Source organism: Lactuca virosa, chromosome 5 (assembly GCF_052849685.1).
Source record: "Lactuca virosa cultivar CGN04683 chromosome 5, Lactuca_virosa_CGN04683_v6, whole genome shotgun sequence".
In the NCBI taxonomy this organism is placed as follows: Eukaryota; Viridiplantae; Streptophyta; class Magnoliopsida; order Asterales; family Asteraceae; genus Lactuca; species Lactuca virosa.
Window position 1 is genome coordinate 351,196,803 of NC_136430.1, and position 72,089 is coordinate 351,268,891.

The 72,089-nt window shown below is 36.4% G+C and overlaps 2 protein-coding genes and 1 long non-coding RNA gene across 4 annotated transcripts; 2 read left to right on the top strand and 1 right to left on the bottom strand.

The window, feature by feature from the left end:
• Positions 1–27,592: 27,592 nt before the first annotated feature.
• LOC145116292 (uncharacterized) lies at positions 27,593–29,481 on the top strand. 2 transcript variants are annotated; one of them, XR_013711979.1, is made up of 4 exons: positions 27,593–28,133; positions 28,209–28,344; positions 28,478–28,554; positions 29,191–29,481. XR_013711979.1 is itself a non-coding variant. In XM_079052641.1 (4 exons), exons 1-4 carry the CDS (start codon positions 28,016–28,018, stop codon positions 29,306–29,308), a joined length of 453 nt encoding a protein of 150 aa, XP_078908767.1. In that variant the 5' UTR covers positions 27,594–28,015; the 3' UTR covers positions 29,309–29,481. The 2 variants fall into 2 exon arrangements, 1 of the variants encoding a protein (XP_078908767.1); XM_079052641.1 differs by having other exon boundaries at positions 27,594–28,133; positions 28,209–28,348.
• LOC145116293 (uncharacterized) lies at positions 28,561–28,955 on the top strand. Its single transcript, XR_013711980.1, has 2 exons — positions 28,561–28,735; positions 28,819–28,955. It is a non-coding gene; the product is annotated as an uncharacterized LOC145116293 (long non-coding RNA).
• Positions 29,482–46,982: 17,501 nt separating the features above from the next.
• Positions 46,983–50,941, bottom strand: LOC145116290 (sodium/calcium exchanger NCL-like). The gene is made up of 7 exons (XM_079052639.1): positions 50,443–50,941; positions 49,373–49,558; positions 49,093–49,274; positions 48,841–48,986; positions 48,486–48,762; positions 48,099–48,407; positions 46,983–47,440 (listed from the first exon to the last, which is right to left on the bottom strand). The coding sequence occupies exons 1-7, from the start codon at positions 50,846–50,848 to the stop codon at positions 47,192–47,194; spliced, it is 1,755 nt and encodes a 584-aa protein (XP_078908765.1). The 5' UTR covers positions 50,849–50,941; the 3' UTR covers positions 46,983–47,191.
• Between the last annotated feature and the right edge of the window lie 21,148 nt (positions 50,942–72,089).

Below are 72,089 nucleotides of genomic sequence, written 5' to 3' on the forward strand. Positions count from 1 at the left end.
TTTCCTTGTCCAGTTGCTAGGTTGAGGGCAACCCAAAAGGACTGTGCTGCTGTCAATTCAAGTACATACCAATTATAGTTATGGGCTTAGACACCTAATCCAACAGTCTCCCACTTGGATAAGTCTGTAACTATAATTGCTAGTATGCCTTCTAAATTTGACCAGCAAATTGTAGTTTCCAAAAGCTGCTGCCGAACTCTGACCCAGTCAGTTACGTGTCCTAAGATAAGTGATCATATAACCCTTCGTTCTGCTTGATATCCCCAGACAAAAGACATGGAATGTAATCAATCTGTTTGTCCAGAATCTATGTTTCCCGATTCCTGATTTGTGATGATGTAGGACTTCTAATCGAACACATCAATTTAGTCCTGGCTGGGCCCAGCACATAAGTCAACACCAAATCATCGAGGGGCCCACAGATATCGCTTTTCCTGTTAGGGCAAAAGGAACGAATAAACGTTGACTCATATGCTTGTATCTTTTACTCATCAAATTATGCATGACAATACGTTTTATAACACCAAGTTACTGATGCGTTTTCGTATCACCAATGCACAACCGACTTGTAAATTACAACTCATATATCTTCGTTTCAAGATTATAAGATATTATCGTCTCAGTATTACTCGTGATGAATTCCATGAAGTAATACTCTGAGCGTGGGTTTATCCAATACTCAAATCTCAATTTCTGAGTACTCATGAACATTGCAGCAATTCTATTGCCATGTCTATCCTTAGACAATCTGCAATCCAATTCATGACAGTCTTAATTCACTACTTACTTCCAAGAGTACGAGCGACTGTGGAGTTTGAATAATCTCATTATTCAGGAAGTAAAACATGCAAAATATGAAACACAGTAATAAACAATTGACAAAAGGTAGTAGCCAAACTTATAAATAATACTTTATTATTTAATCACCAAAAGTCAATTACATTTACTTTGTTACAAGTTTCAAAAACTAATCTAACTACTAAAACTAATATCATCTTTCAGTCCTATGCTCCGAGCATGCTGAATATGCTTAGCCCTACTCAGACCCTTTGTGAGGGGATCTGCTGGGTTATCTTCAGATGACACCCTCTTTACTATAAGATGGCCTTCTTCAACTCTATGTCTAATGAAATGGTACTTTCTGTCGATATGTCTGGTCTTACCATGATCTCTCGGTTCCTTTGTCAAGGCAACCGCTCCTTCATTATCGCAGAAGAGTTCCATAGGCTCCTGGATGGTTGGAACAACTCCGAGATCCCCGATGAAGTTCCTCAACCAAGCTGCTTCTTTCGACGCTTCACTTGCTGCAATGTACTCTGATTCACAAGTAGAATCAGCCACCGTATTTTGCTTGGAACTCTTCCAAGTAACTGCTCCTCCATTCAGTAAAAATACCCAGCCCGACTGAGAACGGAAGTTATCTCTATCCGTCTGAAAGCTAGCATCACTGTAACCATCTACTCTCAAAGTATCACTGCCACCAAGCACAAGAACCCAGTCCTTTGTCCTTCGCAAATACTTGAGTATATTCTTAACTGCTATCCAATGAGCTCTACCTGGGTTTCCCTGATAGCGACTGACCATGCTCAAAGCAAATGCCACATCAGGGCGAGTACATGTCATAGCGTACATGATCGATCCGACAGCGGAAGCATAAGGTACACGACTCATGTCATCTATTTCAACATCTGTACTCGGGCATTGAGTCTTACTCAATTTGGTATTGCTCTGGATAGGTAGCTCTCCCTTCTTGGAATTTTCCATACTAAACCTCTTTAGTACCTTATCCAAGTATGTGCTCTGACTAAGTCCAATTAGTCTCTTCTTTCTATCTCTCAATATTCTAATCCCAAGAATATAGGCAGCTTCTCCAAGGTCTTTCATTGCAAAACACTTTCCAAGCCAAGACTTAACCTCTTTCAAGGTTGGAACGTCGTTACCAATGAGTAATATGTCATCGACATATAACACCAGAAAAGTTACTATACTCCCACTAGCCTTGATATACACACAAAACTCATCTTCACTTCTAGAGAAACCAAACTCTTTGACTTTCTCATGGAAGCAAAGATTCCAACTGCGAGATGCTTGTTTCAATCCATAAATGGATTTCTCAAGCTTGCACACTCTATTGGGAAACTTTGCATCAACAAAACCCTCTGGCTGACTCATGTAAACATCTTCAGCCAACTTCCCAATAAGGAAAGCAGTTTTGACATCCATCTGCCAGATTTCATAATCATGAAAGGCAGCTATGGCGAGCAATATCCTAATAGATTTAATCTTAGCCACTGGCGAAAAAGTCTCATCATAGTCAACCCCTGGGGTTTGAGTAAAACCTTTTGCAACCAGTCGAGCCTTGAATGTATGCACATTCCCATCCATGTCTGTCTTCTTCTTGAAGATCCATTTGCACCCAACTGTCTTGCGACCTGGTGCACTATCAACCAAATTCCAAACTTGGTTGTCATACATGGACTTAATCTCGCTGTCCATTGCCTCTTTCCACTTGGAAGCCTCTGGGCCTGCCATTGCTTCCTTATAAGTGACTGGTTCATCTAAGTTTACCAGTGTTCTGTCACTTATGAATGTGTCACCATCTGAAGTAATATGAAAACCATACAACTCAGGTGGCACACTCACCCTAGTGGATCTTCTAAGAGGTAATGAGTTATCAATTGGTTCAACAGGAACTGTTTCCTCTGGTTGAGTGCTAGTGTCATCTAAGGTTCCTTCATTGGCTGACTCTTGAATTTCTTCAAGGTCAATAGTGCTCCCACTGTCCTCTTTGAATATGAGCTCTCTTTCAAGAAAGACTCCTCTTCGTGCTACAAAGACCACGTTCTCACTAGGCCTGTAGAACAAATATCCAAAAGACTGCTTTGGGTAACCAATGAAAACACATTTCTCACTTCTAGCTGCTAGCTTGTCGTGAGTTTCTTGTCTTACGAAAGCTTCACAACCCCAGACTTTAATATGTGCTAACGAGGGAACTTTCCCTGTCCACATTTCGTGAGGTGTTTTGGCAACCTTCTTTGTAGGGACAAGATTGAGGATGTGGGCGGCTGTCTCTAAGGCATACCCCCAGAAGTGAATAGGAAGCGAAGCCCGACTCATCATAGAACGAACCATGTCTAACAAGGTTCGATTGCGCCTCTCAGCTACACCATTTAACTGTGGTGTCCTAGGAGGAGTCAATTGTGAGACTATCCCACATTCTTTCAGATAGTCGTTAAACTCGATACTAAGATACTCCCCGCCTCTATCGGATCTAAGTATCTTTATCTTTCTGCCCAATTGATTTTCGACTTCATGCTTAAACTCTTTGAACTTTTCAAAAGTTTCTGACTTATGCTTGATCAAGTAGATATATCCATATCTGCTATAATCGTCAGTGAAGGTCACATAGAATCGATTAGCATCTCTTGTAGTTGATCTGAAGGGTCCACACACATCCGTGTGTATGAGATCCAACAGACCTTCACCTCTTTCACAAGACCCTGTGAATGGTGATTTTGTCATCTTTCCCAAAAGACAAGACTCACACATATCATCTGACTTTAGGTCAAATGATTCCAACACTCCATCCTTTTGGAGTTGGGCTATGCGTTTCTTGTTAATGTGTCCAAGACGACAATGCCACAAGAATGCCTTGTCTACACTATTAGACAAGTCAATATTAAGTACACTATTTCCTAGGCTATCAACACAAGTCACTGTTTCATACACACCATTACAAGGCAAAGCTTCAAACATAAAAACACCATTCTTATAAACAGAAATTGAACCATTCAAATCATTAAAAGAATATGTAAAACCTTGTCTGAACAATGCATGAAATGAAATAATGTTTCTCGTCATCTCAGACGAATAGCAACAATTTATTAAATCTAATCTAACATCATTACTAAGCAGAAGCTGATAAACTCCGATCTTGGTTACTGGTGAAGACTTTCTGTTTCCCATGATCAGGTTTATCCTTCCTCGCTCTATCTCCTCACTTTCCTTTAGACCCTGCAAATCAGAACAGATATGAAAACCACATCCTGTATCAAGGACCCATGAACGAGAAGATAATGAGTTATTAGCAGAAATAGTGTAAATACCTGCCGAAGATGGCTTCACTTTGCCATCCTTGATATCTTGCAGATACTGTGGGCAAGATCTCTTCCAATGCCCCTTTTGGTTGCAGTAAAAGCAAACTGCCTCTTTTGGATCAGAAACATGGGGAGTGGAACCATTGGGCTTAGCCTTTGGGCCATTACTAGATGACCCAGCTTGAGCCTTGCTCTTCCAGTTTTGCTTGGGAGGACCTTTCCTCTTTTTCCCCTTTCCCTGTCCAATAGCCAAAACAGGGGCACTAGCAGGTGTGGAGGGTATACTTTTACCTTTCATCCCTGCCTCAGCTGTCTGCAACAAGTTGTGCAATTGGGCCAAGGTCTGCTCAGTATTGTTCAAATGGTAAGTTAGAATAAACTGACCATAACATTCAGGAAGTGAGTTCAAGACCATGTCAATGGCCAATTCCTCATCAAAGTGAATATTGAGCTTGACCAAACGCTCTATGTAGCGTTGCATTCTTTGCACATGTGACACAACTGACTCCCCATCTTTCATCTTGCAAGCCATGAGTGACTTGACTACTTCGAACTTTTCTTGACGAGCTCGCTTATGGTACTTTTCCATAAGGTCCTTGTTCATCTCAAAAGGCCAGTAGTCCTCATAGTACCTCTGCAGTTCTGGGGACATAGTTGCCACCATGATGCATGCCACTTTGGTAGCATCATCGTAATGTTTCTTGTAGGCAGCAAGATCTTCAGGAGTAGCTTCATTCTCATCAAGCTCTTTGAGCTCCTTTTCAAGAACATATTCTTTGTTCTCGAAGCGAAGAGCCATCTTGATGTTGCGCATCCAATCGTTATAGTTTGAGCCATCCATAACGACTTTGGAGCATATATTGAGCAAAGAGAAGTTTTGGTTGGAGGAGGACGAAGCAGAAGTGTTTCCAGGAGTAGACATCTGAAAAGAAAGAAAGTTTTAGTTAGATTTCAAGATACCTTAATAGAATAACCCAAAGATATAGTATCAAGGTTAGGATCCAACTATGAAGATTCACAACTTAGAAATGGGATGCCGAGATCCAAGTGCAAATTTCATAAAGGTAGGTGAATGACGATTCACCAATTCCACCATTAGACGAAACAAACGAAGTGAAATTCCTAATTCTTTTGAGATACATTGAAACTATTCAATGGCATGTTTTATTCTCAGATTATGCTCTTCTATTTGTGACTGGGATGCCGAGGATCACAAACAAGATGTGAATAACCATGCAAATGTGCTTGGTAACCTCATTGTCTTTATCATTAACTATTGATGTGCTGGTAAACCACACACGCTCCATCAAAATGACAATTATGAGATACCCATTGCTACTCTTTATTAGTGCCTTTTAGTGTGCTGGTTAACCACACACGCTCCACTAACGACCAATAAAGCATAATGTGCAATTTCATGGATTAGCATACTTTTCACATTTTTCCTAAAGTAACTAGAGTTGGGATTTTGAAAATAATGTTCTAGTACTTTCTTTAATATCATTATACTTTTAATGAGAAGTAGTTGTCCTATCAAATCCGTTCTGCTAACGACCCTCCACTAATCAAGGAAGCGGTGGGTGAGAGTGGACACCCATTCAACTACCATTTTATAGGCAGTTTCCTTATACCCCCCTTATAGATTAGCTTCGTGAATGAGGCATACTAGCGATTTGACTGACCATATTCTTATACATATAATATTAAACCTTTAATTATAATATATATAAGGTGTGTTTTAAAACTTTTTAAAACTTCAAGGGTTTATATAAATTTCGAAATTTAAGCTGTTAAATTCAAATTTAAATAAACCAATTCACTAGATTTAATATTTATCTATTAATTAACTATTAATCAAATTATTAAATCTTGTAAGGATTATCTAATTTAAATTAATCAATTAATTTAATCCTAATCCTTATCCCTCTAATTTCGAAAAATAGGGTAAGGATAATTATCCAATTAATCTAATTAAGTAACAATTATCCAAAAAACAAGAAACCCTAGTTATCCTCTAGCATATTTCGAAATTTACAAGGGAGGAGGCTAGGGTTTTCAAAACCCTAACCCTAATTTCGATTAGGGTTCTTTGGAGGCTAGGGTTTTCGAAAAAACCCTTTGATCCAAAACCCTAGAAATCGAAAATTTGGCCTTTAGGGTTTAATAGCTATAAACCCTAATTTGCAATTCAACAATTGTAGCAATTCAATTTAAAACAACAATGGCTCTGATACCACTGAAGGGTTTTAGGTAAAACAAATAAACTAGAAAAACAATTCCTAAGTTCACATGCAACCTACTTTGGATCTATGTTTTAACTATTGAACATACAACTTTGAATTGCAATACAAGAACCCTAGAGGAGAGAGGCTATTATCGAAAATAGTAAACTAGGGTTTAGGGTTTACATACCTTTCAATTGTTATAGCAAACAATTGATATTCCCTTGATCTTGATCTTGATCTTCTTGGAAGCTTTAGCACCACAAGTGTAATGCCTCTAATGGAGTCACACCCAAACTAGCAAGAAGGAAAGTAGAAGAGAGAGAGAGGAGAGGGAGTATGCAAAATCTCGGCCTTAGGGTTTCTTCAAAAGAAAGAGTGACCAAAAACATGAACCAGGAGGCTCCTTATATAGCTGAGGGATCTAGGGTTTAAGGGAAACCCTAGTTATCCTTTGCTTAGGGCCTAAGCAAACCCAAGGGCCTTATCCAAGCCCCTATGGACGAAATTATTAGGGTTTCCCCTAAAGATTTCGTCCACCCTCTTCCAAGGGGGTTCTAGAGCCTTCCACTCAACTATTAGATAATTGCAAACTAGTCCCTGCACCTTATAATTAATTCTTTTAACCCCAAAATCAATTCTGATTAATTTCTGGCTAACAATTAATTAAACATAATGATTTCTAATTAATATATTAATCCATTAACATATTAATAAATCATTTATATATATATATATTAATTTATTAATCTTATAAATTAATATCTCTCCTTTCATAATTTCCTTGTCCAGTTGCTAGGTTGAGGGCAACCCAAAAGGACTGTGCTGCTGTCAATTCAAGTACATACCAATTATAGTTATGGGCTTAGACACCTAATCCAACATCAGGATCATTGCCAGGGTTGGCAAGGTAGCTTACAGGTTAGAGCTGCCGGAGGAGCTTAGTCGGATACACAACACTTTCCATGTTTCCCAGCTGCAAAAGTGTATTATGGATATAGAGGAGGTGGTTCCGGTGGATGATATTCAGGTTGATGAATGCCTGAATTACATAGAGAGGCCTGTGGCCATACTGGAGAAGAAGATGAAGATTCTGAGGAATAAGGAGATACCTTTGGTGAAAGTACAGTGGGAGCATCAGAGAGGGTCCGAGTGGACGTGGGAGACGGAGGCTGAAATGCGGGAGCATTACCCGGAGTTATTCGCTGCAATAGACTTCGAGGACGAAGTCTAGTTCAAGTGGGGGAGAATTGTAACGCTCCGATTCTCAGGTATTGATTTAATGTGTGAGTTTCTTGATTTCAAGGGCTACTCGACGAGTTGATTGCCCTACTCGTCGAGTAGCAGCGGGCTGGTCCACGCATTTTAATGACCTACTCGCCGAGTCCTAGAATGGACTCGACGAGTAGGAGCTGGCAGATGAAACCCTAAATCTCGGGGTTTTGCACCCTATTTAAAGGATCATTGGCCTCCCCCAGCCTCCCCTTTTACTGTTTCTTGTCCCTCTCAAACCCTAATCGAGTGTGTGTGTTCCATTTGTGTATTTTGAGCTTGGAAGAGGATTTTATGGAGAAGGGAGATTTGAGAGCAACTATTCAGAAGCAAGGAGCTTGTGGGATCTGAAATCTACCTTATTGGGCATCTTCTGGAAGGTATAATCGTTACCCTGACCTCATTTCATTCTAGATCCCCTCTTTGGACAAATTCTAGGGTTTTCATGGTATGATTGGAAGCTATTCTTGTGTGCAAGCTAAGATCTGAAGTTGTAACTTCAGAACTGAGCTCCCTTGGGCTTCTTAGTCCATAAAGTTTCCAGCTTGTGCTAGAATGAGACTCTCCCAAGGTGCAAAGCTCCATTGGAAGCTTAGATTGGTCATTTAGGGCCTTTAGAGCCTTGCATGTGCGTAAAGTTTGCAACTTTACGTGATAAACATGCCTTAGAAGCTTGGATCTGTAATCTAGAACCTTACCATGGCTTAAAAAGCGTCTGCATGGATGAAGGTCTGCAAGGACTCGGCGAGTTGGAGGAACAACTCGGCGAGCCCGTTGAAGATGACCATGAACTCGACGAGTTGGATGAACAACTCGGCGAGTCCGTTGAAGATTGCCTTGAACTTGGCGAGTCGTTCAAAGACTCGGCGAGTCGGCTAGGGTTTCTCCCAATTCTTGGACACGTATGAACTCGGTGAGTTAAAGGGGAACTCGACGAGCCAATCAAGGATTTCACGACTTCTCGAGTTCAGGAAGGACTCGACGAGTCGGTGAACTGCACTCGACGAGTCGAGTCAACATGGAGTGTTGACTTTGACTGTGGACTTTGACTTGGACCAAGGGTTGACCAGTTGACTTCTGAGGGTATTCTAGTAATTTGGAGATTTATGAAAAAGGGGTTTTATGGTAACTATAGGTGGTGGAGTTCGTGTTGGTGATCCGGGAGTTGAGCTTTCTAGTTCCAGACTACCGTTGCAAGGTGAGTTATCCTCACAATACTAAGGGGTCTAAGGCACCAAGGCCGGCCCATTGGATATGTTATCCTAGCAGTGTTAGATGTTGAGTATGAGTTAGTGTTGCATGATAGTGGTTATGCCAGTTAGGTAGACCTGTAGGACTACCTTGATGTTATATGATTATTGCATGCTCAGTGGTTATGTTATGTGTTTGTTATATGGGATGGGTTGAGGTTGTACTGCTTCGTGCGGTAGCCAACAAACCCTAGGAGCATTCCAGTTACGGGCTAAGGGAGACTCGTACTGTGGGATCGGGAGCATTCCAGTTACGGGCTAAGGGAGACTCGTACTGTGGGCTCGTGGGTATTACAGTCTGTAGGGCTGTGGACCCGTTATGTGCTGTTCTGTTCAGTAGGTTATGATATGTTATTGCTGACATGGTTATGTGGATTGTATGTGTATCGGTATTTTGGGGGTAACTCACTAAGCTTTCGGGCTTACAGTTTCAGTTTATTGTTTCAGGTACATCAGGGGATCGCTGCAAGGCGAAGGCATGATCGTACAGCTCCTCATATTATGTTTATGTTTCTGGGAATACTCTGATAAATAATATTTTGAAAACAAAGTTGTAATGTTTTGATGAACTTGACATGCTTTAAAAGTTTAAATTGGTTTGAAATTTTTGGGTGTTTCAAGGATCCACAATGGATCATAAGAGAGAGGGGTAAGACCGAACGAGTGTGCCCAATAATGATAGTCGGATGTTGATCCATTAGAGTATGGTATGAGATAGGACCGTTGGGTCTAGACGATAATAGAGTGTTGAGGCACTAGAGATAAGATAAAGATTAGAAAGAGTAGAGCAGAGGTAGAGTTGCACAAAGAACAAGATAGAGAATATAGTAAGGTATAGAGAAGAGTTAGAAAAGAAAAGAGATAGAGGAAAATACAGGTTTATAGATAGAGATAGAGTATGAGAAGAGGCTAATATAAGAGTATGAGGAATAGAGTAGATGATAGAGAAAGAGATAGATAAGATGAGAAATAGTAGAAGGAAATATTAAAGGAAAGATAGAAGAGATAGATAAATGAAAGAATAGCAATGTATACTATTACAGAAAGGATTAGATGATATAGTATAAGAAAGTGAAGCAAGAATAAAGATAAGAAAGATATAAGAATAACTCACCAAAAACATTGTGTCTAATATTGCAGATATTTTATGTTTTACATGTTCAGGTAGCAGCAGTTGTGACCACGAGGAAGAAATAGATAGTAGGGTGTTATTTATTATATTTCCTTATTGTTTGTCTAGATATATAGTTTTTTATTGTAAACCCATGATTTGTCTTGGGATGTGAAGGTTTTAATTTTGTATAGAATTCTGCATTGTTAGATAAAAACTCTGATATTTCCCTTAGATCGGTGTTAGAAAATTTAGGTCGTTACAATGTAAGTATGGAGCATTGCAAGTAAGAGGGTCCATTAACAATTAGAAAATTATGAAATCAAGCAAGATTTGAGGAACCATATGGTATGATAATGACATGAGGGCATTCACAATATTATTTTCACACGAGACATCATTTCAACGTATAATATAGTAATTATATGATAACAATTTGTGACAACCCGAAAATTTTTGCTTTGAAAGCTCAGTCAGTTAACTTAACTGAGTGCCAGACTCATTTCTAATGAGTTCTAGCCTTGTTAAAGGTCATTCTAAAGAGTTTTAGCCTAGTACACTTAAGGAATAAGTGTTGGGAAGTACCTGCTAGAGACACTGTGCAACATTCGAGCCTTAATCCTCATCAAAAAGGAGTTCACGGCCACAACACTTGAGTTTACGGCCGTAAACTCAAGGTGGGCCATAAACTCCCTCCTTATAGGCTCATATCCTTCAACTTTCTTCATTTTTCACTTTCAAACTCAAGAATTTCAAATTCTCTCTCAAGTATCATCGAGTTCTTCACTTTAGATCATCAAAAACGTAAGTGTTCTTCCTTTGATTTGTTCATACATCTCTTTATCTAGTAACACCCTCATGATTCATCCATAAAAACATCCATTTTAACTAGATCTTCAAATCTTCAAGTTTCATCAAGAACACCAAGAACATACACTAGTGTTGTTGGCCAAAATCGACCCTTTCAAGCCTCTATATCGTAAGTACTCTCTCCTTAACTTGTTATCTAGTTAAAACACCTGATTAGAGCCTTGAAAACATCAAGAATGCAAGAACAAAAGGAGTTTACGACCAAGCAATCTCCCTTGGCCGTAAACCCCTATAAGTATGCCATTTTGGCCATAAACCCTTCCTAAGTCCAAGCCTTTGACCTTGAACCCTTAATGGATGTTGTAGGACCTTAAAACACACACTTTGGCATGATTGACCATGATTTTACGGCCGTAAACTCCCTTGGCTATAAACTCATGGCCGTAAACTCCATGGGTGGCCGTGAACTCTCCCTTGATCAATCACATGTGATTCAACACTTCATCCCAAGTGTTTCCTAGTCCCGTGAGGTGTTTCCTTGCATTTGGTTGCCTCTAAACGCTATGTTTAAGTCAATATATGCCATTATATGTCATTTAGGACTCGTTAAGTCTCGGGACTTCATTCGTGGAGTTTCTCATCCTTACACGCATATTCGTTTGAATCACACACATCAGGTGAGTTCATACCCCGCAATCGATCTTTTAAAGTGTTTTAAATGCTTTTAAGGGGGGGAATACAAGTTGAATGTGTAAATGTTTGTTATAGACATCTTTCAAAAGATTGCTTATGTCTTTTATAAGTGATCAAAACATTTCAAAAACTCGTTTTAAGTTATGTTACTTTGTAGTTTAACAAAACTACGTTTTTAAAGTACAACCATAACTTAGTAGATGAATGAGTCTTTTCAATAACAGTTCAAGTAAAACATTAGTAAACTATAATAGATATAGTTTAGGAAGTTACTATTCACTAGTTCTAGTACAATGAAACATAAAAAGAGTCAGTTCATACATGAGTCAATACATACTATAACGAGAAACAGATAGAGAACATACTATGATGAGAAACTAAGAGAACATACTACATACTAGACAGAGAGAACATACAATACATCTAGTACATACAAATACATAAACAAGTACACTATAACATAAATGTGAACCACTGTTTCCAGGCATGGCATCACCTGTCATGGCTCGATTTGTAGCCAGAGTCTCCTGGAGGGAGAGCGTGAATTTGTGTATATATCTATACTGGATTGACTATCCTACACCTTGCTATTCGCTATAGTGGGACTTGCAACTCTACGGGTGCCAAATGTCATTTCTTCCGACGTCTTTTATCGTCGTGTTATTAGTCGATAGTATGGTGCAATCATATCACATTATACCTTAAATAACAATTGGTTTAAGGTAGGTAGTACAATAGTAGTTACTATAATACAGCACTACAATACTATTATTATTTCCCCATTGCATTCACATTGTGACCTTCTCACATAAACGGTAATGTAAAAACTATATTTTTGGTTAATGATAGTCTCACTTGGGAAAATACACACTCATACAAGAAACAAACATACATAACATTTGATGCCTTGGTAGAAGGCTACGTTTAGTAGAAAGGACCATAATGCTAACCTTATGATTCCTTAATGTATACATCAAAGGATATATATATGTATCAATAGGATCCGACAGGTAATAGGACGTGTGCTCTCCGCTTCATTTCCTGTTCCTTGTTTGGTTGTGGGCTTGGAACGGATTCACCCAGCCTATTATCTATTCGATTCTATATATATATATATATATATATATATATATATATATATATATATGTTCAGTGTACATTAAGTCATCATAAGGGTACCAGGTATAGGTCAAGTCATAGGACACAAAGTCAATACACAGTTTTCTAGTACAAAACATACTTTCCAAATCAGAACTTTTGGTATACAAAACTAGAAACTTACCAGTTAAGGGTTTAATCCATGTTATTAAACCAGTATAAACTTAAAGGACCTTAGGTGATTAACTCTATAATACCTTAACTTATACATCATGGTGATATATCATTAATACCCAATAGGTAGTTGGATGTGTGCTTTCCGCCTTACTACCTGTTCCTTGTTTGGTTGTGGGCTTAGGGTAGATTCACCCAATTAACTATCTATTTGATATTAGATAATATATAGCCAGTATAAACTAAGTGAATATAGAAGTAATCCTTGTGGTCACCGTTTTATTATAAGAAATAAGGGTTTTCTTAAAAGAATCTTTTCATCAAATATAAAGGAACCATTAAAATTAACTCCATGAGTAACAAGTGAATACACCAGGGTTATATACAACAATGATCTAACAAACAATGGGATGTGTGCTATCCGCCTTACTTCCTGTTCCTTGTTTGGTTGTGGGCTTAGGGCAGATGCGCACAATCGATTATTTGTTTACTCTGAGTTTTATACAACTTGTATTCATTTAGTACACATAGAAGAGATTGTAGAATCATTTTTAAGTATCTTTCATCAAAGTAGGAAATATAGGATTTTCTAAGAGGAACAGGCGAACTTTTCTAAACAGAACTTACAACTTACAATATTTTACAACAACTTTCTACAACTTACTTACATCACTAAAATCTTATGAACTCACTAGCTTAATTGCTAATCAACTCTTTCAAATAACTTGTATTCTCAGGAGCCTAGTAGACAGGTACTCGCGATGGGAATTTAGAAGATGGAGCATAATAGCTTCAAGCCATGTTTTGTTATTTGCTTATGTATTCTATGTTTTGTGAACACACACATTGTAAACACTTTCTTTCTAATGAAATGGTTGTTCATTACTTTGATTACTATGATGCATGTCTTGTGATACTAAACATGACGTCCTCCACCCCCGAACGTTTCCGCCGTTCCGGTTTTGGGGTGTGACACAATTAGTTGATCTTTATTCAATATTACTTTGTGTCCTGAATTCACGACATTGTTTTCATATTTTATTACTGCGACAATTTGACTGGGGTTTACTTTTTTCTTTCTTAATCTTACAATTAAACCCCAAATGATTGGAAACAAATGACCTCTATAGACATAAATGACCCTAATCATTTTACTTGGAACAGGGACCCAAAACGTTACACAAGTACTTCAAAAAAGGATAAAGCTTGTAAAACCTACTAGATTTAGGGACCAAAAATGTATGTTGAGTGATGTTGAAAAATGTTTATTTCTATATTTTACTAATCCACATAGTTTTTTGGGATGATAGTGGCTAAAAGTCGCAAAAGAGAAAAGCTTGGACTTAAGGATAAGTTGGATAAAGTCGCTGGAATGCAAAGGAAAAAAGGAAGAATAACCAGAAGAAAGAGAGGCTTAACGATAAATTTGTCTTATGTGGAACATCACTCGATGGGTCAACCAAATCATCTAAGCTTCCAGAAGAAACATCAACAATGATAGCTACATATTAAACATTTTGGTATCTGTTCCATGGTTACAAATATGAGTATTCTGCCAAAACTCACAAAAGTTGCATTATTTTCTTATGCCTTTTGAGATTATCAATATACTACTTGTAAAATTTGCAGGACAGTCAGAAGATGATCCATATGTTGAAGAACACAATGTACGGCTAGGTTTATTTCACACCCATGGCCATCAGCTGAAACTCTAGGTTGTGCAACGTTAGGATGTTGGATTTCATGCCAAAGCCATATATTGAGTAATACACTGATATATTAAACGTTGCTATTTATTCATTAAATAAAATATGTTACACAATTGATCGAGGTACAGATAGATCACAAAAGAAAAGTATAAAGGTAAAGCACTTACACTTAGAGCTGCATCATCATAGGGGTTACCTCCTTCATCCGGGTTCATTCTCATGAGAATACATGTGTTTTTTGAAAGTTCAACATAATTTTGATGAGTCCGTAGGTTTTATTGTTATAAAAGTTGTATGGGTAATTTAGTTATCTAGTTTATCCTAAACTCGCTTCCTCGAGTTTGTGAGTACTATGACTACTTTCTTAGGTAATTTCCTAATAGTAGTCTAAGATGGTGTTTTAGTTTTTAACAAAGATACAATGAGTTCCTATAGTCGAGTTGTGACTGTTGATCCCGAAAATCATGACGCTTCATCAGACGTCACAAACATGTTTAGAAAGTTAAGCATGCTTCAACTTACCGTCAGGTTGTAGCTAGCAACCACAGGTGGGAGTGTCAATCTCGTATATATTTATACATATCTCTCCCGCTCACTTAAGATTTAATGATTATAGGTCGGGAGCTAGCTGAAAATCTTTCAGCATGTTGATGAATCGTGTCTCATCTAACTCTTGTTGTGGGGGCCTCCCCTGGTCGGTCGTGTTGTTATCTCGTTGTATCCATACGTGTTTACTTATTATATATATATATATATATATATATATATATATATATATATATATATATATATATATATAATTAGTGTGCTTTGTGTAGTCGAGTATTTGGGCAGAGTAACTACTAAGTACCATGCTTATCCAAAGGGTGGTTATAATAACGACTAGAGTATCATCTTTTCCTGGAAACTGGCCGGCGTAACTGTAACATTCCGTTTGAAATTAAGTAATTAAATAATAAACCTTGAACCCCAAGATGTAAATTCATATTTTATATCATTTTATAGTAGCCCTAAAATCCATAATAATTTAGTAAGGTGTTGGTTTCGGGAGTTAAACGTCATAATTTTGGAATATTGGGGGTTAAGTGTAATTTCCAGATTGGTTTGTAAAGATTTTTAGAATTCAGGGGGTGTTTGGTAAATAATGGACTTAAATTGGAAGGATTTTGGAATGCTGAGGGCTGAATGGTAATTATTGAAGTTGTTTTGAAAGATTATGAGTGGGAGGGACCGGTTTTGTCAATTTGGAATGAAGTTTTATATGGAGTCGGGGTTAACATCGTGCCTCCCGTCCCCTCGTTGCATCTTCAAACCCTAACCCCAATCGTGTAGGAAGTCAGCCGCCACTCTCACTTCTCCTATCTCCAGCCGCCACCTCCTTGTCGCCGCCAGAGAACCACCAAGTAGCCACCGTCGCTGTTCTGCTGCCGACGAAGACGAAGAGTCGCAATTCCGTCGTTGATTCAGTCTTGGAGATCGGAAGACCGGCGATTGCGGAGGCTGCTGTTGTTCGTGGTTGGGTCGCGCACACACTCTCTTCCCCATTCTTCTGTTGCTGCGCCGTTCCCGTTGAAGATGAAGCCGCCATCAGACGCCGAGGCTGTCATCGTTTCCATTCCAGTTCAGCTCTCCACCACCTTTCTTCCACTGTTGCATCGCCGCCGCTCCAACGATCGTTCCACCCGTTGTTGTCTGCCGTCACAAACGCCGATCGTTAGCACTGTTGTTGCCACCGTTTCAGGCCGTTTTCGTCGCCGTATGCCACCAGGTGGGTGGTTGTGCTCACATTCCGAGCAAAGACGTGTGTGTGTGCTTCTGCTGCTAGTGTGCATGTCGTGTGTGTGTTTTGCTTGGCTGAACGTCACAAGAGAAGCCATCACCACCACCGTGAGGTGGTGGCTATCATCTCTGACCACCGCATGCCGCTACAAAGGTGGCGGTATGTGTGTGTGCTATATTATGTGTGATGGGTTTTGAGCATTACATCAATCCTATGGTGCACATGCAAACCTTAAAGCTTTGTATCTAGTTTATCTAGTTGTACATGCAATAATCATCCAAAGCTCATAAACCCTAGATCTAGCATACTATAATCGAAATTAGCATATGAATAGGGTTAGGAATATTACCTTGATTGTTATGTAGCAATAACAATCACAAACCTTCTTGATCTTGACTTCTGAAAGCCTAGTGCCTTAAATGTTGCACGTCTAATGGAGTTACAAACACCACTAGCAACAAGATGACTTAGGAGAGGGAGGAGGAGGCACCAAAAACGTCTAGGGTTCTCTTAGAAGTGTTAGGTACGAATTTGGTGGCCTAGAGGGTTCCTTTTATAGTTAGGCTTTTAGGGTTATCAACTTTGAAACCCTAATCCAGTTGCTTAGTCCTTAAGCAGCCCAATAGATCCTTCCAGAAGGCCCTTTAGACGATTTCTATATGGACCCCCATATAGAATTCGTCCATTGCTTCCTTGTGGATCTTAAGCCCAACACTATAACTATCTTATAATTACAATATCAGTCCCCTTAATTTAATTAATCTCTTTTGACCATAAAATTAATTCTAAATCAATTCTTGATCAATATTAATTAAACAGTATGATTTCACTTTTAATATATTATTCACATAATATATTAATAAATCATAATTAATCCTCTTTCTCATTAATTCATCCTATCAGTTGCTATGGTGAAGGCAACCCAAAAGGACCATGCTCATAATCGGGTCAAGTACATACCAAAATAGTTATGGGGTTAGACACCTAATCAAACAGTGTGTGTGTTTCCTTTTAGACAATATGTTGTATAAATGCATTTTTGGCCGGGAAACCGAAGAAAACCCGTCACCACCACCGTGAGGTGGTGGCAGTCACCTCATGTCGCCATTCTTCCGCCACTAACCGCCACCTTGGGTTGTTGTGTACATTTATGTGTGATTGGATTGTTATTTGGGATACATTTGGCATGTTTTGGGTTAAGATTACAAACCACCACCGTTAAAAATGGTGGCTGCCGCCGTGAGCCGCCATTGACCACCACTACTCAAGGTGGTAGTGGGTGGTGCCCGACTTATTAGACGCTAATTAATGTAAAAACTTAGCCATTGGACTAATTGGCTTGTGATTGGCCTTGGAAACCCTAATTAGGGTTTAGAAATCCCTAATTTTGGATATGTTAGTCTTGGAATTGTCAGGACCTGCATTTTGGACCATTGGTTTGGAATTATGAATTAAGCCCGACCACATTGTATGGTTGACCTAGTAGAGTGATGGACTTAATGGGTTAAGTGTTCTTAATTAACCCTAATCGTCATTTTATGTGAAAACCCTAATTGTGTTGGGTTTTGAGTTGGGCTTTTCTATTGGGCTTAGATGTTTGGATTCTTGACGGGCCATCTAATAACAAGTATATGGACTAGGAAATTTGGATGGGATTTAGGGTAAGGCCCATGTGAGGGGTTTGGGCCCAATTTGGAAAATTGGGCCATATGTTGGGCCTTGGTTTATTGTTTGGATTTTGGGCCTTCAGAGTGTGTGTTTGGGCCTTGGGCTGGGATCAAGCTAGGTTGGGGGTAAAGTAGTCTTTTTACCCCAAGCATGGACTTATGGTTATGTATTGGAACCCAATTATTAATTGGGTGCTGTTTTGATGTTGTAAGTTTGGGAATCTGCCAGCCAGTAGCTGAAGTTTTATCCACGGGACTTCAGCAGTGCGAGGTGAGTCTCCTCACCAAACCAATGGGTCGAAGGCACCAAGGCTGGCCCATTATGTGATATATGGAATACTAGTTGATTATGTATTATGTGGTATACTAGTTGTTTATGTGATATGTGATATGATAGCAGTCTTTGTGATACTTGCATAGAAGACCTCGGGGGGTTCCCGAGGCAATTGGATATCAGACCATGTGGGGGTTCCCATGGCATTCCAGGCTAAGACCATGTAGGGGTTCCCATGACACTGGTGTAAGACCTTGGAGGGTTTCAATGACATCCTTATATGTTTGAAAGACCATGTGGGGGTTCCCATGGCAATGAGCTAAGACCATGTGGGGGTTCCCATGGCACCTGGAGTAAGACCTTGGAGGGTTTCCACGACATCCCTATATGTTTATATGCATGTCTTATGCGATTGATATGGCTTATGTGATTATGTGGATTGTGTGGGTATGTTATGGGGAACTCACTAAGCTTCGTGCTTACAGTTTTGTTTATGGTTTCAAGTCCCGACTTGATCGCAGCGCACACACCCGTGTTTTCCGCAATATGTGATTTTGGGATGAACTCTGATAAATGTTTTAATTAGCATTGTTTTTGGAATGTTTGGATTAAATGATATCTGTGTTTTGACTATAATAAAAATGAAATTTTTACCCTTGATTTTTGGGTCGTTACAGTAACAACTAGGTATGATTTTATCTAACATCGTGATTCAGTATAACAACTAGGCATAATATTAGCTAAAGAGTTTGGACAGAGTATCTACCGGACATAATATCATCCTAATGTTATGAGCATAATTATTTAACTATTATTAGTAATAATTATGTATAGTTGCATTTTAACATGTATCCCCCCCCCCAAAAAAAAAAAGGTTTGGAAAACGAGGTTGTGAACTCACCTGTGAGTTATGAAAACAATGTTGTAGGGTAGAAACCGAAAGTTAGCACTTCGAGTGGCACGAGGATCGATACAGAGAGAGCAAGTGTGAGGGATGAGGAGAATGATTTGCCGAAGCTTGTTATTTATAGCAACTTTTGGAGTGCGCGCCGTTCATTGTGCATGAGCCACATGGGGCTACCACATGTCGTCCTCTCCTTGTGCCACGTCATCCCGTGTCCAGATGGATCGACTGTCAGTATGCGCGCGACGCATTGCGTGCGTGACAGTAAAAAACCAACTTTGATATTCCATAACTCTCGCATACGAACTCTATTTTAGCGACTCTTATATATCCATGTAGGTCTCCTCGCCCTCTACAACTTTCATTTTGGTCGTTTTGGCTAGTTTTTCCTTTCGTTTTACGCTAGTTTTTATTACCGTTATGATTTTATAAAACTCATAACTCTCTCATATGACTTCTGTTTTTGGCGTTCTTTGTCTCATAGTGCCTACTTTAAGTAATACTATGATTTCTTAGTTGGTAACTTTTTCCAAAAGTCAACCATTCTCTTTGTAGCTGTCGTCGTTGTAACTTCTTAAGTACGGTATATATTTATTTACCATAAAAGTCATATCTCATCTATACTGAGTCGGATTGTTGCGAAATTTATATTTTTGGGTTCACGGTGGCTTATAGAATCTAAATATGTTAACTTGCTTTCAAAGTGACACGACTTTTTGTGAACTTAGTTTTGAGCTTAAAGGTAAATGTAATTAACGACGAAAACTTGAATATATTGAAATATATCAGATGGTTACAAGGTTATCCTTATTACATCTTCACGTTCTATTACTAATTATTAACGGCGGTCGATGACTAATTTTATGGGTTGTCACAACAGCTTAAGATCATGGAAAACATATATTACTTATCATTTTCTAAGAGGAACCTTGAATTTTATTAGTTTTAAATGATGTTGGATAAACTTGGTAACATAGAGCAGACAACGATTATAGTTGAAGAGACATGTGTTGGTCGGTGAAAAAAAATTTATTTGTCAGTTTTTTTCTATTTTCTTTTTTATATTTTACATTTGCATAGACTTTATATGTTGTTCATTTCTGGAATTAATTGATTTCAGTCCTTTCGTAACCTTATATGCTATTGAATTATGTTTGTTTATATGTTGTTAAATTATGTTTGTTTAAATTAGTAGGATGGATTAACCACTCAGGCATGAGTTCTTTCCTTTTTATGATAGATAAATAAACAAAAGTTCGATTTCATCTCTTTGGTTTAGGAATGGCAACGGGGCGAGTTCGGGGCGGGTCTTGATTTCCCAAACCCGAACCCGATTTCTAAATGTGTCTCCGACCCCGACCCGATACCCGACGGGTTTCTTATCGGGGCGCCCCGTCGGGGCTGAACCTTTTCCCGAACCCGACCCTAAACCTGAAACCCGATAACTACCCGAAAACCCGACCCGAAATATAGCAGGAAAAAAAATGGAAAAACAACAATTACAGAATGAGAAATTAAGAACTTAAGACGTTGCATAGGCTTAAAATACCAAATAAGTTCTTAAATCATTTAACCAAATAGAAATTACTAATAGTCTAATATTGTAACAACAACCAACCAACCAACCAAAACACCAAAGTATAAAAATATGAAAAACTAATTCATCGCAATAATACATCGACACTTAACATTAAAACAATCTTAAAATCAAACAAAACCATCCAAACTTGTTGTCCCGATTTCTTTAGTGTTTTCCTACAAAATATTAAACAAACTCAAAATCAAACCAAATCATTGAAACTATATAAAATTAATATTCATAGAAGTGTCGTTTTACCTCTTCCACATCATAATCAAATTCAACAAAACGACAATATGTCTTGGTCTTTTCAGAACAAGTTGTTGTATATAAGAAAACTAGTAAACTTACTTGGGCCGTGATAATCACGGCCCTAGAGAAATGATCAATAAGTTAGTTTTAAATGATTCCAAGAAAAGAAAACATGAATAAGTGAATGCTAATCTCAGTAAGAGCTTTGTTTGCCAATATAAAACTGATCATTTACACGAGGAATAACATGTATCAACGTGGAAAGACCATTCATTTCATCAAAAAGGAACCCTTGCAAAAAGTATTAATTCAACTAAACCAAACATCAAACAATTGGTGTGTAATATCGAATGAGCAGCCAGTTTCACTTTGGAGGGCAGCAAGAGGTACAAAGGGCAGACTTTCAAATGATTCAAAATCACCCTACATTTCCCAAGTTAAGTGAGCATAAACAATAGATAAAATCCAATTAAATATCCACCATAAGGAGTGCAATTTAAAATCATATATTGAAGATCACAAGAATTTTCTGATCTGGGTAATCTTCATTTATCAATTTTATCATAACTTTATAAGAAAATATCAATATTTTCTCTAGAAAGATAAAAATTTACCTCAAAATTTGTTTGTGTAACAGATTAGGGTTTGGTTGATCAGCAATCAACTTAGCAGCAAACACTTCTACTACAAAAATATTAATTAACACACCTAAAATGAATAAAAATTAGACATCCAAACATCTCTTATCAGATAATGCTGAAAGCTGATTTTGACTGTTTGAATTCATATTTCCTGAAAAATAACAACCAGTGTCATATCAGACTCAACAAATCTGTCTAAACAGATTAACAGATCAGGTAAACCTACATGTTCATTTGAAAAGAAATCAACTAACACTAGTACAAAAAAGACCTACGGTCACACTTTCCGAAAAACGGCCTGTGACACTTTTTATTAAAAGTGTGGCCAAAGGTCACTAAAAAAATTTAGAGACTGTTTTTGGATACATTTAAATTAGTTTGTGTGACCATTATATAGATAATCAAAACTTTAACCACACTTAATTATACCAAATGTGACAAATATTAGTCACACTCGAACACTGAGGCCATAGGTCACAATCAGCCACAGGTATCGATTAAGATTGTCATACTTTTTTTATGAGAGACTGTAGATAAACGTATTGTGACATGAGTCAGTTGTATGTGTGTCTATAACCTGGTGCCTTTTTAGACACATAACAGACAAAGTAACTAAAAGGTGATACATATGGTCACACTAAATATTTGTGTGTCCATAGGGCAGTTTTGTACTAGTTGTACTTAGTAAACGCAAGAAAACAAGTTAGTATTGTTGTTTATGGTCATTTACCTTTTATTAGGTGTGTCAAAATATGATGAATTGACTTTGAGAAGAAACAAATATTGTGAGTGTAGGTAGCATTTAGTTATGATTACAGTTATTATATGTGTCTATATGTAAATATAGTTATAAAAGAACAATAATGTCTTATCGGTATAATTATGGGTCGTTTATTGAATATGTGTGTCTATAACCTGGTGCCTTTTTAGACACATAACAGACAAAGTAGCTAAAAGGTGATACATATGGTCACACTAAATATTTGTGTGTCCATAGGGCGATCTGTACTAGTTGTACTTAGTAAACACAAGAAAACAAGTTAGTATTGGTTGTTTGTGGTCATTTACCTTTTATTAGGTGTGTCAAAATATGATGAATTGGCTTTGAGAAGAAACAAATATTGTGAGTGTAGGTAGCATTTAGTTATGATTACAGTTATTATATGTGTCTATATGTAAATATAGTTATCAAAGAACAATAATGTCTTATCGGTATAATTATGGGTCGTTTATTGAATATGTCACTATATTTATGGTCATTGTTTAATAAAAAAAAAAGAATACAACTACAAATGATAAGCTCGTTACATTTCCTATTAATAATCACAAGTGTTTACAAGTTAAAATATATTAATGAAACAAACAAAACTACAACCTTTGTCTCATTGACATCATTTCAATTTTTTATTTCTCTTAAACAAAAAAGAATGTATATTTTCCTATTAGGATTGAAAGCCAAAACATTTATTGGAACGTAATGCCCTTGAATGCATATGTGGTCCTTTTGTAGAGCCAAGGACACAAGTATAAAAGTATCTATTTAGGACCATAAGCATATCTATTTTTTCAAGCATTATAACAGGCACACACACTTACCCTTCTGTTTTATTTTTTTAGTGAATTCAAGTGTCTGTTTATAAAATAACACAATCAATTTCTTAAATAATTAAAAAAAAATGTAAACAACAGTTAAAATCTAAATTGAACATAAATCAAAATTAAACACAATCTAAACCAAACTTAAATGCCTTCTTTTCTCCCATGTCTTTGAGCAAACGGGATATTACAGATGGAGGAGAAAGGGGTAGGATAGAGAAGAAGGGGGTGTCGATGAAAGGAAATGAAAAAAGAAGGCTCCCGTGTTTTACATTTTATTGCATACTTGTATTTTGGAAGGAGATGAACAATGCCTTGTTCGATGAATGATGCCTTGTAGCGGACTACCTTGTATGGAGATGATTGTCGACTTTGGGAGGGAGATGAATGGTGCGTTGTGTAGGGATAGGAACACCTAATGTTCATTTGAAATTACCGAGAAGTTGAAAGAGATCAAATGTAATTTTGTAGAGTAAAAAGCAAGGTTGTAAAAAACGCTAGACATTAGCTAGGCGTTGGACCGGGGTCTAGGGATTAATCGGCTAGGCGGGGATTAATCGGGGACCGTTAATTATTAAAAAAATTATTAAAAAATTAATAAATATAACATTAATCCTAATAATATAACATTAAATATAACAATAATAAATATAACATTATATTAATTAAAAAAATAATAAATATAACATTATAACATCAAGCTACGATTAAAAAAACCCCTTTGATCCTTAATACACCACAAACTCATCTACATCACAAATTATCTTCTCTTTGTCGCTTTCACGCATGTAAACAAACATGTATGCGTTCGAGTATTTTGTAAATTTAAACGGAGCATTATTGAAACCAGGGTAGCTGTTGCAAGGCATGAAAGGAGAGGATAAATTTGTGGTTGGAAACACAGAAACTCAAGTGAATACTCTTTCATCATCAAACTTGAAAATACAAGTAGAGAATGATTAAACATATTAGAACTCATCATTTATCTGAAAGAGTTGGCCTGATAAATGCATAGTAGTCTCCACCATGCACACCACCATTATTAACCAATACACTGCCAGGATACACAGTGAAAAGGTAAGTCCTGATTTTGCAAATACCTAATATTTGACAGCCACATTTGATACCTATGCAGGTTATAAAGATTCCGGACACACTTATCAGCATCAGGAGATAGATATTTTCCATTTATCTACACAATGAATCAGAACAATAAGCAGGGTCGTTTAATAATGCTTCAAACTGTTATGAGTTGCAACTTTTCATGCACAATTAATACCATAGTATGATTATTTTCTTGTCGATCTAAAGTCCAAATTGATGCATTCGATGTAATTCATATTGTGTCCTTCAAATAACTTATGTATTGTCAATTGATCAAACACTTGGTCGGCAGATGGTTTCATACACAAAATAATTAAAGATTTCATCTAGATACAATCTGATTTCATACACAATTCATTTCTCAACTGATTTCATACACAATTTGTTTGTCAGCTGATTTCATACATCAGCTCCAACTGATTTCAGAAAAATAAATTACAAAAACACAATTGCTTACCTGATGTTGCAGATGTCGAAGTCGCTTATTCTTCGTTTTCATTCCAACCAACATCACCACCACTTATTCCCTACCTGTTACAACCGAGACACAAATCCAAAAACTCGAACCAGAGAAAGATGAAGAAAGAACAAACGATTTTGGAAAGCAAATTAACAACCCCTGCTTTCTCCCCTCGCTACCTTTCCCTTCGCAGACCCCTTCATCTGATTCAATCAATGGTGCCTGATGCGAGTTTCGAAGTTGAAAGTGCGAAGGAGAAGTTCTTCTGAGCTCGGGCTTCTCTAACTCGAGATTGTGATGGTGAAGTTCTAAGTTGAGCAGGTTCGTACCGGAGCAAAAGGCGTGATCAAAAGAAGAGGATGTTGACAGTTCAATTTCTCAGTCCGTTCATGGTTGAGAGTTGAGACGAGAGAGAATATTTTTTCCCAATACGTTCGAATAAGAAAATTTGGAACCAACCCTAGCAAAATTTTCAATTTGACATTTTTGCCCCTAATTTTTTTGAATTTTCGTTGAACGCTTTTGACATTGGAAAATATATAGTTTGAGTAGAGGGGGATCAAATTTTTAGTTTTTCGGACGGAAATTTAAATAAAAATTAGTTAAATTTAGCGGGAAACTAAGATTAATTAAGAAAATATTTTAGGGGGAAACAAAAATTTCATTCACGATAAATATACATTTTATTTTTAAATTTTGATTTATCAAATTATGAGGTATAGTGTGATGACCATCATGTGGTCTGAGTAGGGATGGCAAGTCGAATGATTATTTGTGTTTTTTACACGACATCGAACACACTATTTGTATTCAACCAAGACACAACACGACAAGATAGCATGTTATTTCATTAACATGAGCACGACTCAATAAGATCACAACAAACACGAATAACATGATATCACTACTTTTAAACACGTCAAACAATAACATAAAACAATATATAATGGCACTAAATATACACAACTTATAAACACGAACACGTCGCTGACACGACGTTTCATGCTATTATCGTTTTAATATCATGTCAAAAAAGGGATTTGTTTTTATATGATCATACAAGTGTATGATTTGTGGGATTGTTCTATGTGACAACAGAAGATGACAAGAAAAGGTAATAATAAAAGGAATCTCATGGTTGGAGTGTGTTAGGGGTGAGGATCGGTTGAGTTTTGGTAGGTCAAGTGGGGAGTAGGGACCGCTTATAATGTTGTTTTAACAAAAATTAGTTACAAAAAATGTTAAAATAAGATAAATAATGGTGTTTTTAAAATTTCATGCTCAAAGTTCATGTAACTTGTATAATTAATCATGTATATGTTTACATCTCATGCTTATTGCTTATGCTTAGGGCTTATGACTTATGATGTATGGCTTAGGGAATAAGGCTTATGATTGGGAATTAAGGTTTACGACTTATGGTTTATGAATTATGACTTGTGACTTAGGGCTTAGGGATTATGAATTAAGGCCTAAGGCTTATGGATTATGGTATATTACTTAGGGCTTAAGGGTTAGCACTTAGGAATTATGACTTATGGCTTATAAATTATGGTTAATGGCTTGTGGCTTATGGATTTGGCTTATGACTTATGACTTATGGCTTGGGGCTTAGGGCACACAATGTATGACTTTGGGCTTGTGCCTTATGGCTTATGGATTGAGGTTGTATGCTTGGCGTTTATGGTTTAATAAATAGATGTCAAGGTTTATGGCTTATGTTTTATAGCTTATACCTTAGGGCTTGTGGCTTGTGGTTATGGTTATAGGTAATGGCTTAGGAAATAAGGATTAAGGCTTAGGGGTTATGACTTATGTTTATGGCCTAAGAATTAAGGCTTACAAATTAGGCTCATGGCTCATTGCTTATTGCTTAGAGCTTCGAATTTGTTGCCATGGGCTTGTTGTTTATGGATTATGGGTTATGACTTGTGGCTTATGACTCATGGCTTATGGATTAAGGATTATGACGTATAACTTATGGCTTGAAGCTTAAGGCTTATAACTCAAGTCTTAAACCACAAATCTTAAGCCTTCAATTATAAGGCCTAAGCCCTAAACCCTACGCTATAAGCCATAAGCCATCCAACTATACCCATCTTCACCCACACCCACACTCTACTTACACCTACCTATATCGATACTTACCCCACCCTACCTCCACCTCACCACACCTTCATTCGCCGTACCCACACCCCACACCCACCCACCCATCTACCCAACCATACCACCCATCTATCCACCCAACACCCACACTCCTATGACAACACCCACACTCCTATGACAACACTCCCACACCTACCAAGCCTAACACTATATAAACTACAAAACCATAACTAGACATATATACACCTACCACACACCACCCCAACCCTACCTCTACACCCACATCCACATGCTCATCCCAATTACACCCCACATCTACCCTATCGACACGTACCCCCAGCCTCACTCTTATATGTGTACCCATACGCCTAACCACCCATAACTATATGATTCCTACAAGCCCACACTGACGCCTACCTAACCCCCGATAATTGGACTTTCGTTTCACAACTCAAGCCACTAGTAGTAAAATAAAAATATCTATATTGTAATTAAAAACTTATAAGTATTAATAAATACATAGGTTTTACAATTATCATTGCATTAAAAAAATATTAATTTTAAGATGATAGTAAATAATAATATGTATTATAAAATAAAATAATATAATTAACAAAAATATTTATTAAAAAGTTAAATATTATTTTTTCTAAATGTAATATATTAATATATATATATATATATATATATATATATATATATATATATATATATAAGTATTCCCTCCACGTATCTAAATCTAAAATATATGAATTTCCCACGTTTGAAATCTAAAATATTCGAATTCCCAATGCCCAAAATTTTAAATGATCCAATTCTATTAACCTACCTTCAAGGACCTTTCTCAAATCTCTCTAACCCTAATAACCGGCGAACACCCTGTACTCTTAGTCTTCTGTTTCGTGCACCGCCTCCACCAATAACACATCAATTGATTAGAACTCTCCATTTCTTCTGGTCATTTTATTGTCGTCGCTCACCAACCATCTCAATCGCATTCTCAATTTCACATTGCTGCTGCTCTCTCTCTCTCTCTCATAAAAAACAACGACGTCTTCTTCTTCAAAGCACTCTCTCCCGCTTCCATCGACATTACTTGATCCGCCTCCGGCCAACACCTCCACTCCGCCAACACCGCCACTTCGATAGCACCCTTTCGGTAACAATATTAGATCGAGAATCATATAACAATATTAGGCCAAGGGAAATCGAGATAATGCAGAAATTGATAATTTCCAGTCGAAGCCATCAGGTTCCTTCACCGTGTCCGGTTGTTGATCGTGTCGCTGTTACCCTATGTCGTCGCCGTTATCAGCGACCGTCTCTGTCACCAGGTACGCCTCTATATGGTATCGATGTTTTATTTTCTTATTTGATTCTTATTTCGACTAATTCTTTATTCATATTAGTGTACATCGCACGCACCACAAGACACCGATTATCCCAATTCTACGACGACGATATCGTCGAGCCTTCAACCACCGGTCAGATTCAAGATTGTGACCTTTGCCTCAAGACTTATGCCACCCGCTTTTATCTTTCCTTGTATGTAAGTTAATAACTGAAATATATATTTGATTCATATCTTCTTGGTTTTTCTGTTTGTAGATGAGGGAAGCGGGACGATGTCCTTTAGTTTTGTCAAGACCTTAATGGAATTTTGGATTATTGATTGCAGTTTAATAATTTTCCTGTGATGGATGGTGACAGCTTTTTTGAGAGCTTTAGGCAATTTGTGCTTTTTACCCATGCCAGGTATCTTGTTCGGTGGCAGCCCTTGATGCTATCAAGTTCTTTCCGTGTTATGCTGTTATTTGGTGTTTGCTTTCATATTATGGGTTTGATGGCTTTCCCCTATCGACTGATTGTTTTGTTCTTGGTTGCTTATTGCTGTTGTAAGCTTAGATGTGCTCACTGTTGGACAATTGGTGTTTGGGTATATTTACTTTTAAACTTTTTACTTTTTACCCCCAAAGTTACGGTTGGTTGAAATTGTAACCTAAAGTTTTGATTTTATAGCTTTTACTTGCGGAACAAATCACAATTTCGGGTGTATTAAGGCATGTTGATGCCTAGGTTTATGAGCCAGTTAACTGTGATTCACTTTTGGTAAACTTTATTCAATGAAAAAGTTAAATGTTGGGTTGCTTGCTTTTAACTTGTGTTTTTGTATCACTTGAAATGTTACATGCTTATGAATTTAATGTAACGGAGAAAGCTGGTTAACTTTAATCTTCATTAACAACATCTAATTTTTGTTAACCTGCATTTTATTTTTGTTAACCTGCATTTTATGTTAACTTCTTTGTGCATTACATTTTTTTTCTTTGTAAACTTGTATACTAAGTTTTTAATGAACTCATTTTTTTTGTTTCAATGTTGTTGGTATAGGTACCAGATATTATATCACATGAAGACCATCAACTTCAAAACTCAAACAAAAGGAAACCAACTTACATATCATTTGATTCCCTTCTCAAGAAGACAAAGAGCAATACTAATAAGATGAATGTCTAGTTACGTCTAGGTTTTGGTTTGTGATGTGTTAGCTTTTTTATCATAATTTAAATACTTTCAATTAGTACAATTTTTGTTTTTTGGTATTTTAATTAGGAATTTAATGTATGGATTTGGATTTCAATTTTTACTACATATGAAATTATGCGTTATGATATTGTTTCATATTGTTGGGTTTGGTTACTTTTAATTAAAATTATTTTGATGTGTCTACAATGTAGAAAAAGTAACAATAAAAATTGAATTATTGTGGCTTTAATATAAATTTGGCTATGTTTTATAGGTTTTCAATGTCTCTAAAATTATATAATGGTTACTTTACATCATTTTTTAACGTGTGGTTAAATGGTTAACAATAGCCATAATATACAAGAATTATGAGTCTAAAGTTGTTATAAAATGATGTTTATTCTAAAGTTTTTGTGACTAAGTTAAACAATAACAACATGAAAAACAATTTATGTGGCAAATAAATACCATAATTGATTGATTTTGTGACTAAATACTACCAAATCGTCACTTACCTCATTAATTATATGTGTCCATTTACCGAACATGGACACGTTCACCGTAATTATACGTGTCTAAAATATACCCAATAGTGTTAATACGATATCGAATAGTCCGTAATTTTAACAAAATGTGTGTCTTTATAATACTTATGATTGTATTTTACTTAATTGTGTGTCTCTATACGATAGACTATAGTCACAAAAATTGATTGTTTTTTGTGACTAATTATTAGCAATTTGCCACTTATGGAATTAATTACATGCGGCCATTTAGCAAATATGGTCATGCTCACCATAATTACTTGTTTACAAAAAATACACAATAGTGTTAATAAAATTTAAACTGTGTGACAATATAAAACAAAACAACTACACTAAAACATCATGAATGTCGCAAGGTGGTGATATACAGTCACCACATTTACTAAATAAATGTGACTACTGACGGTTTAACGCTACAATATTGGATATTTAAGGACAAAATTCCGTACACATTTGCCACACTTTTATAATACGGCCACATGTTTTCATATCATACAGACACTACATTTTAAAGTGACCATAAGACCCATACGATGGCGTCACCTTCCGTCACACTTTCAGTGAAAAAATAAAATATCACTATACGCATATGGTCACACTTTTTTGGTGTGACTGTAAGTCATTTCTCTTGTAGTGTAATATATGCATTTGAATATAAGAAATCAGATTCATCAGTACAAATAAGTTCAAATCAGATTCGAAAAACTTAGATTCAGCATAATCAAAATTCAATTCGTAAATCAGATTCGAAATCAACATATAAACAAAATCATAACAGGTGTGTCGAACAGGTATGCTTTGGCATTATATCTTACAGAAACTAATCTAAAAACTTCGACATAAATAATCATAATTTTAGTCTAAAAACTAATCTAAAAACTTAGAAAGAACTCGAGTCTAAAAACTAATCAGAATCAACATTAAATCTTACATGGATTAGGATTTAGGAACTTATTCTTACCTGGATTTAGATTGTGTCGAACATATGTGATTCGAGCCTTCCACTTTGATTCTGCGAACTGCGATTGCCGATTCTCCAAATGGTGGTGAGGAAAAATAATGAGGCAATGATCGACTAGAGAGGTTGCGACTTGCGAGGGGTGATAGACGGGTGAAACGAGGCAACTAGAATACTGAATTCGAGTCTTCTTCGATGAAACGAAACGAGCTTCAGGAATAGGCCTTCGATTCTTGTGATGTCGGCTGGAAGAGATTGACGATAGTGGTAAGTGGTAACATGATTTTAGGGTTAGAGTATCTGAGGGCTTAAATGTAATTATATATATATATTCTGGGCGGGTCGGGTCGGGGCACGCATAACCCACTCCCTGACCCGAACCCGAAAAAAATACCCGATAACGACCCGATACCCGACCCGTAACCCGATAAGCTCAACCCGACCCACCCCGAAATCTTCGGGAATCGGGTTTTCCCGTCGGGTTCGGGTTTTTTTTGCCATCCCTACTTTGGTTTATTTTGGTCATTTAAATAGGAAGGTAAGGATACTGAAGAGATCTAGGCCAAAATGAGTATTGAACTAGTAAACTCGGTAAGTGTTGCCGATAATATAAAGCGCAAGATGAAACAATAACATTGTACTTTTATTTATCTCTAAATATTATTAAAAGATAACCATTAATTCATCAATGAAGCAATCAGGGCCCTTACTTGTATTTCAGTCTTATGTTTTCTACCCTTAGATCAAATTGCTGACATCATCTTCCGCAAATAGAATTCAAATAGTATATAATTATAGAATCTTTATTCACGTTTTGGAATATTTAATTGCTTACCATACTAATCCTTCCAATTGATTCTAATTGATATTATACATAGTAAACGAATTTTCATAAATCAAATGATATATCTGTAAAAAGGAACTTAAAATGTATGTTATTTTCTATTTCAAATTTAAATTTAAAATACATTTCAGTTTATTTACTTCCTATTTTTCATCTTTATATATCTTCTATACACAATACAAAATTCTAACATGTTTATTATTCGATTTACGCAGGAACAGTTGACATACTTCCTCTGCAGAAAAATAGAGCAAAAACTTCTCCAACCTTGTCATCGACGATCACCTCTATGTACTTTTATGCCTTATTATTTTCTGTTTCGCACTTTCAATTCCTGTTATCAAATCACTGCATACTTTCATTAACTCAAACCTCGATCTTCACATTAATCTAATTAGTTATTTCAATAGATATGTTTTCAATAAAACCATTTATTTTGATTTTATTCGTTTTCCTCCAACTAGCTATGTCAATGTTGTTATTGTTTTTATTTAAATTAAACATTCTGAATTAAAAAGAGTTTCAATTTCATACAGTTTTGCCTTTATGGAAAATTGATAATGCAGCATTCGGTGCTATTCATACAAAGGGAAAATCTGGAAAACAATTTTTTATCCCTTCATAGTAGGATACTTTCATTTTCTACAAATGAACATAATACCAATGTACTTCTGAACCATAAATACATTGCTATTCTGTTCTTATATTTGTATTGTTGTTCTAAATTATTGACTGCTATCAATTGAATATATTTGCCCCTTTCAACTATAAAGTTTACCATTTTCATGAAAGAAAATTGTCCAGCTGACCATTTTATCACTACCAAAGAATAACAATGTACTTCTGAATCATAAATAAAATGTTATTCTGTTTTTTTATTTGTATTGCTCTTTTAAATTATTGACTGCTATCAATTTGACATATTTGCTATTTACTTACTTCAACTTATTTATTCTGTTTTTCTTTTTTTTTATTTTTTATCTTTTTGTTTTTGTTAAATATGTGCATATGTTCATTTCCATTTAGTGATTACCACTTTTTTTTGTTTCTAATCAACACCTCACATTTGACCATTTACTGTGACAAGTAATATTGTTTTCTCATATTTTTATAATTGATTGGATTTCATGGAATAAAATGATATAGTAAGATGAAATATATTTTTTTGTATATTAATAGTATCTGATGAATAAAAGAAAAAAAGTAGGAGGCTAATGAAATTGTAATCTAAAAGTGTAGTTGATGAATACATTATATAAAACATGGATTTTTTTTATTTTTTTATTTTTTTTTGTATTGCAATGAGTAAAGGGGTAAGATGGTCATTTAGATTTAAGTAAGATTTCATTTTTTTTTTGTATTTTATTTAAACCAACTATTTGATGGTAGTAATTTTTATTTTAAATTTGTGTACTACTGTATTTTTTGAAACTATTAGTTTATCCTTTTATTTATCCGTTGAGTCACATGTGGTTAACAAGAGTCAATGACAATCATTATCAACTGTTGGATTGTATTTGCATAGACTCGTCTTCACTAATAGTTAGTTATAAGTTATATGTAGCTGTTTCTGGCTTGACAAGTAAAAAAGGCTTGAAGGTACTCATATGTGACGAGGAAGATCGTCCAACCAATAATACAAAAAATGTTGTCTACAAAGAGGTCCTCCAACGATTATAGCTATCAGACATTTTGTTTTATTTTTTAGACATTTCAATATATTTAATAACACAAAGTCTCTTTATGTTACTTTATCTTTTTTTTTTTGTATGTTTTTTATAACTTTATATGTATTTTTATATGTTCCCCGCGTTTTACGCGGGTCATAATCTAGTTTGTGTATCATAGGAAAAGGAAATGGAAACACATTCTGCCCCTTGCGAAACTCCTTCTAGTTAGAACAAATCATGGCATTTTTTAATTTCTCTATAGTTTGATAGCTAGATCAATAATATTTAAAATCAATTTTTTTTGGCAAACCATCATTTTTTATCATTTAATTTAAGTTTTCGGTGTCAAATCTACTGACCGATTAATTTTTGAATAATATATTGGTTTGGAAATGATTTCTAAGGTTCAGCCGCTTGATATTGTTTCATTATATCATTTTTATACGCAAAACATTGATCTAAAAAATATGTAAAATATCGTAGTTTGGTTAGATGTATCATTTTTATCCGTTATTAATTGGATACGTGTATAATATAAATTGTAAGTAACAATTGAGATGATTACATTTTCTTTGTCTTTTGTTTCTTATTGGTCATTTTACTATAGCAAACCATTTAGTATAATCAATTTAACTCAGGAACTATGATTAAACGAATTTCCTATGAAAGTTACCGATTTGCATTCCACAAATATAAATACATCAAAAGATACAATACATAGGTCTGGACTATGTACAACACATAAAATGAAGATGGGCCTATATATATCGATACTAGCATGCTCCCGTAGTTTGAGTGATAGGTTGGCGAACGCTCAAGCTGACACAAAATTGAATGGGGGAGACGGAAGACCTTTGGTGAAGATTTAAAGATTTTGACGTACTTGTATCGGGAGGAACATTAAGGACTTGAATTTGAATAAAGGCGACTGTCTCTCACAAAGTGAATGTAGAGATCTATATGTTTTGTGCGTTGGTGTTGAGCCTAATTTGTGGTCATGTATATTGTACTATATTATTATAGTGAACAGTGGTGGTCTGTGGCGGTAAATATATATTGGTGTATACATCTATATTAGATTGTAGAGCCCATGTTCTCATGTATTGAATTAGTCCTAATGCCCATGCATATTGTGTATATGTGTGCCTTACCTTCTTAAAACCGATCCTTTCCTTTCTATCATCTTCTTCCCTACACAAACCCTAATGGCTGGTGATGAAATTCTCATTCCTCCTGCTCCTCCTGCCAAGGGATATGTTGTTAAAAATATCAAAACATATGTACTGATCATCCTTGATCAAACCACCCACACCTATGACCCATGACGAGATCTTTTCACATCCCACTACATCGTCTTTGAGGTCCTTGATCATATTGACAGTACCTATGATGCACCTAACCAAGCACCAACAAATTCTCAATGGCAAAACCTTGACCAACTTATGACACTTTGGCTATTCGGTTATATTTTCCAGTTCCTTATTACCTCTGTTTACTCTATCAATGCCAATGCACACAAGATTTGGATCAACATTGAAGCCCTCTTCCATCAAAAAATGATGCCACCGCTATTGAGCTTGAAAGCAAGTTACAAACGATCACAATGGGAGACTTATCAGTTCATCACTACATCATCAAAATAAAGAAAATTACGTATTTAATGGAGGGAATTGGTGAGAAAGTAAAGGAAAACATGTGGTTATTTATGCACTTAATGGATTGTTAAGTAAATTTGATTCTACTTCCAGTTTCATCGAGCATAGTAAAACAATCCCATTAGTTGACGAAGTTATGTCCATGTTACTTGCCAAAGAACACATACTTCTCACCACCAGAACAACTCCACTATCACATAACAGTCATTCCTCATAGCCTCAGCTTCCCAATGTTACGAATTCGCCATCAAATCGAGGAACATAAACCATTATCGTTGCAATCACCATGGGGGTTCACGAAATACCAATCAGAGTCTCCACGCACCATCGTATTCCACCACAGCTCAGCCCACTGTCATCGTTAGAACTCCCGTCATCGGTCAATATTACGACTGGTTCTTCATCCCACCGCTGCTGACCAATCAACCACATCAGTGGCCTTCCTACGTGATTCACAAGACTCCTATATCTTCATGGGGCTTTAATCAACAACATTCCAACTCCTCTTAGAGCAGGCCCAACTCCAATAATGTTGATGGGCTTCTAGGAAACAGGCCACTGGCCTAGAAAACTCAACATGACAACTCACAGGCTTTTCACTAATCCAACAATCCTGTTCAACCCTCGTGGGCCTGGCTTGGCCGTACAGATCATCCAACTTCGCTCCCGAGCATTTTTAGCATGATGATAGTGAACGACTCATGAAATGGCGGATGGGTTATGGATACCAGGGTCACCGATCATGTTCATTCTGGAGCAGGTATTCTCAAATCTTTTTGTAATAATGCTTATACCCCTCACACTATTTTTGTTGGTAATGGTTATGCAATAATTGTCACAACCTCGGGATACACCATTTTACCTTTTTCAAATCCATATCGTCCTTGACACTTGCAAAATGTCCTTATAACAACAAATATCATTAAAAACCTTAACACCCAATCTATTATGATCTATGATTTAAAAATGAAAATTTTAGGTGTACGTTGTATTAAAAGTCAAGTGTTACACACTAAAAGACAACAACACATGGTATGATCAGATGCGTGTGCTAAGTCAGATGTCGATCTCAACTGGTGTTTTGGACGGATTGTAATTTGCAATTCATCACATTTGCACAATTAAAAGTTTTATTCACATATTTGTTTGAAAAAAACAGTATGATGTGCATTCATGTGACTTGTATATTTATTTTGAGAAAGGGTCTCAGTGTGTGGTCATGTTACTAAAATCCTGAGGAAGTATTTGAGAGCTCCTAAGTCTGTAGTGGAAATTTTTTGGCCGATTGAGGAAATGATGTGGTCAAGAAGTGTTTGTGATGAGGTCATGAGAATTATGTCGTCGACATAAAGTATTAGTTAAGCGATTTCGTGTTGTAGAAAACTTAATAAAGAGGAGTCGGTTTTGTTGTGTTGAAACCCATGCTGGTGACACTTTGAAAACATGTACGAAGGGTCTGTCTACAACTATAACGAGATTTTTGAAGTCTACATAAACGATGAGGGTGATTTGCATCTTCAACACCTAGTGGTTGATGCATATGTACCCGGTGAGTTAGTGGATCGGTCATTGAAGAGATACAACAATACTAATAATAATGCATATGGTTTTCGGGTTGACAATTGGTGTCTTACTATGATATACACCCGATTGTTAGCTTTAGTTTTGCCTAGCGGGCCCTTGAGAAGCCTAAGAGGGCGAATTATATGCCAATTATGTTGGCCATACTATGAGACATTTCTAGTAGGCCTGGAAGCCCAAAGAGACGACATCGTTCAACCTGTTGAGGTCGATAGTAAAATTGTTAGTTGGAGATGGTTGTCTAGGCGACGACCATTGTAGTTGGCATTTGGATGTCGACCTTGATTGTTACAGGATTGGTTGCATAAATGATTGTTGTTGCGATCCCCTTGATTTGAATTAAAGTTGTAATTTTGGTTATCATTTACAAAAATGGTGCACAATTTGAACATAGGGAATGTGACCGAATTGAGTTTCTCCAAGGAGTAGCATATATTGCCTTTGAAAGAGTGTCTTCATAAGTTAATGTTATCGATAACTTGATAATAATTTTTGTCAATGGTATATTGATCATGTAGGTGACTAGGTTATTCTCCAATTTGGGTTCATCGATATTGGCCAAAAGATCGGAGATGACTTTGACATTTTTTCAGTAATCATTGATAGAGAGATACCTAATCTTAGTACTCTGAAGATCACTATCAAGTTTCATGACTCGAGCATATTTGTTTTCATGAAAAATATTCTATAGGCTATTCTAAACGACATTTGTTATGAGTTCGTTCTTGATCATCATCTGGAGTAGTGTCTAGCTAGTCATGTTGTAGATCCACAATTTTACCAATAAGCCAAATTTCTTCCAAGCTTCGGTAGGTAGAGTCCAAGTGGTGTTGAGATGATCATGCATGCCAAATTAAGGTAAGGTATTGGTATCGAAAAATCCATGCCATGCATTGTAATTAAGTTTGTCTAAATTATTGGTAATAGGGGCATATGCTTTGATGTTGGTGATACCAAAGCGTTTTTTGGAGAATTCGCTAGGGTTGGACATTTAAAAAACAAAGGGGCGATGTGTAAAAATGGTTAAATGGTGGAAGAGGCTATCTTTAGGGCCATAGCCAGCTAAGAAAAGATGAAAATATGAGAGATGATCACCGATTGGAATATATATATATATATATATATATATATATATATATATATATATATATATATATATATATATATATATATATATAACCAAGTTCAACTAAATACAATAAATAATGTGAAAACGTAAAAATACTATGTTTATGTTATTATTATGGAATGAATGTTGTATATGTATATTATTGAAGTAATTTTAATGTGAATATTAACATTTGATTATTCATATATTTATTAAAATGTTATTATTTTATTATAAATTTTGTGTATGTACGCTATTGTAGTAATTGTAATATTAGTTTTAATGTGTGATTATTCATCTATTCATTGCTGAATAGTGAATAATGACATAAATCAGATGATACAAAATTCATTGCAGAATAATAACATAAAAGTAGTGTTTTTATGTTTTCACACTATTTATTGTTTTTATTTGAACCAACCTCTCTCTCTCTCTCTCTCTCTTTCTATATATATATATATATATATATATATATATATATATATATATATATATATATATCCCTATTCTAGTAAATGAATAGATTTATTCTCATATTGACAAGTGTCATTATATTACAACTCCTCATTAATATTATATGTCCTTATCATGCCACATGTCAACATATTAATTATCCATTTCAAATTTTAAATTTCCCACCCTAATTACATTAAATTTTAATTTTTAATTTTTAATTTTTTTCACTTTAATTATATTAAATTAATAACATTAGATTAAAAAATAAAATAAAATTAATACAATTTATAAGGTGATACAACTTCACGTATTTATTTAAATTAACGATTATAATTTTATATAACTAAAAAAACTATCTCTTAAGTAATAATTTATTTAAAATAATTGATTAATAATTTTGATTTTTTAATAAGAAAGTTTAATTAATTTTATAACCGTGGTTCTCACGGGTTATAAACTAGTATATATATATATATATATATATATATATATATATACACACACACACACACATAGAGAGAGAGAGAGAGAGAGAGAGAGTGAGGAAAATTGGATAATTGGTTACAACTCTTAAACCATACGGTTATGAATATTTTCCCATGAGCATTATCGATAACTCATTCCAAAAATATAAATAAATCAAGTGCTACAGATATGGGTTAAACTATGTAAAACATATAAAATATAGATCGACCTATATGTATGGACACTTAAAGAGACAAAATGAGCATAATTTAGCTCATATTACAACTTTAAGAGATGTACGCTCGCATAAGCTATATTGATACCGGGAAGATGGGAGCTCAGGACAGTGCCCCTCCCATAGGGTCCAAGGTCGATCATATCATACCAAGCACTTTCTTTTATCAATTTCAAGAGCATAGAGCTTTTGGAAATATGTTTCAAAAAGAAGAGTAATTGGTCCATAAGTTGTGTCGAAATTTAGTAAAATTTCCATTTCCTACCTTCTAATGAGAAAACATCCCAATATCAATACTTTTTGATATTAAATGTTTAAGAAAACCTATAATTTCACTCCAAACACATGTAAATTTTGTTACTGATTAGGGTTTAGGCCCAAGTCCTTTAGGGTTTAGAATAGTTGTCTTCATTTATGTTATTTTTTATATTTTTGTTTTTCCAGTTTAATCGTCCCTTCTCGATCAAACTATTGGGGGATATTAGTGATTAGAGTTTAGACCCAAGCCCTTTAGGATTTAGATTATTTCTCTTATATATCCCTATTTATATGAGATTTAACATCATTATTTATCAATGAAACATTCTATTATATAACAAATCTAACCCTAAAAGGTTTGTACCTAAACCCCACTCAGTAACAAATTTGATTAGGCCTCCCAAAAAACCATTGTCTAGTCGTGAATGACTTTAATAGTGGAACACCATAACCTATTAGAATCGGTTAAAAGTCCCCATTTCAGCTTCAATAAAAGAGCTCCATTAGCCGCAAACAAACTACCGATCTCCAATCCTCTCACTTTTTTAGAGGCCATGATTTCCTTCTACTAAAACCCATGAAATCTCACGGTCTCTAATATCATCATCATCCCAGTTTTGTTTTGCACACATCAAAACCATGAGAAAACCATGAGATTTAGAGTCTGTAATAGGTACCTTAAAAAGGAAAATGAAATATCATCACATCCTTTCAAGCATCGCCTAAACGCCCCCATAGATAAAGCTTTCACTTTCTAATTAAAATTATTTTAGAAAACTTATCTATAATACAATTCTATCGGCCAATAAATGTCATATTACCACCAATCGGAAGGCCTAGATAAGTGAAGAGAATTTTTTGCCGCTTGACACCTCAAAATAATAACCATAAAATCAACCTAATTAAATGTAACTCCAACACTCAATATACTATAATTTGATTAAACATTTTGAGAATAGCAGAACACCCTCAATTTTGACCAAAACAAACCGTTCATCGATCATCCGTTCTCGTTTCAACATCATTACTTTTAAAAAACATATCTAATTCTTACATTCAACAAAAAACATTATCAACAAACCAATGGGACAAGGTGACTCTACCATAGGTCCATAGCCCACATACTTTTGATATGTTGAATTATCAAATCAAGAAATGCTTCATTCCTGTTGGGAAATCTAGGGTTTATGGTGGAGATCCGGATACCAACTTGGATCGTGATATCACTTTCCGAACTGATATTTCTACCCTATGCCTGGGTTACAAGAAATTCAGCCTAGGATAATCCAAGTGGACACTTACGTTTCTAGGCACAGAAGACGTAAGCCAATATGCTAGAGGATTCTGTGAAAGTATGATGAAACGAGAGCTTAAGATCGTAACCCTCTTCTGTTGAGGAAGAGTTGTTTATATATTAAACACGATTAGGGTTTCATTAGGGTTGGGTCGTCATTAGTTGCTTTGGAGGCAAGTAATGTTAATCCGGATTTAATGAGGATTTAGGGTTACCAAAAACTAACGAGTTTCGTTAGTTTTACCATAATCACCCTCAAGAAATTGAATTTTCCATTATGTTCCCATATGTAAGATTAGGGTTTCATTCAGCGGGACCCCAGCCAGGGGCTCTACCCCTTGGACCCCGCTAGGGGCGCTGCCCCTAGACCCCGCCAAAGGGTCGCTGCCCCTTTGGAAACCCCGGACCCGGGGGCGCTGCCCCCGGACCCCCAACTAGTCGTCGAACCGGCTTCTAATTCGATCTTATACATGCGTGCACTCCGCACAACCCCGTACATATAGTAGAGTACAAATTATGAAGCCCCTTAGCTCACATGTTAGTTCCAGTTACTTAAAATGACATGGTGACACTAAAATCACCAACAATCCTCCCCCATTTTTAGTGTAGCCCTTGAACAAACATAACCTTTATCAAACAAACCAAACTAGTACATAATGAAAATATCGAAACGATTGAATTTCCACTTAGTATCATACATTTGCAAATATTCGAGAATCAGGGTGTTCTAAGAATTGAACCCATCAACCCATTTGAATACCAGAAAGTAAAATACATACTAGTTTATTGAATTTCTAGCATAATACAACTTAACACTATTATAAAGCCGTGTGTCCCAATCCTCTCATGATCGTATCAAGGTCAAGTCCACAACCTCTTGAAATGCGGCTACACTTCACAATCACGTAGGTAACTCCTTTCCATGTATCTGCACATACATTTATCAAAGGAATCATTAAGAAGTTAAACTTCAACCTGGCTAACTTGCAGAACCGAACACATACCTGGGATGAATACTTCATGTGTTCCAATCTATAAGTATGAGCTTTCCACATTGAATTCAACTCCTAACATTATATTAGGAGGGAATTGGGTGTCTCATCATTATAGAATTAAATGGACTTTAATCCCATCCCGATTACAGACTTGTGCACTAAGTCTCTTGTCAGACCTCTAGTCAAGTGATTTGCCAAATTTTGTTGCGATTTCACAAACTCAACCGAAATCACACCATTCATGATTAATTCTCTAATCATACTATGTCTAACACCTAGATGTCTAGACTTGCCATTATAAACCTGACTATATGCTTTAGCCAAAGCGGCAGCACTATCACAAAGGATAGAAATAGGTGCTATCGGTTTAGACCACAAAGGAATCTCATAGACTAAATTCCTTAGCCACTCTGCTTCTTTACCAGTAGCTTGCTAACGCAACAAACTCAGATTCCATTGTCGAGTTTGTAATGCAAGATCACTTCTTGGAAGGCCAAGAAATGGCACCTCCCCCAAGCAAGAATACCCAACCAGAAGTTGAGGAATGGTCCTCCATGTTGGTAATCCAACTTGCATCTGAATGACCTTCTAAAACCGAAGGACTCCCCAAATAACTCAAACCATAATTCATGGTTCCCTTGAGATATTTAAACACTCTATTCACTGCTTGCCAATGTTGAGCACTAGGATTGCTAGTGTACCTGCTCAACTTACCCACAACAAAAGCAATATCAGGTCTAGTACATGTCATGGAATACATCAAGCTACCAATAGCCTTAGAGTATTCCAATTGTGAAATGGGAACGCCATTATTTGGCATTAATTTCACACTTGCGTCCATAGGAGTACTCACAGGAGAACACTCAGTAAAATTAAACCGCTTGAGAATTTTCTCAATATAATGACTTTGAGTCATTACCAATCCTTTGTTCATCCTCTTAATTCTTATTCCAAGAATTACATCAGCCTCTCCTAAATCTTTCATGGAAAACTTAGATGATAACAATTTCTTTGTTTCATCTACTTGATTTTGGTTGGTACCAAAAATCAACATGTCATCTACATATAAGCAAATGATCACCCCAGCTTTAGTAGCATCATCAAATCTACTATAAAAACATTTGTCACATTGGTTTGTCTTGAAACCAAAAGACAAAATCACCTCATCAAATTTTTGATGCCATTGTTTAGGCGCTTGTTTCAGCCCATACAAAGATTTGACAAGTTTACAAACCATATGCTCTTTACCGGGCATAATGAAACCTTCTGATTGTTTCATGTAAACTTCCTCGTCAAGATCACCATTTAAAAAGGCTGTTTTCACATCCATTTGGTGAATAACCAGATTGTGGATACTTGCCAAGGCAACCAACAATCTAATAGTAGAAATACGTGCAACTGGAGCATACATATCAAAATAGTCAATACCGGGTTTTTTTCTAAAACCTTGAATGACTAACCGGGCTTTGAATTTGTCAATAGTCCCATTAACATTCATTTCCTTTTTGAAAATCCATTTGCAACCAAGAGGTTTAGAACCCGGAGGCAAATCAGACAACACGCATGTGTTGTTCTCAAGAATTGATGACATTTCATCATCAATTGCTTCCTTCCAAAAGGCACTATCACGAGACTCCATGGCCTCTTGATAAGTCTTAGGATCATCTTCAATATTATAGTAATAAGAGTATTCAAGACTAATTTCATCCCTTGAACCTTCCACCAAGTATAGTTGGAAGTCGGATCCGAAATTTTTCACAATATTGCCTCTTTTGCTTTTACGAAGCTCTTGTGGTTCTTGCACATTACCACCATCTCGACTTTCTGAATTTTGCTCTTTAGGAGCACCAAAAGTCAGATCCTTAGGCCTTTGAATCGATGAAAACCGCATCTCATCAAAAATTGCATCTCGTGATTCGATAACAGTGTTAACCGAAATCGAATCATTAGGTTCTATTACATAAAACCTATATGCCTTGGAATGTTCATCATATCCAATGAATATGCAATCAATTCCACGTTCTCCCAAATTCTTCTTTTTGGGCTCGATGAGTTTTACAACTGCCCGACATCCCCAAACCCGAAAATAACTCAAATTCGGCTTTTTCTTGAACCAAAGTACATATGGGACAGTTTTTGTTCCTTTTATTTGGAACCCTATTCAATAGATAGCAGGCCGTTAACATGGCCTCTCCCCAGAATCCTTCACTCAATCCCGAGTAAGACAACATCGAGTTTACCATTTCCTTTAAAACTCGATTTTTGCGTTCAGCAATACCATTCTGTTGAGGCGTGTAAGGTGCCATGGTCTCATGAATGATACCCACTGATTGGAAGTATATGGGATCCATATATTCACCTCCCCTATCAGTCCTGAGACATTTAACCGGAATGCCCAATTGCAATTCCACCTCGGTTTTGTATATTTTGAATTTATCTAAGGCTTCATCCTTAGAATGCAACAAATACACATAGCAAAACCTACTGCAGTCATCAATAAAAGTGACCACATACTTTTTATTTCCCAAAGAAGGAGTGGAGTGAAAATCACACAGGTCACTGTGTACAAGTTCCAAAACAGTTGAATTTCTAGTAACACTAGGAAATGGCTGTTTTGTCACTTTTGTAAGCATGCATGTTTTACATTTATCAGATGTCATATCAAAGGCTGGAATTAATCCATCTTTTGACATCTCATGCATCCTTCTAAAGTTGACATGACCTAATCTTACATGCCAAAGCATATATTTATCAACATTAGAAGCAGAAGATACAAATGCAGAATTCTGAACAGATAATAATTTGTCAACAATATTTAAACGAAACATTCTATTATTTAAATATCCAAAGCCAACAAACATTCCACCTTTAGACAAAACAAACTTATCCGACTCAATAACTTGTTTAAAACCATCAGAATTCAAACAACTAGAGCTAACAAGATTCTTGCGAATCTTGGGAACAAACAAAACGTCAAATAATCTAATTGTCTTTCCAGAAGTAAATTCAAGACACACGACACCTAAACCACAAATAGGAATAAAAGAACCGTCTCCCATTTTCAGCACCGACCCATCTTCAAGCGGAGTTAATATTTCAAACATCCGTTTATCCTTGCATACATGGTTCGTTGCTCCAGATTCGATCCACCAAGCAACATCATCATCCTGCACATAGAATGATTCAGGGATAAATGAAACATAATAAACATAATTCTGATTAGAATTATCAAAGTTAGTCAAAAACTGACCTCCTTTAACTTGGGCCGAAGATCCGTTCACTTTCCCATTGGCTCCACTGTTTCCAGCACCATTGTTGGCCAAATTCACACGACAATCACGCTTGCAATGCCCAACCTGATTGCACCTCCAACAAACCAGATCCTTTCTCTTTTTGTTGGAGTTGCTTGGGACATGTTCCTGCTTACGTTTTCCATGTCCTTTGTGGTTCTAGTTCCTTGGTTTGTTTTCAACCATATGAACCGAGGGCTGTCCAGGTTCAACTTTTCCTTTGGGTTTTTCAGATTTGTCACTTTCCTTCGCACGAAGAGATTCTTCAATACGAATGTGACTAGCAAGTTGAACCAATGACAGTTCCTCCTTTTGATGTTTCAAGTTATGTTTGAAGTCTTTCCAGGACGGAGGCAGTTTGTCAATGATAGTGGACACAACAATGGATTTATCCATATTCATACGGTGCAGTTTAAACTAACCGTATATGCCAAGGAGTTCATTGTACTGTTCAGTGACATACCTTGAATCTTCCATCTTATAATTATTAAAGTCACTGACCAGAAACTTCTTGCTAGAAGCATCCTCAGTAATGTATTTCAGTTCAAGAGTGTCCCACAACTCCTTGGCACACAAGGCTTCACTATGGATATCAAATAATGCATCAAACATACCGTTCAGAATGTGACCTTTGCAGTTGTAGTCATCATTGTCCCACTTCTGTCTCTTTCTTGTCTCTTCAGCCGTCTCAACAACACCTTCTTTAGGCTCTGCTGGTCTTGGAGTAGTCAACACGTACGCTGCTTTCAGAGTAGTCAGCATGAAGTGCATCTTCTTCTTCCAACGCCTGAAGTCGACACCTTCGAATTTCTCCAGTTTGACAAACTTGGTAGTCATCTCGCGGATTGAGTCACCCATCTCCAGGAACAGAAAATATCAGTTCGATTGTTGGGAAATCTAGGGTTTATGGTGGAGATCTGCATACCAACTTGGATCGTGATATCACTTTCCGAACTGATATTTCTACCCTATGCCTGGGTTACAAGAAATTCAACCTAGGATAATCCAAGTGGACACTTACGTTTGTAGGCACAGAAGACGTAAACCAATATGCTAGAGGATTCTGTGAAAGTATGATGAAACGAGAGCTTAAGATCGTAACCCTATTCTGTTGAGGAAGAGTTGTTTATATATTAAACACGATTAGGGTTTCATTAGGGTTGGGCCGTCATTAGTTGCTTTGGAAGAAAGTAATGTTAATCCGGATTTAATGAGAATTTAGGGTTACCAAAAACTAACGAGTTTCGTTAGTTTTACCATAATCACCCTCAAGAAATTGAATTTTCCATTATGTTCCCATATGTAAGATTAGGGTTTCATTCAGCGGGACCCCAGCCAGGGGCTCTGCCCCTTGGACCCCGCTAGGGGCACTGCCCCTAGACCCCGCCAAAGGGGCGCTGCCTCTTTGGAAACCCCGGACCCGGGGGCGCTGCCCTCGGACCCCCGACTAGTCGTCGAACCGGCTTCTAATTCGATCTTATACATGCGTGCACTCCGCACAACCCCGTACATATAATAGAGTACAAATTTATAAGCCCCTTAGCTCACATGTTAGTTCCAGTTACTTAAAATGACATGGTGACACTAAAATCACCAACAATTCCAACATAACAAGTGTAAATTAAGAATGAATTCCGAGTCGTTAATTCAGCCAACAACGACTCTGTTAGATATATAGAGCTTCATTCATTTTAGATTCACCTTCATCTTAATTAACGTATTGCTTCCATCGTGTCACTGCCACTCTTATTCCCTTCACCACGAGATGTCATTGCTCCCAAAGAAACATTTAAATAAGTCTTATGACCTTCTTGAGCCTATGGCTGTTTATGTGGCATGACATTAGAATGATTTCCTCCCATGATATTGATTTGTCTAACATGTTCTTTTGTATCCTGAATATGATCATTCTTAACAAATCTTACAAATGGTGCATACAATTTGTGACTATTGATTACATGCAGAATACCAACATTTTCGACATGTAGAAATTGTGTAAAACCGAAGTCCTACTAAACCTTTTTAACCTTTTGAACATAAAAACACCCACCATGTTCCCATATTCATTGATGAATTCCCATTGATCATGAACTCCACATGTCAAATGGAAATCTCTAACATAAATTGTTGTCGATTTCTTGATATAAAGTACCAAGTCATTTTTAGACGTCTGTTAGTTAAACATATAACCAAGCTTGTCGAAGACATCAACCTGTCGAGCCTTACACTCTTTACGATATCTCTTCGTAGATTAATTGACCCTAAACCATCTACATCCAAAAAATCCAATCACAAAGAACACCTTTGATTGCAACACGTCGCAAAAGATCTTTTATCACAACGATCCAATTCCCATCACGTGTTATCAAAATTATAGCATTTCCCTATTACTAAAACTAATTAGCTACCTATTAAAATAATTACAAAGAAAGTTATGACATATGGTAGTACATAACTAGTTAGCTTTAAGCTAAAATCAATATTTTACAACCAACCACAACATTGGTTGAATCTATGACCAACCATACCAATAGTCGAGAATGTATACAAGAACAAGGGAGAACGGGTAAAGAACAAACGCAATGAAACATGTCCAAAGAGGGAATGTCGTACGCAAACTACCAAACACACCCATCACAATGCAAACGATCACAATAACAAGAACTTCTGATGTAAAATCCCATGTTAGTCCTCGCACGTAAACAAGTGCCAAGAATACCGATAGGCAAAGCAAATTGTTCATCGTTGCAGACCCATATAACTGTGCCAAAAACATAAATTCAAATAAAGTCAACACATAAATAATATCTCAAAGGGGTTTAAAAACATCCTAGGATGTGCCCACTATATTAAGTGAAATCCGTCCATTCCATGACATGACATGTTTGGTTACCAAATTGACAAAATTCAAGCCCTTCATGATCCTTCGAATTCAATGTTTGATAGGAATATTAGGAGAGGATGGATGGAATTTAATTTTATTCTTCCTTTAAAAGACTAAAATATCCTAATTATAAGTATTGAGAAAAAGGAATTTAATTTCACTCTTCTTTTTTTTAGTAAAAGACCAATATACCTTATTATGTATATTGAAAAGGTGATAGGAATAAAATTATATTCTTCTTTTTCTTTTCTTAGTAAAAGACCAAAGAACCCTCGTTATAAAAATTATTTAATATTTATTATTGAATTCCATTTTCGTTTCCTTTTCCATTTAACCCAATTCCTGATAGATTATATGATTTCCTAGATCCAATTTCTCTTAAGGGATTCTATTTGTTCCAAAACATTTTACAAACCAAGTGCCCTAATATGTGATCACGAATCTCTTTTACAAAATTTATGTGTAGTTGCTATCGCATGTGTGAGATTAAGAATCTTCAACACAAAAAAAAAAAGAATCAAAGAAGCAAACGAACCTCTGAAAAAGTTAGTGAAGCAGATCTTTGCTTTTTGCGGGAAGCAAATATGATAGCCGACACGGATTCACTCGAATTGGTTGCTATTGGCAACACAATGAACGAGATAAAAAAAGACGGAATATTTGTAGCAGAAGAAAACCCCCCAACAGCATCCACCAATGGATCAGCAAATAAAGCAGCAACAATCGTACCCAATAACAAAAATAGCAACGCCTTTATCGTTGTCCATTGAGGATCATTTACACCATTCTCTTCATCATGATCACCACCTTCATCTCCCAAAAGATAGTGTTCTCTCTTTGTTTCCTGCATACAAATATAACATCCACATATAGCTTATCAGATTAAGTCCATTAACTAAAAAAGAAATTTATATTTATATACCTCGTAATAGTCATGAAAGTAATTTGTTGTGTCAGGACCAGAAACATGAGAAGCTAGTATTGTACTTTTGGCTTCCTCGATCCATTTTGTGATTCCGGATACAAATTCTTCAAAATCTATTTCATCATTTCCAGATGTGTCAAAATCTTTCATGACTTTAAGAACGGCATCATCTTCATTTAAATTTATGTCGTTTAATTGCATTCCTACGACTAGTGCTCTTAGTTCAGCTTGTGAAAGGTGTTTGTCTCCATTCACGTCAACCGAGTTAAATAGCCTGTGATAGAGTTATTTAATTAATTAGTAGTGACATTTACATAAAAATAATTTTAATAATAATAGTAATAGAACTCACCTGAATAAAACTTCTCGATTAGGGTGGCCTTTATCGTCTAAAAATCCTTCATATGCGTTTGTTTTCAAGTAATTGAGAATTCTAGACCTTACATGCTTATGCTTTGCAAATGCAATGCGTCTCTTCTGTATATTAGGCTGATACACCTGGAAAAAAATGTATCAGGTATTGGAATGAGTTATTACATTCACTAATTGTTAAATGAAACTAAGGTTATTTTCTGTGATTAATTAATTAGCCCTTGATATATACCTGATAAATGCAGTACGCGATTAAAAGAGAAATGGTGACTATAAGCCCAATTAACACTGCCACGTGTCTTCCAGAAGTTGAATGCATGATTTGTGGGAATTGAACAACTATAAAAGGGAGCAAAGATACAGCCATTATCATTGCTGAATAGCTTGTCCAAATATCAGTACTTACACCAGAGCCTGCAATATAAAAGAACAATTTTAATTTTTTGGATATATAATTAAGTTTTGTAATAATTAACATATCTAGAATAAGATATAACTTTTTCTTAATGTACCTATTAAGTTGAATCCTTTTGTATCTTGGTTATCTATAGCAATTGAGTTTTGTAAATCGCATTTGCCTACAATGATACATGTTCCCCATATGACAGTTAAAAGCATGACAGTTGATCCAGCTAATAATCCCATGCCAACAGAAACTTGGTCTTGAGCTGTTTCTGGGCTTCCAGATAATCCTGATACTATATATATAAAAAGTAGATCATACAAAATATGAAAATATTAGAATTATTGTATTATATTATTCAGTCATAGAACATATAGCTTTACAACGATGATAGAAAGTTAAATGTAAGTAATAGCAATTTACTTTTATCGAATTTATGACATGTACAAATAAAAATGAACAAGGGAAAAAAATGAATAAGCAATAAACATTAAAAGAACAAACGAAAACTGAGATACGATTTAGATAAACAAAGGGAAAATAATCAAGAATAAAGTCTTACAAGATAAAGTTTTGACAAGTCAGCTGTACAGGTCATAAAATGCATATAAAAAATGCCACTTGTTCAAAACTATAGAATATTCACATCCAATAATTAATGCGTTAGTTATATCAACCGAATATCACGACTTAATAATGACCCCCAAGAAAAGAGAGGGAAATTTGTAAGTTTTTTATTTTTATTTGTTTATATATTTAGTTTTTAAACGTGACCAGATTTGGACAGAGTTGAAATTTCTAAAAATCTTTTGATTATCAACAACCCAAATTTTAGAAATGAAGGGCAAATATGTAAAATCGATAGCTTTTAGTCCTTTCTTTGCGTGTCATCACAGGAAAAGAATCATTATCCTTTCCTTTTTTTTTGTTTATCTACTATTTACTTTTTTTACTTCTTTTCTATCGAAACTTCCCACGAAGCAGCAAGAACAGTTAGTTAATTAGTTAACTCAATTATCAACATCAATTTCTTTTATGAAATATGAATCCTTTGATATAACATAATCCCAAGATAATGATGATTTAACTTAATAAAACGGAAGTATTTGAGTAGTTACCATTTACCAAAGCCAATAAGAATTCGAAAAGATTATGCATATAGGGTTTTAATTTTTGTACCTAGAATGAGCATAGCGTCTGGAAGAGCGCCGAGAACTGGAAGAAACAGGCCGCCGACGATGCCCGGACCTAAAATCTCCAACATCAGCTCACTACCGGCGGAGAGGTAAGTAGCGGCGATGAACATAAGGTAACCGTAGACCAGAATGAGGAAGAGGTTGCCAAATACGGTGGTGGTGCAAGGCAAAAATCCATAAGTCTGCTCGCAGATTCCTGATTCGTCAGTTGAAGATGATAAGGATAGGAAGGGGTTAAGACGAAGTACACCGCCGGAACCGCCGTGAACACCGTCATTTACGATATCAGAGGAGGAATTGGTGGTGCTGGTGGTGGTGATGAGACGACCGGCGGTTGCGGCAGTGATAGTAGTGAAGATAGCAATTATGATAAGAATATTGTGAGCCATATTCTTATTTGGTGTGACTGTGTGTGTGTGTGTTTTCGTTATTTGTACTGAAGCTTTAATGCAGGTTTAACGTGTGGGGAGCGCGTAAAAGATAAAATTGATTTTGGGAAGACGATTCAAAAATCTTCCTTTAATAACATATGATATGATATGACCCATCAACTTGCCTCTTCTTTAATCATCATTTATCATTTATGGTAATATAAAAAGACGTTAAGTTCTATATTTTCTAATGGATTGGTAATATAAAACAACATTTTACTTCAAACATGGTTACATCGAAAAGCTCATAAGACTCAACGTATTATATTTTTATGCTAAAAATAATAGTAATTTATGTTTATCTTTATATTAATCATTATTTTGTTAGACGAATGGGTGTGGGCAACGGGGCTCGGCGTTATTAGTGACATGGCACCTAATAACGGCGCCATGGCGGGAGGAACACCGCCCTCCAGCCGTTATTAGGTGTTACGGTAATACACGTTATGGCCATCGCGCGAGGTAACGTCGTGATTTCTGTGTATTTTCCTTCAACGACTTCATTTTTTGACCGTTTAAATCAAACGGTAACATAAAAAAAAAATCAAGTTTTATATATAATACCATAACCTATATTATTTTTACCTACATCACACACATTTCTCTACATATTTCTTTCAAGTTCTATGTTGGTCAGGAAGATGAAGATGAATAGTTTTAGGGCAAAAAATGTAAGTTTTATCATCTTTTTTTTTGTTTTTTTTAGGTTTTGAAATGTTTTTGTGTTTTGTTGTAATTTTTTTTAATTTTGTTTTTAATTTAAGATTTATTAAAATTTTATTTTTACGTTTCAAATATAAATAAATAAAAAAAAAACAAATTCGAAATATAGAAAAAAAAACATCAAAAAAAATAAAAAATAAAATAGAAAATAATTGGTGTTATCACATGTTATTAGATGTTGCCCATTTCCACCTTGGGTGTTATAACACCATGTATGAGTAGGATGCTGACATGACACCTTTTGGGTGTGGTAACATGTGATAACATGTTGCTCACACCTAGTAGTCTTAGATTTTGTTTAAATCAATATTTTGCAACCTATATCCAACAGACCAACACAACCGAATGTATAATAAGCCGCGTGAAGTTAAAAAGAAAACATGATATTTTTTATTAATACTTTTCAAAATATATGATTTTGACATATTATTTGGGTATCACAAAATCAGATTTTGTGACAATCTATAAACAACAAAATTTCAGTTTCAGGTCAAATCAAAGATCAAACATAGAAATATATTAGTCTGTGTGATGCTTTTCATGACATAAATTTTAGTAGGGGAACTGATTCGTACACAACATTTTTTCTCCGCACACAACAATTTGTGCTTTATAGTAACATTAAGTTTTCATGTGTCTCTCTGTAAAACCGAACAACTTTTATATAGAGAAGGTGGAAGTTAGATTCAATTATTTGTAGACGAAAAAAATATGATTGTTCCCAACGGTTGCAATGGTTTATTTTTGGCGGGGATTCTACCTCATTGACCCCGCTAAAGGCACTGCCCTCAGGATCCTCTGTGCTCTCGAGTTAACTTTAGCTTATCTGAACGTACACTAAGCTCTCTAATCTCGAGTTATAGGCAAAGCTTAATTTAGCATGTTAGTTAATCCGACTATAGTAAAAAGATTGATGACATTAAAATCACCAACATTTATCCCTCATCTTAGTTTAACCCTTGATTAACTAAAATAAGAAACATAACACCAAACTTATACATAAATGAAAATATCTTGAAGATTGAATTTTCATATTTGTATAATACACATTTTAAGTACTCAAGAATTTAGGTATTCTAAGGATTGAACTCATCAACTCATTTGAGTAACTAAAGATACTATACATATAAGTTATACACAAAATTTAATGTTTATACTTGACACTATTACAATCAATGTGTCCTATCCATTCATGAGTGCACAAAGCGAAGCCCAAGCTTCCTAAAACAACAAATGTCACACTCACATATGTAGTCCTTTTAATTCATGTATATACACCTACACCTACACTTTTTTGAAAGAAATATGAAGAAAATATTTAACTTGACTTTAATCTGCAGTTCTAAGCAAATACCTTGGGATTATGTAGACAAATGTGCTTGAATCTCCAAAAATAAGCTTTCTATATTGAACTCAACTCCAAATATTGCATTAGGGAATTATGTATCTTACACTCAGAGATGTCAAACGAACCTTAAACCCATCCAGATTGTTGACTTATTTGTCAAGACCCTACCTAACCCTTTAGTCAAGTGACCAACCTGATTCTGTTGAGATCGAAAAAATTCAACATAAGTTATCCCATGAGTGATCATCTTATGTTCCATACTATGTTAACCACCCAAATATCTTGACGTTCCATTATACAATTGACTATAAAACTTAGCCAATGGTGTTGCATTATCACAATATATATAATAGTGGAAATAGGTTTTAGCCATAATGGAATCTAATAAATCAAATCTTAGCCATTATGTCTCTTTACCGACAATAGCTAGAGTTCAGAATCCATTATCAAATTGGTGATGCAAGTCGGCTTCTTTGAGGCACATAAGATTGCTCATCCTCCAAGCTGAAATACCAACCACTTGTGGATGAGTGGTCTTCAATATTGGTAATCCACCTTGCATTAGAGTATCCATCTAATACAACCTTATATGTTGAAAAACTATAGTCTTTGGTTTTCTTAATATATTTAAGCACATCAAAGGAAATATCAGGCCTTTTGGTACTCGTATCATTCATTAATCATCCAATGAATTTTAAATATTTGAAGTGTGAAACCACTTGATCATTATTGAGCATAAGTTTCATACTTGAATCCCTAGTAGTACTAATTGGAGAACAATCTGAACAATTGAATTTCTTTACTACTTGTTCAATATAATGAGATTGTGTAATAGAAATTCCTTTGTACTGAGTTCTTGCGCTCCCATCTTCTCACGTACCACAACTGCTACCTAAACCTGCAAATCTTGAAAAAATCTCTACAACATCAGACAACAATGTCTGATGAGTTATATTCTTTCTCTTTTCATGTTTATCTACTCTTCTTCTAACTCTTTCTATATTTCCACACTCTAGCCTTCTTCTCTTTTCTTTCTTATACTCTATAAGCTATTCTCTTATTCTCATAGCATACATTGCTATTCTTTCTCATTCATTTATCTCGTCTACACTTTTCTCAGGCCTTCCCATCTCATCTATCTCATACTCTATCTTTTAATCTTCTTTTCTAATCTTTTCTTCTCATCTCATACTCTTTCTTAGCCTCTAATCAGGCTCATCTGATACATTTTCTTAGCCTAATCTCAGGCTTATCTCATACTCTTTCTTAGACTATTCCCAGGCTCATCTCATACTCTATACATGCTCTATCTTCTCTTTCTTTATCTCTCTCATGCTCTTCTCACTTCTCTTATTTTCTCTTTCTCAATACCATATCTCAACCCCTCTTTCTCTACTCTTTTGTCTCTTTATGCATGCCCTTCTCATGCTCATACTATGCTCTTTTCTCATCTTATAGTCTTGGCATCCCTTTCTCTTACTCTGCTTAAATTTCATCTCTTTATCTCAACTTCTCATGCTTCAACATTTTATTCTTATCTAGACCCAAATGGCCCCTCGCATATGATAACTACACTTATCATATAGGGGGAAACATATACCTCTACTCGTACCAGGAATAACCATCAAAACATAACCCCATCATCTTGAATCCTCACGGATCCCTTAACATCCTTCTTCTTTCGAATCCCTTGCGGATTCCTTACTCTTAATCCCGCATGGATTATTACTATGTTCTTGAAGAACTAACTCTCTTACCTTGTTCGATACATGTAACGCCCGTAGATCCGGACTAGTCAATTTAGAGACAATGAGCATCAAAAATGAGTTTTTGATGGAAGATTATTTAGAAGGAATAATCTTAACCAAGTGGTATTATATGTTACAAGGGCTCCGTACATATAAAGAACGCCGAAATCCGAGTTATAACGAAGAAGTTATGACCCGTCGAAGTTTTACGGCAAAACTGGCACGACACCGGGAGACGTAAATAGTGAATTTATGATGGAAGACATTTTAGCCTTAGTAATCTAAACTAAAGTCGTAGAATACGTTAAACCGAGAACATACAAAAAAAGAACGCCCAAATCTGACTTCGTATAAGGAAGTTATGAATTTTCTAAGATTTGACATAACAGTGCACAACCTGAAACTCGAATTTTAGTTCGAGTGGTTTTTGGCCTACGCGACCTAAATGAGAGTTGAATATCTCATTAATAGGAAATCAACGATAAAAAGACAGACAAAAACAGAGTCCGTATGAAGGAGTTACGAATTCTTCGCAGTCATTTAACAGTCTAATCTCCTTCTACTGTTAAATTTAATATCGGTCAAGAATTAGCCGATGGAGTCTAAATGAAAGTTGTAGATCTTGTTTTTACCTACGCGTGGATATAAAGAACTTTGAAAACGGAGCTCGTATGAGAGAGTTATGATTTTTCTAAGTCGGGAGGCTGATGTGCGAAATCGGGTGACGTGGCGAAATCCTGGCCGTTGCTTCCTCCCCAAGGCTGGCCACCAGATGGTGACACCTGGCCCGGAACTCGACGAGTTGGAGGCCAACTCGACGAGTTTTTGTGATTTCCAGCCTATAAATAGAGGCGTCGGGCATTGCCATTTCTTCACACCTCTCAAGCCTTCTTTCTCTCTCTAGAACTTCTCTCTAGCCCCCCTTAAGCCCCCTAAGGTCTAGGTAAACCCCCTAGCACCCGAAGGAAGCCCCGAGGCTCTCGGAGTCCCGAGAAAAAGAGTCTTTCGGTTCGGAAACGCTGTTCCAAGCGAAGTCCGGTTTTCTATAAAACCCGCTGTAAGTGAGCTACGCCTACGCTATTTTTAATATAGCTTTTATTTAATTATAGTAACGTTATTAGGAACTTATAATAAGTACTTGGACTATTATTATGGGTTATATAAGTATTCTTTAACGCTTATATAATAGTAATAATAGCCAGACTATTAATTAGTCTCGGTGAATATTAGACTAAACTCTAGTGGTAATGATACAAGGTATTGTCCGAGGAAAATTATGTTGAGAGTAACGAAGTGTTGTCCGAGTACCGAGTCACCACCTTTTCAAGTGAGTGCATGGTCCCTTTCATCTTACACATAGATATGAAGTATTTTATATAAACTACGTGCTATGTGTGCATATTACCTGTATACTTGCTATCTATGCTAGATGAATGATTTTATACATGTTTTAAATAATTTAAACTATATATGTATTTTATATCTACAAATATGTTGGGTAAAACATGGGTAGATGAATGATGAGAGATGAAATGAGTGAACATTGGCAGCTATAGACTTAGTGCCTAATAAATAACATCGGCAGCTATAGACTTAGTGCCTATTGGATAAACGTTGGTAGCTATGTACTTAGTACCTGTTAGATAAACGTTGGTAGCTATGGACTTAGTACCTATTAGATAAACACTGGTAGCTATGGATTTAGTACCCGATGAATGAACTTTAGCAGCTATGGAATTAGTGCTTTATGAACGAGCATTGGCAGCTATGGACTTAGTGCCTGTCATATAAACCCTGAAAGCAATGGACTTCGGAATGAACGAATGCAGGATAGATGACTCTTAGGGTAGACCTTAAGAGTAAGGAAGATAATGGGGATGGGTAATTGGGTTGATTGTTTGATGTTTAAACATAATAATTAAATTATTATGGGTTGAAAACCCTATGTACTCACCAGGTTTCCCAACCTGACCCACTCAAGCTTATTTGAATCACATGTGTCGATATGAAGTTACATTACATTGAGAGATTAAGGAGATATAAATCACTAATGATAATGAATGTAAGTTCTGTTTATGCTTATGTTTCTGTATTGACGATGACATCCCAAATGTTTTAAAATGAATAAAAATACATTTCTTCGGAAATGCTTTGATAATGTAATTATCATGTTTTTCTGGAACAAATTCAGCAACATTTTTATTAAAAAGAGATACTTTGATTTTTAAAAAGCATAAACAAAATCGGTCTTTTTTGGCCATGAAAATGGGGATGTCACAGTTGGTATCAGAGCATTAGTTTAAGCGAACTAGGAATATGGATTTATTTCTAGACTTAAACTTAGAATGCAAAACAATGAATGTGAGGAGTATGTCTTAGGTAATACACCTGAATAGACACAAGCACTAGCTTATTTAGGGAAAATGCCTAACATGCTTTTATGTGCTAAATGATTTATGATGCTTTATGATGCTAAATGTATGATCGGATCTATGGTCTGTTGCCGACCGGATCTGGAAACTTTATGTGTTCAGATTTCTACACGTTTAATTACGGTATTAGAACTGACATGTAACTTTTCGGAGTAATAGGGAGATTTACACGTCAATCGTAAATAAAATCTTTCCTATCTAAATTCTCGTCACTGGACACCGAATGTCTGAATCGGTGTATAGATCGACATGGTGAGAACTCGAAGCGGATTGGGAAGTGGTAACCCGCAGCTTGAGCCACAAGTGATTGAGCATGCGCCAGGAGTAGCAGCCGCACCCGAGCAAATCACCATGGCTGGAGTACAAGCTATAATTCGGACTATGTTGGCTGAGAAGAGAGAAGAGATGAGGCAGATGTTGCACGGAAATAGGGATGAACCTACTGTGCCCATTTTGCAACCTGAACAATCGGAGGAGGGAAATTATAGTCGCACTGTAAGTCAAGTTGAAACCCAAGGGGCAAGGAGGAATGGCCCGGAGAGGGGAAATGACCAGGATGGGCGGATGTATAAGAATTTCTTGGGTTCCAAGCCACCAAGTCTTTCTGGAAGCCTGAAGCCGGTTGAGATTATGGATTGGATCTCTGAGATGGAGATGGTGTTTGAGAGCTGCAACTGTAGCGAGAAACAGAAGACTGTCTTCGCAGTAAGACAACTGAAAACTGGAGTCTTGAGCTGGTGGAAGCTATTGGCAGCTATGGTGCCACGAGGAGAAGCCCTAAGGATGTCATGGGAAGAGTTCTTGGAACATTTGAAAATGCAGTACTGCTCAGAGATAGATCTGATAGACCTAAACAACGAGTTTCAGAACCTGAAGAAAGGGAAGATGAGTGTTGATGAGTATGCCACCGCATTCACCGAGAGGATGAAGCTATTTCCCTACTTGGTTCCTACTGAACTCTCCAAGATTGATAGGTTTGCTAACGGACTGCCGACAGACTTTGGCCCAACGGTCAAAATGGCAACTACTTTGAAAACAGCCGTTAGAGCAGCTAAGAACGTAGAGACCCAGATAAGAGAAAAGGGCCTGGAAAAAGATAAGGCAGGAGAAAAGAGGAAGTTTGAAGGATCTTCAAGGTCCAACAAGGAGAGCAAATTCTCGAAGCTCGGAGAAGGAGAGAAAGGTGATGCGATATGGTGTGATAAGTGCAAGAAGAAGCATAGTGGGAGATGCAACGAAGAAGTGACTTGTTACAAGTGTGGGAGGTCCGGTCATTATTCCAAGGACTGTACACATAATGATAAGGTATGCTATGGATGTGGAGGCAAGGGGCACATGTCCAGAAACTGCCCGAGGAAAAATAAAGCAGCAAGGCCAGAAACGCCACCAAGACCAAGGGCATTTCACATGATCCTCGATGAAGCAGACAACAACGTGAGGAATCAAGGATGAGGATTTCTCATTCGAAGATCGGGTTATACAGTAGCCGTAGTTTCATATGATGTAGCCTATTAGAGGCATAGTATAGGTTGAACTTGAACACCTATGTAATCGTTTCAGGGAATAATATAAACCTTCATTTTGTTATCTGATGTGTCAAGTTGTTATGTGATTTTCTCGTATGGTGACTTGGGTGAATTGCGAGACAATACTTGGGACGAGTATGAGTAGGTGTGAATGGTAGTAGAGGCCTATACTACCGGAAGCACAGGACTCACACTTGGATCAGGGAAAGTCACAAGGTTACCAAGAAGCTAGTAATTGATTCCGTTTTATTCAAGTATGCCATTATCATCGTTTCGGTAATGACTAAGAAGATGATTGTTATTCCGACCCTAGTGGTCATATCAAATCGAGTCCGACTAAGACGAGTATGTTACGTGCTTCAGAGAACCAAGTTCAATGTCACATCTGACTTAAACCAGAAGATTGAAATCAAAGCGATCAATAGAAGTATCACGCTCGTTGTTAAAGAAGTTGGTAGCTAGAAATGCTACATGTGATTAAATCACATTAGAACATGAAGGAAGGTATATTCCATTATGGAATTTGACTCTAAAAGACATGAGTCTAAACGTTGGGTTACACGATGATAGGTTATTAGAATATGACACATCGGTCCATTGTAGTAATAAAAGAGCTTATCTTAAGTTTGTTAAGAAGAAGAAACAGTCTCCAGTAAGGATCGAGATTGTGACTTGAAGGTCATAATTTGGAGTCTAACGTGAGATAGGGAGCAGGTGCAAGATCGAGCACCGCCTGCAGTCAAGGAGTCCAAGAGTTAAATACTCGTTCGAAGCAACATAGAAGTTACAGTTATTACCTAGGATGAAGACTTAACGTAGGGAGTCATTATACAAGCCCTGTTTCGTTGATGATTCCGGGACGTAATCATTCTAAGGGGGAGATAATTGTAACGCCCGTAGATCCGGGCTAGTCAATTTAGAGACAATGAGCATCAAAAATGAGTTTTTGATGGAAGATTATTTAGAAGGAATAATCTTAACCAAGTGGTAGTATATGTTACAAGGGTTCCGTACATATAAAGAACGCCGAAATCCGAGTTATAACGAAGAAGTTATGACCCGTCGAAGTTTTACGGCAAAACCGGCACGGCACCGGGAGACGTAAATAGTGAATTTATGATGGAAGACATTTTAGCCTTAGTAATCTAAACTAAAGTCGTAGAATACGTTAAACCGAGAACATAAAAAAAAAGAACGCCCAAATCTGACTTCGTATGAGGAAGTTATGAATTTTCTAAGATTTGGCATAGCAGTGCACAACCCGAAACTCGAATTTTAGTTCGAGCTGTTTTTGGCCTACGCGACCTAAATGAGAGTTGAATATCTCATTAATAGGAACTCAATGATAAAAATACAGACGAAAACAGAGTCTGTATGAAGGAGTTACGAATTCTTCGCAGTCATTTAACAGTCTAATCTCCTCCTACTGTTAAATTTAATATCGGTCGAGAATTAGCCGACGGAGTCTAAATGAAAGTTGTAGATCTTGTTTTTACCTACGCGTGGATATAAAGAACTTTGAATACGGAGTCGTATGAGAGAGTTATGATTTTTCTAAGTCCGGAGGCTGCTGTGCGAAATCAGGTGACGTGGCGAAATCCTGGCCGTTGCTTCCTCCCCAAGGCTGGCCACCAGATGGTGACACCTGGCCCGGAACTCAACGAGTTGGAGGCCAACTCGACGAGTTTTGGTGATTTCCAGCCTATAAATAGAGGTGTCGGGCATTGCCATTTCTTCACACCTCTCAAGCCTTCTTTCTCTATCTAGAACTTCTCTCTAGCCCCCTTAAGCCCCTAAGGTCTAGGTAAACCCCCTAGCACCCGAAGGAAGCCCCGAGGCTCCCGGAGTCCCGAGAAAAAGAGTCTTTCGGTTCGGAAACGCTGCTCCAAGCGAAGTTCGGTTTTCTATAAAACCCGCTGTAAGTGAGCTACGCCTACGCTATTTTTAATATAGCTTTTATTTAATTATAGTAACGTTATTAGGAACTTATAATAAGTACTTGGGCTATTATTATGGGTTATATAAGTATTCTTTATGCTTATATAATAGTAATAATAGCCAGACTATTAGTTAGTCTCGGTGAATATTAGACTAAACTCTAGTGGTAATGATACTAGGTTTTGTCCGAGGAAAATTGTGTTGAGAGTAACGAAGTGCTGTCCGAGTACCGAGTCACCACCTTTTCAAGTGAGTGCATGGTCCCTTTCATCTTACACATAGATATAAAGTATTTTATATAAACTATGTGCTATGTGTGAATATTACCTGTATACTTGTTATCTATGCTGGATGAATGATTTTATACATGTTTTAAATAATTTAAACTGTATATGTATTTTATATCTACGAATATGTTGGGTAAAACATGGGTAGATGAATGATGAGAGATGAAATGAGTGAACATTGGCAACTATAGACTTAGTGCCTAATAAATAACATCGGCAGCTATGGACTTAGTGCCTATTGGATAAACGTTGGTAGCTATGTACTTAGTACCTGTTAGATAAACGTTGGTAGCTACGGACTTAGTACCTATTAGATAAACACTGGTAGATATGGATTTAGTATCCGATGAATGAACTTTAGCAGCTATGGAATTAGTGCTTTACGAACGAGCATTGGCAGCTATGGACTTAATGTCTGTCATATAAACCCTGGAAGCAATGGACTTCGGAATGAACGAATGCTGGGTAGATGACTCTTAGGGTAGACCTTAAGAGTAAGGAAGATAATGGGGATGGGTAATTGGGTTGATTGTTTGATGTTTAAACATAATAATTAAATTATTGTGGGTTGAAAACCCTATGTACTCACCAGGTTTCCCAACCTGACCCACTCAAGCTTATTTGAATCACAGGTGTCGATATGAAGTTACATTACATTGAGAGATTAATGAGATATAAATCACTAGTGATAATGAATGTAAGTTCTGTTTATGCTTATGTTTCTGTATTGACGATGACATCCCAAATGTTTTAAAATGAATAAAAATACATTTCTTCGGAAATGCTTTGATAATGTAATTATCATGTTTTTCTGGGAACAAATTCAGCAACATTTTATTAAAAAGAGATACTCTGATTTTTATAAAGCATAAACAAAATCGATCTTTTTTGGCCATGAAAATGGGGATGTCACAATACATGGAACCTTTCTCAATCTTATCTACCATACATGATCTTATTCCCGCATGAATAATCTATCTACATTCCCTAAGGAATCATCATCTCTTTCCCTATAGGGAATCTAATCTCATTCCCGAAAGAACCTCTATCTTATTCTTGAAGGAATCATGTTTTTTACTCTTCTTATAATATTTCTCTACACATTTCCCATGGACATTCTATCTCTTTATCTCATTAAGATATATTTTATACTTATCTAGTACTTAACTCATTAAGGACTTAATTTGATTCTTCTTCTCAGATCTTTTAGGTATTCTATAAAATACCATTTTCATCTACACATACATAAATACTCTATAATATGATTATAATGCATATAATCATATTACATCTCTTTTATACCATCTTTTAGGTGTTTAACAAATACCATTCTCATCTACCATACATACTCTAGGTATACTTACATGCTCTGACACACGTTTCTAAACGTATACCTCATATATACTCTAAATATACGTACATGTTTTGATACATTCTCTTAAACACATATTCTTAATCTGTATTCATCTAATAACTTGAGGACATTTACTTAGTACCTCAAGATATATATATATATATATATATATATATATATATATATATATATATATATATATATAATCTAGAAAGGGAGTGAGAGCTACAATTCACCTTTTTTGTTATTGAAGACTAATTATCCATTTTTGTTCAATTCTTCCATTGATGCATCTTCTTCCATCTTCTTTGCTCTTAGGCCTATTCGTACAACATATCAAGTTTCTTAAAACTTGTCTTAGCCTATTAAGAACTTAACGAAACTCTTTGTCAAAATGACCATTAAAGGGATCAATATTCTAACTTTTTAATTTCTACCTCTTAATCTAACACAGCCAATTAATTAGGCATCCAATACTACCTAATTGTTTATAATCTAATCTCAAATGCATCACTCATAATCTCACATGTTAGGATTTCAAGCCCTAAATCTCATTGGATTGATTTCACCATCGATATCACTTCCCAAGCTTGATTAAAGCTTCTAAACACTCTCTTCAACTTCATAATCAAGTTATATGTTTATCAATTCAACCAATCTAACCAAACTAACAATTTCACCAAAATGGAGAAATCTTACCTTAATAGAGAGAGGATGAAAATCCTTTTTAAGCTCCATCTCTATCTTCTCTTGGCATGATTTTGGTATCTAAATCACCACCTCTTAGCTCCCTATGATTCCACTTTTGAAATGATCAAAATGAGCTCTTAACTATAATAAACTCATGTTCTAACCTCTTAACTTCACTGTGGTGAGATCCTTAGCGCGTTGTGGCACACGTAAGTTGGACGTGGTCAGCCACTTGTCGAGCCATGGTGCGTTCCCCTTACAACATCCACCTTTGTCCACCATGCCATGATACCCATATACCTCGTCGTGGGGAATAACATATAACCCATTGTACTTCACCCTCATCGCGCCATGGCAAGGCCTTCGCCACGCGATAGTGGCTGCAGATCAATAAAAAGTGTGTTTCTACTTCCATTTCAGCCTTGGGGACAACTTTTCTTCTAACTTATAACCTTCGTAACTTCTTCGTTCTAAACCTGTTTTCTATGATATTTATATCCACACTATTGTGGAGATATATATTCTACAACTCTGTTAAGTTATTTCTCACTAACTTAATATAGGTCTTAATCTTTTAAGTCACAAACTTGCCCCAAAAAGCATAAAATTTCCCATTTTACCCTTTTGACCAAAATGCATCTTCTCATGCATTCCTTCTCTTGAACATACTCGTCCAACCTCATATTAGTGACTTAAACTTATCTTGGCTATTTTCATGAAATCACAACTCCATAAACTCATATAATTCTTCTAAATGACAATTTTACCCTTTTGGTTAATATTTGACTAAAAGTCAAATTTGTGTAATTTTTGGGTTCTTACAATCTCCATTCCTTAAAGAGATTTCGTCCTCGAAATCTTTTCTTACTCTCTTAGTCATATTTTCACTCAATCACTCATTTCTAAGGTTATTTTCCTCTTTAACCTTATAACCTAAAATAACATTCTACTTTCCAACTCTTTGTATTTTCAATGTTATCATCACACTCTCTTCATTTATCTACTCACCATGGTTGTTAAGGGACATCTACCACTCTATCTACCCTTATGAAATCACATTGAATACTTAACAACATTATTTATATCTTGTCCCATTTTACTCAACCATGAGCATAAACTTACTTTTTTCATTATTTTTCTCAAAAGTGTGGGTTCAAACCAACACACTTCTTAGCCATCTACTCTAAGGTAAGTTACTCAGTCATTGCGCTTCCGTTGTGCCATTCCAACCCTATAAGTAGTTACAACAAGACTATTCTAACTATTTTCTAACTCTTAGTGAAGTATTACATCTAATCACTTCACTTCCATTCTAAAGTGTTGTATCTAACTACATCTTTATTTGCTAAACAATCTCTTAGTGCTCGTGCACCAACCTTCACATCTATCTATCTACTACTTTTGAGACCTCAAGTCTCAATATAGACATGACATATTCTTCCAAGTGCCATGTTATTCTTTCTTATTCCACCACTCGATCCTTAGGTAGTTAAATGGTTCCATTGAATCACAACACGTGCAATGTGTCTGCAGTGCCCATGCAACTGCATGCACACTATAATTATATAGTTTCAATATTATCACTTCATTACCTAATTTCCAATTATTCTATCACTTTTCTCACAACCCAAATTCTCAACATGAAAATTATTGGGTGTTCATCTTATTTAGTCCTCAGCTGCTCCTAAGCTAGTTGTTGTAACTTTCTCTTTTCTTCTTACCTAATCTATTCTTGATACATCTACAAGATGTATTTTCACATACATACTCATCTCTTACATCGAGAATTCACATACTCCCAATGTTTCTGACACTCATTTCTATATGAAACTTGGTCACTTCATTCTATATTGGGAATCTACACCCAATCTTAGAATCTTCTCACGAGTCCGCTATCTTTTCACCATTCTATCTAACTTAACAATCTTTTTCTAACCTTCCCTTATTACACATAAGGTTCAATATTTCTTCTTTCTTTAACAGTTACCTACTAGTAAATTGTTATATAGCATACCCATACCTACATTATTGTTGGGTTTTAGTGTAATGCCCGCAGATTCGGGCTAGTCAATTTAGAGACAATAACCGTCAAAAAATAACTTTTTGATGGAAGATCATTTAGAATGAATAATCTTAACCAAGTGATATTATATGTCACAAGGGTTCCGTACATCTAAAGAACGCCGAAATCCGAGTTATAACGAAAAAGTTATGGCCGTCGAAGTTTTACGGCAAAACCGGCACGGCACCGCGCAACGTAAAAAGTGAATTTTTGATAAACTAATTTTTAGCCTTAGATATCTAAATGAAAGTTATAATATATGTTAAACCGAGAGTGTGCATAAAAAGAACTTCAAAATCTGACTTCGTATGAGGAAGTTATGATTTTTCTAAGATTTGACATAGCAGTGCACAACCCGAAATTCGAATTTTAGATCGGTCGATTTTTGGCCGACGCAACCTAAACGAGAATCGAAGATCTCGTTAATAGTAGCACAACGGTAAAAAGATAGATGAAAACGGACGTCGGATGAAGAAGTTATGAATTTTTAACGGACTTTTCCTGTCCCGTCCTGTTAAAAATATAACTTTAAAAATAAAGTCAAAACTAGCCGACGGAGTCTAAACGAAAGTTGTAGGGTACGGTCCCGCCTACGCGTGGATATAAAGAACGTCAAAAACAGAGTTCGTATGAATGAGTTATAAATTATAATAGCATATTTACGTATTAAAATAAAGTATAAATCATATATACGTATACATATATATACAAATGTATCGACGATGCGGTCATTATAAGACTAGTGTTGAGTACTTTCGACATTAGTTTAGTACAAATATTGTTAAATCTATTTAAAATAGTATTATGAAGGGGTGTTTAGTCGTTTATATAACTATAAGGTCATTAAGTAATTATGGAGGGTAGTTTTTGTAAATTCAATTACTATAAATAAGAGCCTCTAGCTCTCATATTTCTTGCACCATTCTCTTGATTCAAGAGTCTTTCTCTTCTTATCCCCCGAGCATTTCGGTCCCTCGTGATTCGACTTCTCTTTCTGTAGTTTTAGTATAGTAAGGTGAGCGCTGAAGCGCTGCACGAATCTTTCTTAGAAAGATTCAGCGACGAAGTTCTGCCCCTGCAGAGCCCGACTCCTAGCTAAAACCCCCTTGTAAGTAAGTTATGCTTACCCTATTTTAAATATTGCTTATATTTAAAATTAGTATTGTTATTATGAACTTATAATAAATATTTGAGCTATTTATATGACTTATATAAGTGTCGTTATAATATCTTTTTTAACTACTCGCAGTACGGGGAATTTGGTTTAAAGGGCCGCATAGGGTTGTTGGATTTCAGAAGTGCTATATGCCAAAATGGTCCTGCCCTCCGGTGTTTTATGTCTGGCTCTTGTCTGTACATAGTGGTTGGAAAATGTTGTTTAAACGCTTATATAATAATAATAATGCTAAGACTAATAATTAGTCTCGGTAAATATTAGACTAAAATCTAGTGGTAATAATACTAGGTTTCGTCGAAAGAAATTATAGTGTTAAGAAGCGAAGCGCTGTCCGAGTTTGGAATCATCACTTTAACAAGTGAGTGCATAGTTACTTTCATCTTACACATAGATATAAAGTATTTTATATAAATTACGTGTTATGTGTGCATATAACCTGTATACTTGCTATCTATGCTGGATGAACGATTTTTATACATGTTTTAAATGATTTAAATTGTATATGTATTTTATATCTACAAAATATGTCGGGTAAAACATGTATAGATTAGAGATGAGATAAATGATGAGCGATGAAAGATGAGATGAATGATGAGAGATGATATATGAGTGGTAAAATATGGTTAGAAGCGATGAGCCAAGCGATGACCTAAGCGATGAGCCAAGCAATGGCCCCGTCATCTAGCAGAGTATGGATGACAACCACAGACTATTCTAGACAGTCTAGTGGAACACTAGCAGGTTCGCAACCTGTAGGTGTTGTGAACGATGTGTTCACCCGGTGTACTCTAAAAAACCCATTGACATGTATTGCGAGTGGACTCTTGAAAACGATATTGTCAATAAACGAGATAACCCTGGCGACTATGCATACTTAGTGACTGTTTTATAAACCCTGGTGACTATGCAGACTTAATGCCTAAACCTTGGTGACTATGGACTTAGTGCCTGTTGTATAAACCGTGGCAACGATGGACTTCGTGTCGATTCCTTAGGATGCTCCTTAGGAATGAAAGAACGAGGAATAGTTGATTCTTAGGGTAGATCCTTAAGAGTAAAAAAGATAATGGGGATGTGTGATTGGGTTGATTGTTTGATGTTTAAACATAATAATTATATTATTGTGGGTTGAAAACCCTATGTACTCACCAGGTTTCCCAACCTGACCCACTCAAGCTTATTTGTATCACAGGTGTCGATATGAAGCTACTTTACACTGAGAGATTTAAAAGAGATGTAGATCACTAGTGTAAATGAATGTAAGTTCTGTTTATGCTTATGTTTCTGTATTGACGATGACATCCCAAGGTTTTGAAAATGAATAAAAATACATTTCTTCGGAAACGCTTTGATAACGTATTTATCATGTTTTTCTTGGAACAAATTCCGCAACATTTTTATTAAAAGAGGTACTCTGATTTTTATAAAGCATAAACAAAATCGGTCTTTTTTGGCCGTGAAAATGGGGATGTCACAGTTGGTATCAGAGCATTAGTTTAAGCGAACTAGGAATAAGGATTTTTTTCTAGACTTAAACTTAAAATGCTAAGCGATGATCATGAGAAGTGTGTCTAATATATTTTAGGAAGTACGCATGAATATACACAAGCACTAGCTTATTTAGGGAAGATGCCTAACATGCTTTTATGTGCTAAATGATTTATGATGCTTTATGACGCTATCGTATGATCGGATCTATGGTCTGTTGCCGACCGGATCTGGAAATTTTATATGTTCAGATTTCTAAACGCTTAATTACGGTATTAGAACTGGCATATAACTTTTCGGAGTAATAGGGAGATTTACACGTCGATCGTAAATAAAATCTTTCCTATCTTAATTCTCGTCATTACACACCGAACGTCTGCTTTGGTGTATAGATCGAAATGGAAAGAACCCGAAGTGGAGTCAGAAACGCGAATGGAAATAGGAATCAACAACCTCAACCCCAAGTAATTGAGCAAGTAGTAGCAGCTTCACCCGAGCCAATCACTATGGCTGGGGTACAAGCAACGATCCAGATGATGTCAGATCATCAAATGGAAGAAACAAGGCGTTTACTTCAACATAATCGGGATGAACCTACGATGCCTGTTGAACAGCCCGAACTGAATGACGGACAGTCGGAAGAAGGGAACTACAGTAGGACCGTTGGTCAAGATGAACCGCCAATGGTTAGAAGGAATAACCAAGATGGAGGAAATGAAAGACGTGGATGCAAATAAAAGGATTTCATGGCATCCAAACCACCGTGTTTTTCTGGAAGCCCAACACCGGTGGAATTCATGGACTGGATTTCTGAGATGAAGACAATGTTTGAGAGTTGCGACTATAGCAACAGACAAAAGACCGCTCTCGTAGTTCCCCTGTTAAAGTCTGGAGTACTGAGCTGGTGGAAGCTACCAGCTCATACGATGCCCATGGGTGAAGCAAGCAAGATGACTTGGGAAGATTTCCTGGTGCAACTAAAAATGCAGTACTGCTCTGAGCAGGATCTTCTGGAGATCAACAACGAGTTCCAAAACCTGAAGAAGGGAAGGATGAGTGTCACCGAGTATGCTGCAAGTTTTACGGAGAAGATGAAGCTTGTTCCTTACGTAGTTCCAACTGAACTCTCCAAGGTTAACAAGTTTGCCAATGGATTACCAGCAGACTTTGGTCCAATGGTTAAACAAGCAACCACTTTAAAAGCCACTGTCTAGGCAGCCAGAAATATTGAGACCCAGATAAGGGAAAAGGATATGGAGAGAGTTGAAGTTGGCGAGAAGAGGAAGTTTGAAGGATCTTCAAAGTCCAGCAAGGAGAGAAAATTCTCAAAGTCTGGAGGAGGAGGAGGAGGAGGAGGAGAAGCAAGATGGTGCGATAAGTGTAATAAGAAACACTTGGGAAAATGTGGCGACGAGGTGACATGTTTCAAGTGTGGAAAGTCTGGGCATTACGCCAATGAGTGCACATTCAAGAAGAATGTATGTTTTGGATGTAACAAAGAAGGGCATATTTCTAGAGACTGCCCAAAGAAAAATGAAGCAGCAAGGCCAAATGCACCGCCAAAGCCAAGGGCAATCCACATGATCCTCGACGAAGCAGATAACAACGCGAGGAATCAAGGATGAGGACTTCATATCCAAAGATCAAGATATGAAATAGCCATGCAGATAGTATCAGGAGGTGTAGCCTATTAGAGGCATAGTATAGGTTAAACTTGAACATCTGTGTAATCGTTTCAAGGAAAAATATAAAACCTTCATTTTTTTATCTGGTGTGTTAAATGATTATGTGAAAATTCTTGCATGGTGACTTTGAAAACTGTGAGACAATACTTGGGACAAGTATGAGTAGGTGTGAATGGTAGTAGAGGCCTATACTACCGGAAGCACATGACTCCCGCTTGGATCAGGGAAAGTCACAAGGTTACCAAGACACTAGTAACTGATTCTGTTTTGTTCATGTCTGTCGTTACCATCATTTCGGTAAGGACTAAGAAGATGATTGTTAATCCGACCCTAGTGGTCATATCAAATCGAGTCTGACTAAGATGAATAAGTTACGTGGTTCAAAGTACCAAGATCGATGTAGCATCTAACTTAAGTCAGAAGATTGAAGTGAAAGATAATCGAAGCGATCAATAGAAGTATCGCAACCGTTGTTAAGGTAAGAAGCTTGTAGCTAGAAATTCTACATTCTAAAAGGTGATTATATCACATTAGAACATGAAGGAAGGTATATTCCATTCTGGAATTTAACTCTAAGAGACCTGAGTCTAAGTGTTGCATCATACGATGAGAGGTCATTAGAACATGATCCATCGGTCTGTCATGATAATCAAAATAAAGAACTTCTCTTAAGTAAAGTCTATTTAAGAAGGATCAGGAGTCTCCAATAAGTATTGAGTTTGTAACTCGAAGGTTACAACATAGTATGAAGAGCGGGTGCAAGATCGAGCACCGTATGTAGTAAGAAGTCCAAGAGATAGATATTCATTCTAAGGAACATACAAGTTACGATTATTACCTAGGATGAATAGATAATGTATGGAGTCATTATACAAGCCCTGTTTTGTTGATGATTCCAGGACGTAATCATCCTAAGGGGGAGATAATTGTAACGCCCACAGATTCGGGCTAGTCAATTTAGAGACAATAACTTGGTTCTCTGAACCACGTAACAAACTCATCGTAGTTAGACTCAATTTGATATGACCACTAGGGTCGGAATAACAATCATCTCATTAGTCATTACCGAAACGATGGTAACGACATACTTGAATAAAACGAGACCAATCACTAGCTTCTTGGTAACCTTGAGACTTTCCCTGATCCAAGCGTGAGTCCTGTGCTTTCGATAGTATAGGCATCTACTATCATTCACACATACTCATACTCGTCCCAAGTATTGTCTCTCAGTCTAACCAAGTCACCATACAAAAATCACACAATCATTCAACACATCAGATAACAAAACCAGGGTTTATATTATTTCTTGAAACTATTACACAAAAGTTCAAGTTCACCCTATACTTTGCCTCTAATAGGCTACACCATAAGTTACTATTCACACTACTACTTCATAACTTGATCTTTGGATATAAAATCCTCATCCTTGATTCCTCGCGTTATTGTATGCTTCGTTGAGGATCATTTGAAATGATCTTGTCTTTGGCTTTGGCGGTGCATTTAGTCTTGCTCCCTCATTCTTCTTCGGGCAGTCCCTAGATAAATTCCCTTCTTCTCGGCATTCATAGCACACCCTCTTGCTGGATACACACTTGTTGGCGTAATGCCATGTCTTTCCACATTTGTAGCAAGTCACCTCTTCGTCGCATCTCTCATAGTTCTTCAGTGGTACACTTGGCTTTGTAACTCTCATCGGGCATTCTTTCTTGAAGTGTCCCTCTTTACTACACTTAAAGCAAACTTCTTCCTCGGTTGGGCATTCGTGGGTATAGTGACCAGTCTTCCCGCATTTGAAGCATGTCACTTCCTTAGGGAATCTCCCGTTGTGTTTTCTTCCATACTTGTCACACCATTTTGCTTCACCTACTCCTCCAGACTTTGAGAACATGCTGTTCTTGTCAGACCTTGAAGACCCCTCAAATTTCCTATTCTTGCCAACTTCAACCTTGTTGGCGATACTACCGTTGATCATTTCTTCGACTGACTTAGCAACCCCGATAGTTATCTCAAGAGTAGGTGCCTGGCGTACTGGCACAATAAGTTCGTCCTTTCTTTGTTGAAGTAAACACCTTGTTTCTTCTATCTGTTGATCCAACATCATTCGCACCATTGCGTATACTCCCGCCATCGTGATTGGCTCAGGTGCAGCTGTTAGTTCTGGTGCACTCCCAATCACTTGTGGCTCAGACTGCGGGTTGTCGTTTCCCAATCCACTTTGTGTGCTTGCCATTTCGATCTATACACCAAATTAGGTGAATTTAGATCTCTATCATGATAGACGTTCAAATCATCCTTATCACTCCGAAACGTTTACATGCTAGTTCTAATACCATAGTCGTACGCTTAGAATCCTAAACACATAAGGTTTCCAGATCCGGTTGGCAACAAATCGTAGATCCGAACAAATAATATCATATATGGCAAACATATAACATTTAGCACATAAAAGCATTTTAGGCATCTTTCCTAAAATATACTAGTGCTCGTGTCTAAAATATGGTAGACACTCATCTCACAATCATCGCTTAGCATTCTAAGTTTAAGTCTAGAAATCCTACAAATTCCTAGTTCGCTTAAACTAATGCTCTGATACCAACTGTGACATCCTCATTTTCACGGCCAGAAAAGACCGATTTAATTTATGCTTTTAAAATAAAATCAGAGTAATACTTTGATTTAAAAGAGTTGCGGAATTTGTTCCCAAAACAAAATATGATAAAATAAAATTTATCAAAACATTT

Coding starts and splice junctions, on each gene's coding strand:
- LOC145116290 (XM_079052639.1), bottom strand. CDS start 50,848: ATGGCTCACAATATTCTTATCATAATTGCTATCTTCACTACTATCACT. Junction 48,763..48,840: donor AATCGAGAAGTTTTATTCAG/GTGAGTTCTATT, acceptor ACTCTATCACAG/GCTATTTAACTCGGTTGACG. Junction 48,408..48,485: donor ACTTTCATGACTATTACGAG/GTATATAAATAT, acceptor ATTTGTATGCAG/GAAACAAAGAGAGAACACTA.
- LOC145116292 (XM_079052641.1), top strand. CDS start 28,016: ATGCAGAAATTGATAATTTCCAGTCGAAGCCATCAGGTTCCTTCACCG. Junction 28,134..28,208: donor GCGACCGTCTCTGTCACCAG/GTACGCCTCTAT, acceptor TATTCATATTAG/TGTACATCGCACGCACCACA. Junction 28,555..29,190: donor GTGCTTTTTACCCATGCCAG/GTATCTTGTTCG, acceptor TTGTTGGTATAG/GTACCAGATATTATATCACA.